Here is a 72,089-nt window from a genome sequence, read left to right as displayed (position 1 = left end):
AAATTTTGATTGATTCGAGTACTTTGCGACTTGCTCTCTCTCTCTCTCTCTCTCTCTCTCTCTCTCTCTCTTTTTTTTGAATAAAATCGAGCAAAGTCACATATTCATTTTATTTGAAAGCATATCTGCTTTTGTTCCGCGTGTGTCTTTTTTTGTTCGTTCGAAACGCTACATAGTTTCTAGGGGCATTAGGTACGCGTTTTCCCGACTTTAAGCCGAGCATCGCTGGAGGAGATCTCATTAATTAGCTAATGGCTTCCCAAGTCTTCTCAGGTACATGTACGCTACGTATGGCGCATACGACGAGTGCCAGTATTCTTCTGCACATTATTAGATAGTCGCGGATTTGTCCGTTTAGCAATATAATACGAACATCTGTTGCAGATACGATTATTAAATGAACGATGAATTAATTAATTCTGCTTCTTATTCTTATTAAATTTGTTTTATAATTACGAAAGAGAGGGGGAGGTGGAAATAATTATAATGTAAAAATATGAATTATACGTGATATGGTTGCTTTGATGTCTAATCGAAATATCGAGTCTGCGCCGAGCTATGGGGTCTGTGTTACAAAATTATTAAATATTCGAATTTTTATTTTTCAAACTGTTGGCAGTTCGTTTTGCATGTGCGAACGAAGAGCGTCGCAGGTGATACGCGAGTGCAAGAATATGATTCCAGATATTCTATGCCTATGCCAAGGAGGGTCCCCCCCTTGATTTCCGCCAGACGTTACCAACTTCGCGCCTCCCGGTCACGCTTGATCGAATTAATCCATTTCCAATCTAATCAAATTGGCTGAATGTCTAATTTCACATACGATATGTTTCTAGTAGCGAGAATCGTATTGATACTTTGGTAATTCGCTTCGAAATTGCATCTAAAGAAGACGGTGAGAGAGAGAGAACATATGGGGGGGATGGGGGATAAGAGTGAGATATACGAATAATACCCAATTATTGCGAATGTTTGTGACAACAATTGCGCAAATGGATAAATACGTAAGTCACTGAGATTTATTATATCATATGCTTTATCTTTTCGCATCCGATAAAATATATAATGCTCTTGTGTCATTCCCGAATATATACATACGAGAAATCAATTTGTTGGATTCTCCATACTGTAGTGCTCTTATAACAAAGTATTCCTATTTTCGTGATATTTATATAATGATATGTGTGACGGCAGAGAGAAAATGCATGAAAAACGCGCGTCAGGGAGAGATTAGTTTAAAATGTACCAAATGTAAAACAAACACCTATATTTGTTAAAACTATTCAAATTCGTTTCAATTCGAATTTGGTATATCAATATTGTATTGTTTTTGGTGTAACAATAATTCACTGTCTGACTTTATCGTATTCCAATGTTACACACACCACACACACACACACGCGCACACACACGACGCATAGCCATATATTGTATGAAAAAATTTGGAATATATACAATTAATGAAAAATATTTTTAAAACGAATATTCAATGAAAAGATTTCAAAATTAAGCTATAACTTGTACTTGCTATACTTTTAACGCATTTTCTTTCGTTTGGCATTGTGATTGATAAAGACAGCAATAGGCGCGAATCCGGGGATAAATTAACATATCGTGATTTTCCTCAAAACGATATACACGACAAATGTGTCATTAAAAAACGCATACGATAGTTTTATAAATTATATAATCGACGATAAAATACAACCGCCTCTCGTGAAAGAAACGAAAAAACAACTGTGCTGTTATATTGTAAATTTTCAATTACAAAATCAAATGATGGATCAAATCGTGAATTTTTGCGGCTAGACAGGTCTCGATCTTCATTTATAATTAACTTGACGATATCATCGAACTATCGATTGATTTTTCGATAATCGTCCATGAGCTCCCGAAATCCTGCCTCGCCAAAAGTTTCACGATAATTCCAAAGATTATTTTGTACAAAACACGAATGTTTTGTTGCTATATCGCTAATTAAGCTTTTATTTCCGTAATCACTGGCTAACGTACGAATGTATGCTGATATAGGATTTATACACTCGATTCACATATACGATTTACGGCTCGTGTACGCCGGTCGTTTAATAAAGCGAATGGAACATTGAATATATACGAGAGATTGAGTTTTATACGCAGCGAATTATGACTATATACTTTTTACGCGTATGAATTTCACGCCGAATCCCCGCAACGTTTTAATGAAGATAACGTACCCGAAGTACTTCTCTGACAAGCATAACTCCTATTCGCCGGATTTCCTCTCGGTGTTATTATATGAGGTTCAATGTTACGCTATGTCCCAATTATAAGGTACTCATTGTGCGTCTGAAATAGCGCCAGTTCCCGGAACACGATGGAATTTTTAATACTGCCACGATATTCCTCATTAGTTGTATAATTCATCGTTAATTAGATTATAGACTAAATTGAATTAGCGTTATATACGTTTTTATCATATTTCGCTGTATAGTAGCGGAAAACATGTATTCCCTGCAAATACGCATATTGCGTTATTATTTTTTTTTTTTAACGAAAATATTGATGAATTATTTGTTAATTATGAATTTAAGCGATAACAAATTTAAACGTCATTCTTTTCTCTATAATTTTATTACTTTAGATAAAAAATCATATTCGTTTATATCAATATCGTTGGTCGCAGTGGAAAGTGTCGATGAAATATCCGGCGTGCGGTGCTACGCGGTTAAAACGGAACAATAACGCTGATCTTATCTTTTCGATGAGGAAAGCTGGTGAAAAGAAGAAGTCAAGTACGATTGATCTTGAGAGAAACAGATTCGCTACTCTTCTTAGGATTTTGTAATGCCAGGTTATTCCGTTTGATTGAGCTTTTTTTCCTTCGCGGAAGAGGTGTTTTTATTTTTATTTTTATTTTTATTATTTTTTTTTTTTTTACGCAAGTGACATACGGGCGTTGAATTGGAAATCCTCTCTTGTTAGTCCAAAGTATTTTCCGCACGGATAAAACAGGTGCTCGCGATGTTTCTCCGTGTTGCGATATACGGAGGAACAAATACAATATAATTGCCTAGTGTACAAAGGAGATACGTTGGAATAATAAAAAAGTACGCGCAGAAAGTACGTAAGCAGAAAGCCGTGAATCGAGAGGATGAAAAGGTGAATAGAATGTAAGAAGCTACAATGTGGAGGAAGCCCGTTTGATGTTCGAGTAGGTAGATGCAAGTATTCATTTATCGGCCTAGATAAGAAGTCTACAGCAAGACTATCGTCGGCTTTTTTAACCCGCGACAAAAATGAACGACGACTTATCGTTTGTCGTTGCCCCTAATTATTATAACTCGCACGTATCTTCACGAACGATACCGTTTATAATAATTTATAGTAATAATTAATGCGATAATTACGTATATCCGCAAGTACTTTGTCCACTTTTTAACGGTAACAAATTTTTTGAAAAATTTAGAGAGACGGGGGCACAGCCAGGAGTTTAATGCGCTTTCGCTCCGTCTTGGCAGTTTTCCTCCCTACTCCGTTATCCCTTCATATTCTTCCCTTTTTCTCGCGAGATTATTCGCTTATCGGTTCATTGTGGATTCCTTCCTATCCTTTATGAGCAGCAGTCGCTTCCCGTGCATGCTAAATATCTTTCCTCGCTACTTCCACCATTTGTTTCGCAGTTCTGCCTCTTTGCGCCACTTCACACACACACACACACACACACACACACACACACGTCGGAACGGAACGAGCCGTATATATGGGATAAGTAAGTATGTAGGGTAGGCGGTTAGATAGATAATCGTCAATGCGAGACATTGCCCTTTACTCAAAACTGCGTAACTTGATTGCCCCAAACGAAAATTCTCTCGGATCTTTATTAAAATTTTTTGTGATAAAATTTATATTCGTCATGGTAATAACCTTAGAGAGCGAGAATACAAATATCATTTTTATACAAAGCTAATACGAAGCTATTACAGAAATGAACGAAAGAATGCTTGAACGATTATCTTTAATATTGCTTTTTTGCATTTTTTTTATATATATATATTATATGATTCATTGTTTAATAAAAATAATCAAACACATTGTATATATGTATTTTTGCATTAATATCCTTTCGGGTGATACTGTGAAACGTTAAGATAATTCTTACAGCGTTTAGAGGAGCAGCACGACTCGTACATGCAACCGCTATAATATATTTTGCCAGATGCCGCCGCGTATCATCGTTGCAATATTAATGCATGCAAATTTCAAACGCCTCGTCTACTTAGCACTCGACACTAAAACCTTGAGTTTTTCTTAGCTTTCCTATACAAGTCCGCACATATAACTTAAGATGCATGGGCAATTAATTATTTGTCATTAATGTATTTCTACAGCTGTCTATCTCGTGTTGGAGAAGCGATAAACTTGTTTTTTAACATTATAAGACAAAAATTTGCGTATTATGAATAAAAATAAAAGAAAGAATTATATATATATATATATATTTTTTTTTAATCTTCAAATTATTCAAAATACGCGGAGAATGTATAATTTTTAAAAATAAATCTCCTGTGTTACGAGAGACTATAAATTTCCATCGATGACGTCAGGTTATTACGTTCGACGTGGTACGCGACAAGAAAAAGATAATATAATTTCTACGTGCTTCACCCTCAGCGTTCGATTATCGATTCATATGTCACTTTAGTCGGTTCTCGTTGTTCGGTGCCGTCACTGTGTCGCTGGCGCGTTATGTTAAAAATTATACGACAAATTTTTGTATTTTCGAGAACGTAGTAGAGATGCGTACGCCCTGCCCGACAATGATTCGTTCCATTTCTCCAAGTGAGGTGAACGTAGGAGAGCGGGGGTACCATATACTTTATTCTATATTTACATAAAGTATTTAACATATAAAATATTTTGACAATGGGAAGGGACTGATGGCATACGGCGTACGCAACGCGTTATTGTTTTGATATATTATCATGTTGTTATCATTTGTACGGCGAAGTTCGAACGGGAAGGCAGTGACACTAGTCGCTCCGTGCATTATCTTTAAAATGTAATTATTCCAAGGAATTATTTGCAATAATTTGCGATTAACATTTTATAAATGTACAGTGTTAATAACAGAGTCGCGGTGAGTATAAAAATAATGTAATTTTTTTGGACATTCTCAAACTGTCAGCTCAGTTATGTGTGCGCGCGCGCGCGCGCAAGCTCTGTGTTTTATAAAAAAAGTTAAAATTGTCAAATATTCTCTATCGCTTTAACGAAATATAAAACCATTGCGTTCCGTGTGTATATATTCCGATAAATTCGTTATAAATCTGATCGAGGATGATTCGAATAAGAAATATAATTTTCTTCAACGTATAGCGACGAGATACTGATTATTAGCCGAAATGAATAAATTAATTTATCCGAATAGATTTTCTTTTTTTTATCGAAAATATGTATGATTAAAAATATATATAATGCAAATGACGATCGTAACTTAAAGATTCCAAGTTGAAAGTGTCACGATAGTCTTGACTTTTTTCAATCGAGACGACACGGACGACGCTCATCCTTTTGAAAAAGGAAAAGAATCGACGATATGAAAGTTGTTATAAAAACATAGCTAATTACAGGGCCACGAACGAATTAGTTGGCAGTCAGAAGTGAATCGGCAGGAACATCGCGAGCGGTAATGGGAAAACATTCTGAAAACTTTCTGTTTTCCCAGTGCGTATTAATTTTCATATCCGCGTCTCGTTACCATAGTTACGGTCATAGCCAGCAGGAGTAATAAGTTTTGGAATAATTTTACGCACAGTCGATCGTATGAATTCGCTCTCTATTCTCCGTCCATACCCTCTCTCTCTCTCTCTCTCTCTCTCTCTCCTTTTTCTTCAACTCTCTATCGCGGTTCCCACCCACGCGTGTTACACTCCGTTTAACCTTTGTGTATTCTCCGTTACTCTCTTCTCCCTTTCTCTTTCTCCTCTCTGTAGCACGCACGCGGGCTCATAATGCGTTTGACAATTATGTTTAAGATAAGTAATATTGTACGTTCGATAAATGCAATTTTTTTCCTCTTGCCCCAAGTAAATAATCGTACAGTCGAGCAAGAATTTCTAGACAATTTTTTTCTCGGCAAGGGAGGAAACACCATGCTACCGTGTCTTTTTCTTTATGAAAAATATGCGTATTCTTGGATGATATTATAGGCATTTTACGTCCAATTTTTTGCAACGAAAACTAATTTCGCTTTTTTACACATTCACTGCGCGAGATCGCGCGACGAAAGGATGATTTACATTAACCGTCTCCACGATCCATAATCAGCTCCGCGCATTCGTTCATCGCGAGCATGGGATTACATATTTCTGACTTTTGATCTCTGCCTTGCACATATTTGCGCTAAATTATGTACGGCGCGAATGTAGAGAATGTGTGTGCCTTACGTGGAATATCCGCGTTCATAACTTTCCTACCGTCTACAAAGCTTCTAAGCCGTCCATTTGTCGACGAATGTTTACCGTTATTATTTGCGTAAGCCTTCGCCCGATTCGTGCCGTTCACGTCAAAGGCAATTTTAGAGAACCGGAACCGAGTGCGATAAATTCGCGTTATCGATTCCTTTCGTTCAGCCGGCTATTCGAAATTTCGGCGAGCGAGAGATAGAACGGTGAGATAAATTAAGTAAAAATCGCACAATATATTTCGCGATTACGTATGGTAAATGGATCTTGACTTGGACTTATCAAAGGTTGACACGCGTCCAAGAACAAAGTTTCTTCTCCAAGGTAAAACCGTAATCATCTTGCACAATTATCCTATACTTAATCATCTCGCGATAATTGTTATTTATCGACGATCGTATCTCTGAATCGGTCGCGAGAGTGCGTAGACGGCAATCAAGACCAAAATAGCAGGTAGCGACCACATCAACGTCGTTATATATTACGTGGTTATTAGCTATTAGCTGTAAATCATGTAAGCCGTTAATAGTCTATACGTCCGGTAGGTTAACACTCTCATTCACGTTGCCTAATGATTCCGCTTGAACGCTGATTCACGCTTTAGAGGAAGGAAAACGCGCGATTAAAATGCATATTATTAAGCGATAAAATTCTAATGCTATTTTATTTCAGTTATTTCCTTCTTTTTTATATGCGTCGATTCGTTACACCACGAGTGTAAATAGACAAATTTATTGTTATTTTAAATAATTGCACGTATATCTCGTCGAACGGATACTTCTTTGCATCTAAATTAGACTTTTGATAACGAATGCGATATTATGTCATCATTTTATACGTCGAGATGATATCGAACGCGGTCTTGATAAATTAGATAAATAAATAAATTATGTCACTCTCTTTGCTGTTGACACTGAATTTGTGAAAATTATAGAGATGGAGATAGATAGAAATATTTTCATCATCACGTCAGTCTCGATCTAGACAAAGGACGATTGGCCGAAAGACGAAATATCTGGCCGTTCCTTCGATCGTTAAGTCGATAATGCAAAATATTGTTACTTCGTTAATTGGCGTCCGAAATACCGGGCAATCGGTCTGATTTTGATGTACGAGCGAGATATTATAATCACGTTGTACTATCGATTGACGTGTGTCGGAGGGTTGCTCGACGGCCTGGTATGGAACGAGGGAGGGTGAGTGTTAGATGCGGCAGGGAGGAAGTGGAAGCCGGCAGGGAGAAGACGCCCCCTAATAGAATGCCAATATGATTATGTGTGCCATGCTGCATCCAAACCACGAGATCCGTGATGCATTTACTTGTACTCTTCAACGCAATCGACTGTCTTGGATCGTCGATGAAAGATACGCGGAATAACTCGATTCGTGCGCGCTTCGTTAATCGAGCGGTGAAAAATTTCATAAATATATATTACTATGCCCGTTGTCGCTGCGTGGAGTATAAATCAGTATTAAAGATTGTTGAAAGAGCTATCGAGAAATTTAGTTTTGGCAAATGCAAATCTAAAAGAAATGACAATGTATCGTATGGAAAAATGATTTAAAAAAAAAACTGTGTTTATCCGCGAAACTGCTCGAATTTATCATAAAATTTTCATTTTCGTTACGGTTTTTCGATTTTGTAAATGGTATGTAGGGGCGCGGGGATTCGCGTGGGTGTGTTTTCTCTCTCGTCGAGTCTCGTGTCCATCGATTCGCCGCAAATTTATTCTATTCGCGCATAAATGTCCAATTTATAATGTTTTCCGCGCGTAGACGCGCTAAATCAAGCAGTCGTGTACGATAGACGCGTATCGTCGTGCGTTTGAAAGCTCGTACGCTGGAGCGGTAAATATTGTATCATGGTTCGGGCAAAAACGATGAGCGTGCGTCGCTTCAATTTTTATTTCTTAACTTTAGATGCGCGAGAAAGCATCTCCGCATTCCGTTAATCGATCATCGGATCTGTCGTGCGATCGGCCTTCGTCTCGTCCCTCATCTCTCGCCGACTCCTCGCGTCAAAATTACGTCACGCGTGTGCGCGGATGGATTCACCGATAGACTGGGCACGATGGGCGCGATGGGCACTTCGGAAAATACTTTAACCCGTGAGTGGTCGCGTCACGAAAAATCACGCTGCGCCAACCTGTAAAATGCATTTGTCGAGTTTTATGCAAACTTGGAAGATACAGGTCGAAGAACAACAATACACGGATTATATTAGTTATAAGAGATAATTATTAATACTTACTCAATAAAATAACGACTATGTATCGAAATAATCTATCGCAAGACAGGTGTGTTACTGAAGAATAAGATGGCGAGCAAATAAGATCCAATTTTGCAATTGATTGAAAATGTACAATATGTACGTTACAATAGAGAAAAAAAAAAGTGTTAGTAAAAATAGATACAAGTCTTTCTTCGAAAAAATCCATATTCCCTTTCGCGCGATCAACTATATGCGATATTTTATCGGATATGATATAAAAGTCCTTTGTTAATTTATTCGTCAGAAAGTTGCGCATTCATTATTCGTTTGTACATTATTTCGCTTGTATCGAATGATTTTCAGACTCGAAATTACAAGCGATTTAAAGCGACCAATAGCGGAGCATCTCTATTTTGATTTAATATTACATTATATACAATATTTTATACGTTTGTATAAGATCTCTTAAGTTTGTATAAGGTTTTATCTTTGCTTTTATATCATTTTTACCGTGTCTTTTAATTACTGTGTAATTTTTAGCGGAGTTTTCCAATTATATATTTTTATCCATTTTTTTTTAGAAAAAAATTATTTGCGCAAGAGAACAGTCTAAAATAATATTATCAAAATTGTGATATAATATGGAGAGCAGTCTCTCGTAAATATCTATGGATAGAAATTTTTATTTCAAGGTTGAAGGTAGACCCGAAAAGTAAAACGATGCGTCGGTATCTTTCGGCGTGTCGTTATATACATAAACAATTGATGGATATAAGATATAAGTAAATCTGACGTGTTACATCGTCGGCGAATCCATACGGATTAATGGCGTCGGGCGGAAGCGTCTATAATACTTATCGAAAGGTACATCCGGTATACGATGACGGTATTCTTTCTCTCTCAGCGTGTCGTATAGGGATAGTGCCCGTCCAAGTTAACCTTTGTTTCGCGCATGACTAGCCTTTCGGGTTTATCAGTCTATAGCAGGTGGTACGGCGCTTTATTTATAACAGCGACCGTCCCTTCTCTTCCTTTCGCGAAACTGTCGTGGCCGATCGCGTTAAGCCGCGCGAACAGTTCGTATATCGCGCGTACGGGCTGTCTATTCACGCATGTCCGTATATATATATATATATATATAATATATACACAGACGATATCGCGACGACGACGACGATGATAATGTAGTAAAGGTGTCCCGCGTAAGTAGACCGTGCGTATCTGTATGCGTGTGCGTTCTCATAGATACGCGCGTATGCTTCCCGAGCGCGCTCCGGAATATCACTACGCAAGTGCGTGCATGCATGCGTACGTGACGTGTTTACGTGTACATAAGTGCATAAGTTTCATACGAGAATTATCGATATGTGGCGCTCCGCAAGCTTTGTCAGTGTGTATTTTGCGTAAAATTATTTTTTTAAATTATTAGAGTTGTGTATATAATATATTGAAATATAATATGTAATGATAAAGCGGGAGAGCGAATTTTATCAACAGACTCATCGAAAGATACATCGGACGAGACAAAAATGAAGGCGCGATGTCGAATCTAATAAATATGGAATCTCTATGAAATTTTAATACCGCGTACAAGGACGCTGTCTCGCATTCTTCTTACGGATGAATGAACGCGAATACAACAGATTTCTGCGATACCTCGCATTGAATAAAATGCCATTTTTTTTTATCGAATTTTCGTATTATCATCTTTCCTTTGACATATCGAATGCTATGTCCTATTCACTATTCGTGTTTCGCGCGCGCGATCATTTCTAATTAAATACGATATATGTATTATAACGAGTGAGCAGATATTAAAAGTAAATTCTGCTTACTTATCATTCGATTAAAAACTAAAGTCTCCAAAAAAGATACAATTTTAATCTTTTCTAATTTTCTATCTGTGTATAGTAGAAAAGTATGACTTTAAAAAAAACTTTAATATATATTCGTCACATTGATAATGAACAACGGAATTGGAAAAGCGAAGGTTAATTAATCTCATGCGTTTGAATTAATTTAAAAAAAAAAAAAAAAAGAATAGGAAACTTGACAAGTTAAAGTTGTTTTTATTGTCGTGTATCATAATTTTGTAATGTTCTCTTGATTTTCTACGACGTGTACTCGCTCTCGAATGACGAATTAAATATCCCAAATCAACTCTCCTATCAATTTCTACGCATCTTTGTAGACGGCGCGACGCGTGATGGATTAATTTTCATCAACTCGCGGTCTATTTTAGACGACATTGTCTCTCTCTCGGAAAGGGGCAGCGACGATCAAAGGGGCACGGGCAAGGACGCGAGGATGGAAATTCTTAGAGCGGGGTCGTTGAGAATAGGAAAGCGCCGCCCGTCGAGAATGACGGAATTAAATTTATTCAAGCAGTACCAATAAGTCGGAAAAGTTGCGCCCTAAAAGCCGGAATCCGCGCGCTCCGCACCACCCCATCCCTCCAATTCTCACCACCGTTGTCTTTTGCTCTCTTTTGTCTCCGCTTTGCCTCGTGTTTTATTGTCAACCGAAGAAGACAGTCGGAGCGATACCAAGGTTCAGTTCGAAATACCCCGCGATCGATTCTGTGTGTGTCGACAGGGAGGAGGAATATTGTCGGGGAGAGAAAAAAATCCGCTTCTACATTCTACGAATCTATAGCGAGAGCTCGAATACCCCGGATGTATGCTATTTTAATAAATTCTATCGAATGGAGAAAAACTCCCCTTGCTTTTTTATACGCTCTAAAATTTAACCCGACATTCAATTTGTGGATGTAAGTTGTATTAATTGCGAGAAAATGACCGAGCGAGCGTGTTTCCATCGTCAACCCTTCGCGTCGATGACTTAGAATTAGTACGATGGTCGTCTTTGCTGGACACAGGGACAAGGATTGTTTGTTTGCGCCTGGTGAATAGAGAGTGCGGTTTAACGATTACGTTTCGGTATATCCGAGTCCCGTTCAAGCAGAAAATCCTGCTCCGGGTCGGTCTCGGAAGTCAGTTGTCTCGTCGCTGCAACGGGCTCGCTGTTGTGTACTGATTATAATTATCATCATGCTCGTCCCCCTAGGAAACTCGATGGCGCAACTTGACGTGGCACTGCTAATTGCGAGGACTTGGTCTCGATTGTACGTTGTCGGACACTGCTCGGCACTTAAAATAAGGGTCCTCGCGTCGGTCCTGTGTATACGCCGATGTCATGTTAATCCTATTCTCGTTTACGGGAGCTAAGTGTGGATTTAATGATGTAACTTTCGTTATTTCGCGGTCGCTAGACGGGAATAGAACGGCCGCGAATAACACGTTGTATTATAGTAACATTTACCATGATATCTCCGGATTACGGTTTCCGCATTATGTTTCACGTTCTTCCACGTGCGATCAATCTTTACCCTTACTTGTACTATCAATGATATTAAATCTCGGTATTGATCTATTTATTTAAAATGTAGGAAAAGATTTTTTTCTACGCATGTGTGAAGTAATGTATAGTAACGCACGTGTAAAAATTAGCTATTATTCTAAAGTAAGAATTATATATAATTTAATAGAGATTGCGATTTAGAAAAATCAATCTTAATCACAAATTTTCAGCTTCTCTTCTTTGCATAATATCGAGTAAAAAAAAAAAAAAAAACATTTTTACACGATGGTCTCGATAGATGATAGCGCAGCTCGAGACTACGCAGAGTGCTATTCGAAAATCAGTGCTCTATCTTTATTTTTATCGCCATCGCGATGATGGCAATACGCATTCAGTCGGTCACGAGGGAGATGAAAATTCCAGTAATCGGTGTGAAACAAAGTGCTGATAAAAGTAATTTTAAGAAAGTCCATGGGCCGGCGGGTAAGCTACGAGGATAAGATAATATATTGGAAGCGAATTGCAATAGACAGAATCAGCCCCTCGTAATTTGCTTCGAGGCATCTAGCCTGACCCATCCGACAACCTTCTGACAACCAATTACATCGAGGACGAGGCGCCAACGACGAAAAAAGAAAAGGATGCAAGGATTCTTGCTTAGCGCTGGAGCAAAGCGTGGCGCGCTGAGCCTGATTAATAAAAGTAGAATATATATAGTGTAGCGTAGCGTTGCTGTATTAATCTCTATAAATAGTATTCGCGAGATAGTGTTTTTAGTAGAGTTACGAATAATCGAATAAATTTCACCAACATATTGCAAATATCTAAATGTAAAACGCATAATTTTTATACAAAAACCATTAAATTATTTTTACGTGAAAATATTTAACGCGATATATTTCTCTATTGTTCGCTCGCTCTTTTCAAATGCGTATATAATGTAGTATACCATATAGCGCGAGAATGCGAGCGAATCGATTTTGACATATCGTTTGACGGGATGGTCGATTCGAGGATCAAATCAAACGATCGTGTATGTATGTATGTATGTATGTATGTACGTATGTATATGGTATGTGTGTAGTGGGGTTTCCGAAATTATATCTGACAATTCCTATGCAATTGGGGAGCGACGTCATGAGCGTCTCACCGCCGCAATCCAGTCAGCTGGGTCGACATACATATATAGGGCGGACACGGGGGTTGAGCACGGGGGTTTTCATTAGGGTGGGATTTCGCATGGTCTATATCCTGGTCGGTGGTCGTGGAACCCTCGAACGCGCGGGATGGTTGCACGCTATACGCGCGTTGTGTTCCATGGGAGCCAAGATTGTCATACAGGGTGTTACTAGGAGTATCTATTGTCTTTCCGCACACAATGTGCGATATACCGGAGTAAAGATATTACCTGCCTCCGCAATTAAGTCGCGCCGACCTGAAAGGTGCCGACTAATCGATAATAAAACAGATACGGTCTCTTACGATACACCATACATATATGTACGTATAAAGCGGAAAAATTATTTTTCGAAAGTTGTAAATTGTGCGATAGCTTTACAATGAAATAATAAAAGTGATATATTACAAAAGATATTCGGTCAAAGTTATTGCGTTATGTATTTAATATTCACGCGTTTTAAGTTTTGCTTTTTGCCTTTCCCTCTGTTGACGTGACGCTAAATAATCGAATGACGGACGATCATTGGCATATATTATTGACATGTAAATTGTATTGCCTTTGTATCTTCTATTGGCAAGATATAGCGTTTGTGCGTTAATAAAAGAAAATTTAATATCAAAGTTGAAAAGAAATTAAATAAAATGTAATAAAAATTAAATCCCATGTCAGCATGGTGTCGAGAGATGTTTTTTCTACAATATGCCATGTACAAATTCACGTGTAATCGAATGACGCATCCGAAGCGATGAACCTCACGGTTTCAGCGGACGCCGCGCGAATCGATCACGTGCCATTCGATGATCGATCGGTCGCGCCGTGGACGTCAAGCATCCGTAGTGCAATGTATTTTGTCGTCCGAACAAATATCTCGCCGGTCGATCGAGTGCGAACTTTGTGATCGATTGGACAATCTATTCAGCAAGCGTAGGTTTCCTGCCAATATGTTGCCACTTGGCAGAAAACCACGCAAGTAAGTGAAACGTAAAACAATCCGTTTCGCGTTCAACCGACGAGAAGATGTATATCTCGTCGCGTTCTTTCCTTCGATGATAATTACAGCGATCTGACGTATATAAATTAATCGCGACGCTGCGCGATTACTTTAGTTAGAGAGACGTAAAATTTTCCACAGAATTGTATATAATAATCTGTTTATTAAATGTCTGATAGCGTGTTAAGAAAAAAAGAGATTATCCAGAAGAAGGTTGTATGTTATATCGATTAAAAAATGTCATGTTAAAATTTAATATTTTGCTTTTTATCCGAAATCATTGAAACAAAAGTTTTGAAAAAATTTGTCGAACAATTCCTGTCTCAGAGACGGAGACACGAATCGAAAAAAATTAAGTTGGATGCGCGAGAATAAAAAAAAAAAAAACGCGTCATCACCGTGCAATATACAGACGCTACGGAGGAATTTAACGACATAACTCATAATGATAAAGGACGAAACAGATTCTTATTCCTAGAACCGAAAGCTGAAGCTACGAAAGCGATGCATAATGTATATACGAGGATGGAATAATAGACGAAGCTACACGAGGCTGTACAGCTTCCGTTTACCGTAGGCGACTCATCTCCTTGCTTCTGTCACGAATCTTATCTCTCTTCCATCCTTTTGCTATTGCTTCCTTCCATTTCCGGATTATCCTTTGTTCTCCATCTGAGCTTTCTCGACACCTGGCGCGAGGTGTAATTTTTCACCTTAACGCGTATAAATCGAGATATTTGGAGCCGTGACACAAGTTCGCCTAATAATTAAAAGACTATAGAAATAATCGATAAGACTAATGTTTTATTATGACGGAAAACAAATCGTATACATTTCTAGTAAAATATCCCCTTCGTATAAAACATGATAATGTATTGTATTAACACCTACCTTGTCCGATTATGTGTATTTTTCTCCGACCGCATGTTTTATTTTCAATAAGATGAAAGATGACTTATTCCGTAAAGGAGCCAGAAACCAGTGCATTTTTTTTTCTTACGGCAATGTTCCTCCTTCGACTTCCGGTCTTTGTTTTCTCCAGAAAGGCAGAGAGAGTGATTCTTAACGAAGAAATTAAAGGCGGAAGGAGGCACACGCGAAAGTACTCTCGATTTTGCGTTAAACTTTTACGATGCACTCACGGATAAAGCTGTAGAGGTTCTTTCCGCTATACGGATCCGACTTGAATCGATTTCGCTCGAGCTACATCATTTCGTTATTAAGGAAAGGGCGATTTCTTTCTCGGTGATAGATATGCGATGCATATTTAATAAATGTATGCGCTTCAATTTGTTTGGAAGATTAAATCCCGATTAAAGCTGTCGAACGGAATCCACAAATATTCGGATTTTTTTATCAAGTTGTATAATTTACGCACTAATGATTAAACATAAAAGTTTTTTCTAAATTATATTGCCGTTTTCTTAATATATACGAGATAATGTGTGTGTGCGCGTGCGCAGGGCCATTATTTTCCGTCAAAATTGATTTGAAAACTTTTTTAAGCACATTAACAAAAATATACATGCATTATTTTGAGCTGATTATATGTATCCGTTTTGATTAAAATAAAAGTTACACAAACCGTACACCGGTATTTTATACGCAAATGTGTAGCATATATAACGGTAAATTAGGCCAGTTAGACTTTTTTTGATAGTTAAGAGACGAGATTTTAAATCGTAAACTACGAGGACTTTTATGCGTCCTTAACAGAATACGTTACGATCTATAAACGTTCATTCTTTTTAACTTAACTATCTGTTTTAAAGCCGATGTAAAAGAAGGTCGCGTCGCAATGTCGTTTATGCTTTTTGCACAAAAGGCAACGAGGAGGTACATCTTGCACGAGATTTAATGAAACATTAATAAAACAGCCTGAATTGTCGATCAATTACTTAATGAAAGGATCGATTAATCGTTTCATTTATCGTGCTTATCTCTCTGTCAGAGATGTAAATGATGGAAAAAAAAAAAAAAATTTCCCTCTTTATGTGTATATATATATAATGCATCTTTGTACAGGATTTTACCTTCAAATTTCTCTACAAGCGTTTTCTCGCATAGCAGCGCTGTCAAAATTGTTGACGATATCGTACAATTGAGAAATACAGATCTGTTTCTCGTGTCGCGCGGATAAACGTTTCTTCGCATCGTGAATTCGTGTGGTGCGCATCCATTTGCCAGTCAAAATCTCCCTTAATAGTCGGGTTTATTTCGTAACAAATCCGTAAACGCGCGCGACTCTCTCTCTCTCTCTTTCTTCCTTCCGGGTGATGATGCGGAGCGGGGGGATGTCGCCCCTTGGTGAGTAAATATTTGATGCCCCAAGGATCGGCCGCATCGAGCAAACGCAGTTTTATCGTTCGTACGCGCCGCGAAATAAAGTGTGTCGAAGACGAGGACGAAAAAGGGAAAACGGGAAATGCTCTCTCAGCGTATAACCGTATATCCTCTCGAAAGAGAATCGAAGACGAATACCGTGCGCGTGGATACCGGGGAATTGATACGGGAGGACGCGCAGAGAGAAAAGTGGATCTGGGCATGCAATATTTGCAATCCACTCAACCGCGTAGCTATCCCGGGATAAGCTTTATGATTTAAGTCAATATATATATAGACTTTAATATCAATAAATACTCGTCTATAGTCTATATGACGATACGATGCGACGTTTTCCATCAACGGTGAAGCGTTTTGTCCAATTTTGTCTAGATTCATTCATACACTGTAGCTTTAAAGATGCTCTGGAAGATACAGAGTATTCGTAAACATGCGAAAAATTTCGGGGAGTGATTTCTTGAGTAATTTATACATTAATTTATATATATTTCGATAAAAAGTAGTTCATATACACCACTGTCCTAAACGACCTAGTTTTCGAGTTACAGAGTGTTTTTTCTTTTTTTTTCAAGATTAGAAAATGAAATTTCAAAAAATATATTTTGACAAAATTAAACAAAATTGTAGAAATGGTTGGAAATGATCACCTTCAACCATATATGTATTATAATAATATCTAATATTTTCAAAGCGAGTCATATAAACCAAGGATTTAAGCTTAACCGGAGAAAAAGATCCAAGGGATTTAATTCCAAGGACCGAGGGGGCCGAAAGATTCAAAATGCGTCGATTCGATATTTAAAAAATTTTAACAGCCTGTATCTCGAACGAAAACTATGTCCCAGTTAAGAGATTGACGTATACGAACTTTTCTTCCAGATATTACCCAAGGAATCATCTCCCGAATTTTTTTTTGCATACCTTTAGAAACACTCTGTATAATGCGCTACATCGAAGAACTGAACATTATTATTGCTCTGGCTTATAAGAAAGCGTTCGTAACGCACGTGGTATAAGGATAAATATGCTTCGAGATATTCTCGGAATGCGAATTCCGCCATCGTTATACGTATAAGTACTTTTCACTAACGCTGGAGAATAGCGCAGAATTCATATATAGAGAATCATTTCCGTAATCCCCTTCGAAACTGGTACGATCTCGCATCAAGGATCCTTCGTGAAGGAATCCTCCGGATGGATGATATGTCGACGCTACATCCACTCCGCAGTTTTACCCTTGATAATTTCGGTGGATAGCACCGAAAAAATGCCATAATTTCCCTAAGAATGCTTGAAAAGTTTTCGTCATTAGTCGTCCTTGTTGAAGTTTTGAAGCGACAGTTTTCGGAACTGCCCGAGTACAGAATACAGGGAACGTTCGAACGTTCTACGACGCGATATCTATCGAACGAATAATCTTGCTGCAATATAATCGCGACGAAAAAGTGAATAAATTTTAATTAGTTCTCGATAATCGATTTGAGATATTCTAACGAATCGTGAGAGTTAATGTATGAATAAAAATTCGCTGACTCGTGAATTCAAAAGAAACTTCGCGAAACTTGACGATTCATTGAATTATTATTAATCTACTTATGAGATCTTTTTCTCTATACAGATCAATATAATATGTATTTATATCCCGTATGTATTTATAATTGCTCGATATTGACGAATTATATTGCCGGTATTATCAGGAAATTACATCAGTGGCCAATAATTTAGAGTAGTCAAGAGAGTAGTCGATTCAATTTTTTCAACTTTGAATAGAATTCTGCCACATATTGTTTTGGGAACACCCCGCGTACATCTGCGGTTCGCGAAATCGAAATCGATGATCACTGTTAACCGAAAATAAAGAAAAGAACATGCAACGTCGAGTCTCATTGTGAAGGAAAGAAGCTCTTTCTGCGGATTCCGTTTGGATCCTGTAGGTATTGTTAGCATAAGTATGCCGCGAGCTTCGTCGAGTTAATCAACCTTACGGGAGAGGAAGAAAGAGGCCACCAAGAATCGGATAAGAGGATGGAAGATTCCACGGTCAGTTCTACATTCTTCGCATATTGCCGGGGGTTCTCAACCAATTATTCGGGAATCCGATTATCGATGATTTCTCACAGAAAAATGATTTATTTAAAGGCGATATACTAAGAATGTCACGCTTTAAATTTTAATATTAAAATAAGAAAATATAATTTTTTTTTAAACACGACAACATTATTATCACGAAAAAATATTTCATTACTTGTTAATTACAGAAAACTACTTTTTAATCGAGAGATAAACATAAATTTTTCTCAATCCTATAAAGAAATTTACAAGAAATTGTATATATGTATAATTATCTAATGTACATAAATTTAGAATTTTTATGGTTAATTATCGATAATGCGATAAAAGTTTCGATATATATTCTATATAAATTAATATTTTATAATTAACGGAAATTTTTTAATTGCTGAAATTTACTATTTTTCGTTATATTTTCGCTATCTTGAAACCTTTTCTTTTGTAAATATATGGAAATGAGGAAGCCATATCTGCCGCAACATTGCGAGACTTTGCCGTTGCGTCGTGTTAAGAAAATATCCCGGACGTGCCGATGCCGGATATCCGTCGCATTGTTGCACAGTAGCTGAATGGTTTTCTCATTCGGGAAGCCAAGAATTTTCACGGTAAGAGGAAAGAGACAAGGAAAAGAATTGCTGAGATTGACGGGCAAATATAATCGAGAGAAGGATGACTGGTTTTGATAATAAAAATAAAATATTTATTGTCTCATACACTTATTATACTTATAATCAGACTTGATCGATAATCATATCGATTGAATATCGAGACGAGCAAATCTATCTAGACGTGTACATAGTATAGGATTCAATATTTATTTTAACTTTTCATACAGGCTCTGTCGAATTCTCGCTCAATGTAAACGGCCATGTATGTATATTTCCGCATCGTTCAAACTATGAAATATTCGGCGAAATATTTGATGCGGTCGTGCAATTTTGCTTAAAAAAAAAAAAAAAAAAAAAAAAAAAAAAAAAAAAAAACGATCAATCGCAATTCTTCGGCAGTCGCACCGAGTTCCGGCAGAATCGTACAATTTGTACACGCCAGGAAGCGCGTCCGTTTATGTATTTGTCGGAGAGAACAGGAACTCTCTCTCTCTTTCTCTCTCTCGCGAAACGGAACGCGGTTTTATTAACCACATACGGAGGAGGATGGATCACGATAGGAGTATTTTTTGCAGCACGACGAATCGTATGTTTGCCGCGTTAAAGGGAGCATCGTATCGCAAATATGTAGTTTATCGCGTGCATCGTTGCAAATAACGCGTGCGGATTGTAAGAGGTCGACAATTATGTATGCATCGTAGACCGGAAAATTGGAATCTACAATGATTTCTATCTCGAAAGATCATGCGCGGCGCGGAAATTATTGTTTTTTTCTAAAAAGATTTTTTTTTTTTTTTTTTTTTAATGCTTTACACAAAGCCGTCACACAAAGAAGGGACGATAAAAGTTTGACGTGACGAAGATGGCATAGCTATATATTATTGTACATCAATTACGTGCGTTATCAATTTCTTTTACGTTATAAAATTGATACTTTCCGATGACAAATGAATTTCCCTGCCGACGATGATGACGGTGACGCTCTTCGCCGTCCAATTTGCCGTCGTATACGTAGGTCAGAGCTCGAAAAGCCCAATAGCCGTCGTCGTCCATACGCCGTCTCGAAAAAGGACGCGCGTCTCCGTAACCGCGCCGTTATCGGATATTTGTGGCCGGAAATAGAGGTAGATATCGTATAAAATGACAATAAGGGCGTGCCAGCTTCTCGGGGTTCTACCGGGATTGTACCGCGCGTCGCACATCAATAACATTCGTTACGCGTATTACCCTCCCATACACACGTATACCGATGACTCTGTCCCAACTTCTCCCTCCCTCATACGATGTACGAAGAGACTAGGGGGTGAAAGGGGGACGGGAGGTGGGCACACGGGGGATGCCTGTGCGCTTTGTATCGAAGTCGCGGTAAAGAATGGCCGACCGTGCGGCTACGTAAGAGGCCACTTTACGTAACGTATGTTGCCTTTGTTAAGGGGCCCGTTGTCCGCGTCGTACGCAACCGCCGCGAAGCGCGGGACGCGTTTTACGAGACACGAGACAATGAGCTCGCTCGTCTACCGATATCATCCCGCTCCCCCTCGTCGCGTTCGTGCAATCAATTATTTTTCATCGAGTCAGCTAGGCAACACTGCGTGGAAAGCCATTTTCGATTTTATTAAAATGATATTTTAATCAGCCCTTTTAACTTTTCAGTTTATTAAGTAGGGTCGTGTTGATAGAAAAAAAATTTTTTTACTATGCGATTACTGTACTATTGTATTTTTTGCCAGCTGCGAATGTAAAGAGGGAACGAAGGTACGATAATATCCTCCGTACTGTAATTTTCACGCTCTAATAATATTTGTGGAGAAGACGCATGGTCGGCCGGTGTCCGCAATATCATTAGAAAATGTCTTTTCGCGTCCCTTCCTTGGCTATTCCGGTTTTCTCAGCAGGCAGCTTAAAAGGCGGGTAAAATAATTCATTTTCGCAGTCTAACGCGTTTACGCGACGCGTGGTTACGTTCACCGTCGTGTTACTTTCAAGTTTGCTTATCATAAATGCGTCGCTTATTTTTATCCTCGCAGTAAAATTGATTATCGCGTCAATGTATTTATTCTTAAAAATCTGATTTGGATAATTGTTGCATTATTTTCTTCGTTAATAAAATACATTCTATTAATGTTTCTGAAATTTTGTCAATAAATTAACTAATAATATAATTCTATGAGAAAGTATTCTTCCTATTCATATATAAACTTCGTGACCGCTAATTTGCGAAATATACTCAGTCAGATTGAAATATTCAATATTTTGATAAAACGATTTGTAGAAAATGATGTAGCGACCTGTGTTTCTTTCAGTCATCCATAGCCAATGTTCGTCTAAATTAAAGTTTCTTTCTTCGCCGGAACATCCAAATATTTTAGAACCTTTACTTGCCAAACTTGACACTGTTGGGAGTTTCGTCGAACCAAGATGCGTCAAAGAACGGCGGATCGTTCAGTGAGTCGTAGATTGATGCAAATATCTTTTATTCGATATGTATTTCATGCATAAAATTTGTTTTTCTACAAAGTTTCTTTAATTAATTCTAATGGTTAGATTTTTAGAGGATCGATAAAGGGTGGAGAGAAATTACAAACAATTCTATTTCTATTTCGTTCATTTGTAATTGTTGAATATTTTTTTACATTCATCATTTTTCTGCGTTAACCGTGATATATTTCATCTTGTCTACAGAAAAAATAAAATTTAATTCTCCGAAAGTTAAAATTCTCCGAATGCATATTTTTCTTACTTTTAATTATAAAGACGTAGTGTCATTATCTTATCCGGAACGATAAAATCGATAGGCCTATATTTTGATGGAAAGTCTTCCTTACGAAGCGCTAAACAATAAGTGGCAAAAGCTTTTCGACAGATAGCCATCGGAAATATGATATTGGCGAATAACAGCGGATCTCACCTATCTCAGTCGAAACGCAAATGCAAAAAGCAAAGCGTGTTCCACGTCCCCCGTAATATCTCCCTATTGTCTTTTTCTCGTCATACTCTCGTCGGTGCTATAGCCGGTTTAACAATTAAATTACAGTCGGTGCCCCTGGAATTGTCCCGTGGAGCCTGGCAAAAAGGAGGAAGTGATCCCCCAATGTCTACCGGAGTCACGAACGACGAGGAGCCTCTCGAGAGTGTTAAGAAAGTCCCCGCTGCTACTCCGTTTCTCCCTTCCCATGAAAGTAGGGTAGATAGGCAGGGCAAAGCACAAGCCAGGATATTGAAATTTCCCTTCTAGGAAGTATTTTTCTTGTTCAATTTCTCCTCCATCCACGAATCTCCCCTGTTCCTCATCCTAGGTCACATTTTACTCGTTCCCCAAGTTCCGTTCTTTATCTTTTGGTTAAAAATCATACACGACCCTTCCGAGAAGATCCGACAATAATCCCCGTATGATTGATTTTGACAAAGATTTTGTTTATGCTTTATGATATCTTTTTGGACATTACTTTGAAAATTTTCTGTTATTACAAAGAAACGGAAAAGAATTTGGCAATTTTCTCATATGTATCCTCTCGCATTATTGTTCTATATTTAGCGACGTATAAAATAATCGGCGTAATTGAATAACGTAAAATGAGGATGTAGATTATCAATTTTAACCGACTGTAGTGTTGCTAGAATCTTTATTACGAGCACGGAAGAGCACGTATAACGGAATGTTGGTGGCCAGGGATAGGCCAACATTGTTAATTACGCGCAACATCCGCATAGCTTCATATTACTTCAACCCCCCTGGCGAGGTAACGTAGGATATAATGTCATGGAGTAAACCAGTTCTTATTGCGAGGAAAATTACGTAACCGCACATATCTTTTCTTTTACCAGAAATTACCGTCCGCTTAATGCGCACGGATATCGTATGCCGCAGCAATCAAGCAAGTTTGGTTTTCCTAGGTCGGTGAAGGGATTTTGAAATAAGAGGCTCTCAATATATATATATATATATATATATATATATATATATATATATATATATATTCTCAGAAATATTATCCAATTAAATTTCAATCATTTGTTTAATAAAAAAAATTCTTTTCTATACGCGAGTAATACGCTTTATAAAGTTTTACAAGTTTTAATGTAGAATTTCTAGAAAAGGGCGGCAAGGGAAAGAAAGAAACGGAATAATATCGGCGCAATTATATCTACAATATTGCGGAAAATTACTAAAATCGAGCATTATTATTGAAAAAAAAAAACCGCCCAAGTCTTCATTGACTTAATAAACGTGTTTATTAAACGTAAACTTGGTCGAAATACGGATCAATATGTTATGATGAAAGCATTACCGAGAATATTTTTGTATTTGAATCGAGTGATAAGAGACTTTCGCGACAAAGATGTGCCAAAGAATCGAGTATAAATGTCACAGAAATTTTAGCACAAAAGATAACGATACGCAAAGTATAAAGGTTAATTCAGAATTTGGAGAGTGGAAGCGAATCGTAACAAAACCATCTCGATAGAGTTACATGATACTAATACCCTTAAATATAGCCGGTAAGAACTGTCACGTTAGAGCGTGTGTTATTTCTCACCCATCAATAAAGAGAAGTTCAGTTTCTCCCGTAAATAAACTAGAAAACTCTAATGAAAACGTGGCAAAAGAGTTTATCTTGGGAGAGAGGGAGATATAGAGACGATTGTCTTGTCCCTCAGGGAAGATAATTTCAGTACAGCTCCACTTCTATTTGCCAGAAAATTTATTTATTTATCTGTCTATAAATAGTCTAATCTGTATATCGTTTCATCACAGAATCACAGAATAATTTTTAGCTTATTAGGAATCTTATGATTGCAATATATATAATAAATTAATATATTATTTATGAAAATATAAATATTATGGCAATTTAGAGAAAGAGAGAGAGAGAGAGAGAAATCTCTTTTATTTGATGTAATTAAAGAATGTCCAACTGCGTTGTAGTTTATTGCAGTGAACAGACGAGGTAACGCTAAGCGCTACATTAAAACTTATATGATATAAATATTTGTATAAGATTGTTTTTTTTTTTTTTTTGTAAAAGATATGCTGCTATATTACATCGTTTCAATAATAGAGAATCGCGAAAACTTATGACCATAATGAATGGCTTACGAGTGTGCGTAATGATTTGGAATATATGTTTCGAAGAATGGTACTCAGTTGCAAGAATCGAACATTCATCACGGCAACGATTGCTACTAATGCAATGTCACGTTCTTGACACGTGCACGCTACATCTACATATATCATAATAGGGAGAAATTCGTTGGATTTTCCGAATACCTCGTCCGCTGGATACGACCGCGTTTCAATTGATATTTGCCAAGAATTCGCAACCTCCGGTTTTGCGGAATGGAACTTGCGGCAGTCGATGCCCGAATTATGATTTACAAACTATATCGATTTGCAGACGAGGAAAACGTACTTAACGGATGGAAAAACTAATTATTATTCATATCGTTCAATGATCAATAATAATTTATAATTACCGATATAATCGAAAGATGGCGATAATTAGAGTCGAACCTAAAAGAGATCGATATTTGCGTCGACACGGACGCATCGCTTTTTGCGCGAAAACAATTTGAACTCGGAATGTACGAAGAGAAAAACGAGAAGCTATATGAAATCGTGGAGACTTTATGATCGCCCATTACGATCACCCAGGTGGACGGTTCGAAAATTGTAGGCGCATTAGCTATTCAGGCGCATCAGACTGTCGGCGTGAGAGAATATTGAACTGCGCTACCCTATTTAAATATTCATGAACGTCTTTGTAATCGATGTGATACGGGTCTGGCGTAATCTCACGTGTCAGAAAGTAAATAGGCCTGCATTTTCGACAGAGTGATTGGCGTCGTCTCGTCGAATCTCGTAATTAAAGCGCGACGAAGACAGAAATCGATCATTTTTTTTTTTTTTTTTTTTTCCGTAAGATACATCTCGGATAGAAAAAAAAGATGGATTAATCCAGAAATATCGGCGATCTGGAGAGACCTGGGAGATGTTTTGGAATTGATAAGAGATGAGTTGGGGATTCGATACGTAGCGAATACGGCGTATAGAGCTCGACAGCTCTTCATTAAGCGACTTAGAGCAAATTTACCGTAATGAAGGTTACGAAGAAGATCGCACGCGCGCTCACTCGCCTTCGGATCGGTTGATCTTTATTTTCTTTCCGAACGAATGGGAATTAAATTCGGTACGTTCTCCGTTATACGCATAATGCTACGTGCTACGTCGTCGTCGTCGTCGTCGTCGTCGTCTCTCGTTTCGCCGTTGGATGTTTAACAGCTCGTACTGAAATAATTTCGGGCGAAATTTGATTTGCTAATTTGACATCGGCTTTCACCGCCGTTGTCCCCCTCCCGTCCCACCAAACCTCCCGTTACCCGCATATCGCGGCTACCCCACCTTTTACCATCGCAATGCAACGACAATGGCATTATAATTATAATTGCGCTGCGGCGCCGGAGTAAACAGCCGGCTTTGTACGCGCGTACGAACTTCTTGCTCTTATTAAATGAGACGGCGGCAACTCGTATGTACCGACATTATTGCGTACCGCGGTAATAGGAGTAATGTACCGTCTTGCCCGGGGCCAAGATTGACCGAGATCAATGTTGGTATAAAATTATATTTCCGTTAAGGTACGCGCTCTCGCGTACAACGATCCGTTATTTTCATTTTTTTTTTTTTTTTACTTTTGTACTAGGATAATTGTTTTAAAATTTGCCGCACACGCGGTATATTTCGTATTACACTACCGATCTATCCCGCCGTTCGCTAGATAAATATGAGACGTGTAAAGGAAGATCGGCCATTTAAAGCGCTATGCGCCCCGCGGGACGTGTAGTAGTATAGATGAGGTAATAAATATGTAAAAGACGCTTTACGAAGTGTACACACAAGCGTCCGTCCCCCGAAGTGTATCTGGTAAACGTCGTATTACTTCGAAAAGTGCATACGGAATGACCTGACGGTATAGGCTTTTAAAATGAATTATCTGATATGATCGATAGCAGACAGTCCAAGAGACATAAAACACATAAGAGCTTTCATACCCGCATTTCTTAATCGAATACGATCGACTCGAAAGTTGTCGCGATAAAATGCGTCCCTATATATATATAATATACGCTATTTGCTTTTTTTTTTTTTTTAATGGGAAATTATAGATTTAATTAAAAATCTATAATTAAAAATCTCGAACTCTCGTGTAAGAGTTCTCGTTCACGTGGAGAAACAAAGTTAAAAGACACAGATATAGTAATATATATATATATATATATATATATATATATATATATATTGGATGATTGCATAAGTTCGTGCCCGATTTTCATAGATGGCATTAAGTTACTGCATGGCGGAGTTCTATTGTTTTCGTGTGGTAATTGTTGCTTACACCGAATAGATGACGTTGTCTTATGTCAATTTAGCGTCAGACATTGTTCAGATAAGTCCATTTGTGCATAAGAGAAATCATTAAAAATGGTGAACGAAAGGTGCATTTGCGGCATGTAATGCTATATGAATTTCGGAAAGACGTGAGTGTTGGGAGTGCACAAAAAAATATTCAAAGCGTTTATTTGGACCGCGCTCCTGCTCTCCGAACAGTCAAAAAGTGGTTTGGCAGATTTCGAAATGGTGATTTCAACATGGAGGATCAACCCCGCTCTGGACGGCCTTCTAGCATTGATGATGACATTGTGCGTGCCTTAGTGGAAAGAAAGCCAAGGATTACAACTGAGGATATTGCTGAGAGGCTGAACATCGATAATTCAACCGCTTTTCGTCATTTAAAAAAGCTTGGATACATTTCCAAGCTTGATACGTGGGTGCCGCATCTCCTGACTGAAAGGAATAAGCTGCAGGAAAACTGCAGGAGTTGCAATGGGAAATTCTGCCATATTCTCCAGATATTGCGCCTTCAGATTTTTATCTGTTCCGGTCTTTGCAGAATAGTTCAAATGGCAAGAATCTCAATTCCGAAAAAGCTGTCGAAAACCACCTTACAACCACCTTTTTTCAAGAAAAACCAAGTTCTTTCTTCAAAAATGGAATCGACAAGCTTATAGATCGTTGAAAAACCATTGTAGAAAAGAATGGAGACTATATAATTGATTAATAAAAGTGTTATCTCTAAAATATAATCTATTGAAGTTTATATTTAAATCGGACACGAACTTATGCAATCACCCAATAGTATTATTGGATATCACGCGCAAACGCAACGTGGACCATTTGCGCGCTTATGATTATATCTGTTTAGCTTTACTTAGTTAGTGCCCAACTAAGCAGACTGTACAGCATTATCTATCGTCAATTTGCTCTCTCGCGACAACATTTACGTCAACTCCGTATCCTCCTACCTACGATGCTACAGGATGCCAAAGCTAATCGGGCCTTACTCCTAGATCCCTTTGATGATTTGGACTAGAGGGTGTCTAATAAGATCTATCCCTATAACATCTATGCGCCCACGCACACGTGCGTCCTACTCAACTGTACAGCTGTTGGAGGCCGTATCTCTCTCAGTATCCGTTTCCGACGCATATCGCGACGCATTTAGCCTACCCTGATATCTCCAGTCGAACATAATTAATCGTTTCATGTGAGTTTAAGACTCGCGTTTAATATGCCACATTTCCGGAATCGGTTTATTTCTCAAGCACGTATGACGATATCTACTTTGAGAAGATTTCTAATCGTCTTACACCCTTTTCACGTACATGTTATATTTAAAGATATACGCAACAAAAATAATCTCCTTCGTTCTTCAGGTTTTTCGCATTTTATTACAAAATTCCGTGTTTTTATATATATATATATATATATATATATATATATATATATATATATATATACAATATATACATATAACAGATATGTCAACTATGTATATGCTTTATGTTTGCGTCTCTTTGAAGGCAGCTTCTGGAACGCTCTAGCTATGTATCACTCCTCATTAACAGCACAGTATTCTCTAATATGTACGTTTGATCCTATTGAGGAGAATATATCCGTGAGATTTGTCAGCTGTGCGAAACCATCGACAATCAACATATGCCGCTACTATGATTTCGCCCCGGCGGTCCAGATTATTTCTATCATTATGCCCCATGATATACTGATATCCTTGCGTAAACTCAAAACGCATCAAATTATATAGATTCAGAGATATAAATATTATACCGAAGTCACAATATTCTAATAACAAAGCTTCGTAACATGCCTTGTTTGTTTGAAATTAAAACAATTAATGATAAGTGATTAATAAAATATTGTATAAGTAAGTTGCAATTGTTTGAATTTTGAAAATTTTTAAAATGCAGATCGAACATTTTTTTTCTTTTTTTTTTTCGAAAGACATAAAGTACATTGATCAATGATAAAAGCAAGATGATCAACGTTTTATGAAGCATGAGCGAAAATCAAAGATTAATCATCAAAAATCTTTGTTGTTAGTAAATAGTTAGTATACATATATATATATATATATATGTTTTAGATGGTAAAAATTCTCACTACGTTTTCAAATATGGAGTGTTTATCTCTCTCAATAATGGAATTATTTAATGGGATACATTTATGTTATCAAAGAAATGATTGATGATGCAGGAATTGGCAATGTCGCAAAACAGCTGATTTGATCTGGAAAAATCACGTTGCATCTGATTGCGTCCGATAGCCGATATATGTATCTAATAAAATGATAGTATATATTGTTGTATAATAATAAAAATTGATCAAGTCTCGAATATGTTTTCGTCGGAAAGTCATAGGAATCGTCGACTGTAGCAGAAAAATATCTTTTTCTTCTCCATTTCATTCATTATTACATTGGAGAAAACAATTTAAAGATAATCGTATCATTGTTAGTTGTAATTGCCTCTCTTGAGGAAAGATCAAGTTGAAAGTTTGACGATGATACTTAACGAAATTGCTTTATATTTGATCGAAAATATCGAAATTTTAGAGAGATTATTTGTATAATTTTTTCTTCCTCAAACTTTGACCTGATTTTTCTTTAATTTACAGTTGAAATCATTTGGTGATTGTCTATGATAATATACATAAAGTTAAATTTTCATTTAATCTTCAAATACCTCGTGTGCGTAAAGTACACACATTTTTTTCTATCCAGATTATAAAAAGGGTATGGAAGGGGAAATTTAAATGCGGTTGTTGTGTCGAAGCGCGACGCAACGTTTTCGATTTGTACGAGATGACATAATTTCCGTCTTTCCGTGTAATCAGCACGACGCCTTTAGATGTATGTACATCGGATACTCGACGCAGGTCTCTCGAGAACAACTCGAAAGCATTAAGTAAAAGCACTCCTGAGGCACCAATGTAGAGTAGCCCGCAAGGCGGGAAAGCGGCCTGCTCATTACTCGGCCTGTTAAGTTTTCAACGAAGCCCGCGCTAAAGAGTGATTTACACGCCTAGGGTAAATCCCCCTTCAGCGTTGCTTCCACAGCGAATCCTGTACCTTGTCAGCTCGCGATTTCGAGCAGGCCAGTGTAAGAATCGTCAACTCTCGGCACAAAATCGCACGCATCGAGAACGAACAACTTTTAATTAAAAACCATTTAATTAAATACCATTTAATTTTCGATCAAAATGATCGAAATTGTACAATAAAATTAATGTACTCTGCTAATATATCAGCAACCGAATATATCGTATAGTATTTGCATAGTTTTAAGTATATAGACAAATAATACAAGCGTGTATACATATTACAATCGGATATACGAAAAATCAATCGGCCTCCCTTGCATTCTTCGTATTCCCATCCTGTGAAATGTAAATATGGGTACATTGCATCCATTATTTGTTTTGTAAGATATAACAGTGAAGAATGCTGGGGAAAATATATCGCGCGCCATATACAGCTTCGTTCCGTCGAAAATAGTCGCGCGAGAAGAATTTTCGGTAAAAGATTCAATACAATTTAATTGGTATATTGTTGAAACGTTATCATGGATAACATTTTTTTCTCTCCAAAAAGTAAAACGGGGGAAAGGACAGAGAAAAAGAGAGAGAAAGAGTTGAATTCTCTATTTTTGTTCAATAAATTTAATTTGATGACGCAGCACAAAGAACGACAAATTTTCGTTAATAATCTTTGGCGACGTACCGACAAGCAATTATGTACGAGCGGTTCTCATACAAAAGATTGCGCTCTTTCTATACTGCTAGAGACAAATTATCACTTTATTTCATTCTCTACGATATCACATCGGAGTAATATATTTATATACATAAAGAAAGCTTAAATATATATGAAATTATTGTAATTTTTTTTTTTTTTTTTTACAAAATGAGACTGGATTTACACAGTGACTGTGTGGATTTTCTCTGAACCGCATCTAGTTTTGTGGATCACTCTTTCGCGCCAGCTAAAGAGAAAAGTCGTGTCCTTACGTACTGTCAAAAGCGCGAGAAAATCTTGCGCGAACTATTTTCTGAATTTATTGCAACATTTTAGAAATCTACGTCATGGAAAGCTTAATCAGTCTCGTTGACGTAAAATCGTTCACATTAAATTCCAAGATTCATTTGCGCGCGATACGTTTCGACATATTCATAATCCAAGAAATTTTATGTTTGCGCGCAACATAAGTTTCATTATCCGTACATTGAAAAATTTATTAATATTCGTAGTATACATATATGATGGATGTATCGAGCGAAAGAATGCGGTTTTTCAATTAGAAAAAAAAAAAATTGAATCCCCTTTTGAAATAATCATTTAATTTTTACCATAGTACTAACATATATGGGTGTATCTATATTATACGCTGAGCGATTCATCGTTTTCATCGTTTATTTGCAACAGGGAGCGTTGCTTGAACGTTGACTCGTGCGGGATCTAAAATCGGACGAATAATCGCTGTCTTGCGTGACGTGACCGGCCAGGCCAAATACGTGTATTCTCAAGCAATAACATCGCAAATGTGTGTTAATTCCCCAAGAATACGCGTCGCCAACCTGACCTACGAAGCAGAGCGTGTGTCCGTCGTCTTCTTTCTTGAGGGCTCGAGCCGATGATACCACACAGACGAGAGAATCGCGATGATACTTGATTGGCGCATCATTCACGTTTCAAAGCGTACACGCACATATACGCATGTTTATCGCAAAAAATTTCTAACATCAATCCGTCGTGGCTGTGTAATCCTCTTTGCGACCTATCTGAATATTTTTGAATACTTTAGATACCAACGCGTTCCGCGCAAAAGAATATATAGTAATCTAGGAATTATATGAGGAATTATGGATGTCACAGAAATAGGGATTTAAGCGAGCGGGTACGTGAGGTAAGGGCATTGATGCGCAATGAATGCGCGATTAAATAACTCGATAAAATAAATCACGAGAAGAAAGAGAGAGAGAGAGAGAGAGATACACATATATCGAGGCGGCAGATTTTAAGCTCGTGAAGCAAAAGTATTACGAGGAGGTCCGGAAGTCGGCGATAATATTCACCTCGTCTGCTTTAGCCGCGCGTGTTTTAGTATCCATTTCCTCACGGATACTTAAATTCTTGCCACGTGTAGGTGGTACCGCGATGCGATCGTACGCAACGATCTTCGAGTGTACGCGAGTTCATTCCGTGCGACTTTGGTGCCGGTACACCCATATTCCATTAGTTTTACGCGCGAGACCCATCGCGGTTTATACGTACCGGAGGACGGAGGGAAGAAAAAAAAAAAAAAAAGGAAGCGTTAGTATCCCGAAACTGTCTTACATGTACGACGCGATAAATTCGAACAGCATGACACTATTATTTCATTCCCGCGGCTTTTATTATACTTGCCATCCGCGAGATGCGACCCAGATTTGATCGCGATCGAATCGAGAATATTAAAGCGGATCTTAAGAGGAATCTTGGCACATGCGGATCCGCGCGAATATCGGCCAACAGGCGTTCAATTCGGATAAATGTAAACTTGAACCGCCAGAAAGTCTGCGCACATCTCTGATTCGAAGAGCGAAACTAGCGAGTGTACGGTAGTAGAAACGAGAGATGAAAAGAGAGACGGTGCTTGGCGATGAATTCGACAACGTGGAACGATTAACCACTGCGCGAACGTCTGCCATCCGCGTATATAAAGGCAAATACGATTACTCCGTATTTGGTTCGTAAACTATATTAACCTTTGCCTATCTGAAGGAGGGAAGTGGTTCATTTCCAGAGGAGCTCGGAAATTAGTAGGTGTTACGCGTAACGGCATTAGAGCGCGATTCGTCAACTCGATTCAATCTCTCTCTCTCTCTCTCTCTCTCCCCCTTCATCCCTCTTTCTTGGCAATTCAGACATCTTGCAAAACGTGCTTTATTATAGCCGACGCGACGTCACGAGTGAGCGATATAACGCAATTTTAAAATAAATATTGCCACGATAATTAATAGCTATTTATTCGACGTGGCATTCTTCCTATTTACGATATTCGAAGAATGTTAGCGCAGGGTGCTCGAAAGAAATGCACGCAAATGAAAGCCGATAAAGAAAGCGCACGCAAGGTAAACGCGAAAAGTGAATGCTAAAGAATGTTGAGAGCAAGAGCTACCATTTGGTGCGAGCGCTAGACATGGGCGTTAAACGCTGGTCCACGGATGACGATCGTTGTCGCGGGAACAGGAACCAGGAATATCCTAGCGCGGAGCACTCTAGCGGTTTACGGGAAAGTGATCTTAAAGGTGCTCACCCGATTGAATGGAAATAAAACGTGGACACACAACTGCCAATACACTTAGGTTGGATTCGCTGTTCTTGTTGGATGCGAGGAGGAGGAGGAGGAGGAGGAGGAAGCTCGACGGCGATGCCGGAGCTTCGGAGGACGGAAACAATTCCCTGATAATAAGATCCAAGTGCCGAAGAGAGCGTGTAACGTGCAAGGCGAAAGGCGGTAGAGAACGGCGTAATGCTAGGGTGTAATAATTGAGGGGAGAGAAAGGAGAGAGAGGAAGAAAGAGGGAAAGTAGACGTTTCCGTAAATGGGATGTTGCGCGATAACTAAAAGATTAAACTCGGATCATATCTCTCACACATCATATTTCTCATGCATAATTCTAGATTGAGCAAATTTAATGGATCGAGTCATAAATAATTACCAACACACATAAATATTAATTTTTCGTGTGTATAATCTAAATAATTAGTTCCCCTAATAACTTTTGATCTCTCATCGAGTGTCCAGATTTTCAGATTAACGATCAAAAATAGAATATATATCGTCGTATAAAAGAAAAAAAAATTACCAGCGTCGAAAATTATTTATGATTCGATAGAGTTCAGGCTGATGTAAAGTTTAAGATCTTTCTCTGTATAAGATGTATCGCGCGCGTTCAACATGCGCGCAAAAAAAGACGGCTTGAATACTAAGCGAATAAAAGGAAATACATGACGTCGTGTCTCGCATACATAATAAACGAGCGAAGCGTAACACGTTTTAGCTCGCTGCTGCTTTTTTTTATCGCAATGTCTCGTACGACACATTAATTAATATGCGCGTGTGCATGCGTATATTTAAAATCTAGATACATATTTACGTTAATAACGCGATACAATACTGTCGTTATATATGAAAAATGAATTTCAAACTTGAGATTGGGAGAGTTTCTGGAGAAATAGAAATTAAAATAAAATCTATACGTGCAGCTCTTCGAAAGGCGAAGAGATCGAGGTACCGGTAAAATAGATAGAACGAAGAGCCAGAAGAAGGGAGTGCGCGATAGGGGTCGCGGAAAAGGATAAGGAAGGGAGGGAGGGGGGGGGGGAAAGAGAGAGGGTTGAAGTAAAGGCAGACGGACGGACTGACGGACGGCGGATCCCCGACAAATGGATTAAGCGCAAATTGCTAAACTCTGTTTAATTTGGCCAAATGAATTTTGTTCCGCCGGTCCCCTCTCTTTCTCTCTCTCTCTCTCTCCTTTCCTCCTCTAACCCCCTGCATCCTCTCCCATTCCATGTTCCTCTCTCTTTCTTACCCTTGCGCGCTAGATAGACCAAACTTTCGGTCGAAATCTTGTTTCCCGTTAGGTTGCAAGTCGTATTTCGAAACAGACAGACAGATAGACAGACAGACAGACAGACAGACATCTCTCGCCTTTTCGCAATTTTTTCGCAAATTGTTAAATGTCTCAAATGACGGATCTGATTTGCATCCTACATGCTATGGTGACGTTCTACGTGTCATTTTTTTTTTTTTTTTTTTTTTTTTTTATCAAATACTTTTATCATCTAATTACAAAATTTACACTTTATTTAAGATCAGTGATTAGAAAGTCAGAAGAGTCGTAGAAAATTAAAATCTTTATATATTGATGGGGGATTATATGCGTTTTGCGAAGAAAAGAAACTACTCTTTCCAGATGCGTTTTAATTTTTTTTTACGGAAATGAAATATTGTATTTCAGGTGTGGTTCAGTTAAGATGAGGTAAGAAAATTTCACTCGCGAGTTTTTTCCACGAATAGAAACGTTTAACTCAAGCACACGTTTCATTTTTTCGTGGTGCAAAAAATATCCGACAAATACGGAGAGCGACGCGAGATTACGTTTCCTTTAATTCTCTATTAATGTTTGTCCTTTGATCTTTTAAAAATTTACAATGTGAAATATTTATCCGTGAATATTTCGATTGCTTATTGCATCTGAGGGTGGTAATAATGCTCATGAATAATGCACAATTTTGTATATAAATCTGTCTATATATATATCTTGTACGCCATCTGCGTACAAGATGATATAGATATTACTCGATCGGTTGTTTGTCGATATATCAGCGAACCTACTTAAGTTTGTTTCTGCGTAGTACTTGGAACTTTGATCTGACTCATGAATCGTCACGCGGTGCGTATCGTTTAACCGCTATGAGAATTTCTCGTTGACGACAAGGCCGTTGCGTAAATAGAAAACCATTGTTGCCTTACGTACAAGAGCCACTATTAGACGATACAAATCTTCCAATGGAATTAAATGATATTTGTGTGTCATTCATTCATTCATTAGCTATTTTATCTTTTTAAATATTTATATCGCAAATATTAAGTATTTAAATATTTATATCATAAACAACTTTTTTTTTTAACGATATATTTTTATCTATTGAAAACAAACTTCATACGAATTAAACGTATCTTGTTTAAAATGATACGCGTATCACACGTTACAAAATATAAAGATATTAAGTCTGATGTAAAAATATCGTATGACGTCACGAAGCATGACATAACGAGCCATTTAGCGAGCGACAGCAACGCTTTGTTACGAGTAGTCGTGCATGAGGATTCCAAGTGGGCAGATCGCTTTGACTAGACAGAACAATCGCGCTTAATAATATTGCATTGGATTATAATTTGAGGGTATCTCGCACACAATCGCGAACATTGATATTGACACAAATTTTCATTTTACATATTTCATTTTACATATTCTGATACTTGACTTTATTCCAGAACGAAAGGAGCAATCGAGTATCTCGATCAAGTTAGTTTATTATGGAGTACTGGACGATAGTCTTATCGATATTAGCCGGCGTATTAGTCGCTGTTTATTATTATTTCTCGTCCCGCGAACGATCGAACGTTTTTCAGCAGCACGGGATTCCGTATAAAAGGCCGCAGTTCGTAGAAAGACTTTGGGAAATATTCGTACGTCCAAAAAGTTTCGCCGCGGTAAATAAAGAAATATACAATTTTCATCCCGATGCTAAATATATCGGTTTCTTTAATTTCTCGCAATTGGTCGTCGTGTTACGTGATCTCGAATTGATCAAGTCCATCGGCATCAAAAATTTCGACTCGTTTCAAGATCACATATTCTTCGGCAGCGACGCCCAAGATCCGCTTTTCGGAAAAAATCTGCTCGCGCTTCGCGGAGATCAATGGCGTGACGTGAGGACGCTTCTGAGTCCTTCTTTTACGTCTAGCAAAATGAGAGCTATGTTTCAATTGATGTCCGAGTGTGCCGTGAATTTTTCAGAGTATCTGGTAAAAGTGCCGTCTGAGAAACGCGTTATGGAAATGAAGGACATTTTCTCGAGATACACAGCCGATGTGATCGCCACGTGTGCCTTTGGCATTAGCGTGGATTCGATGAGAGACCCGGGCAACGATTTCTACACGTTCGGCACGAAAGCGACAAATTTTAACACGATCGCTCTTATAAAAATCCTGCTTTATCAACACATGCCGAGATTCATGCGTCTGTTAAATCTTAAGATGATAAATGAACGTACCAACGCATTCTTTATAAATCTCATAGCTGACACCATAAAGACCAGAGATGAAAAAAATATCATTCGACCGGACATGCTCCAACTGATGATGGATAGTAGAGGGAAAAGAGAGCCTGGGAGAGAACTAACCATTCTGGACATGACATCGCAGGCGTTCATCTTTTTCTTCGCTGGTTTCGACAGTAGCTCGACCTTGATGAGTTTCTTAGCGCACGAGATTGCCGTCAATCCACATATCCAGGAGAAACTACAAAATGAAATCGATAAGGTCTTGGAAGATACGAACGGTCAACCATCCTACGAGACAATCAACGGAATGGCGTATCTCAATGCTGCGATTAACGAGACTCTTAGAATGTATCCGGTGCAACTGATGACGGACAGGCTGTGCACGAAAGACTTTGAGTTGCCCGCTACATTGCCAGATGCGAAACCATTTCTCGTGAAGGCGGGAATGTTAATCTGGATCCCTTTTTACGGCCTCCAGCACGATCCCAAGTACTTTCCGGAACCGGAGAAATTCAAACCTGAGAGATTTCTGGATGAGAACAGAGGGAGCGAGTGTAATCTCAATGCTTATTATCCATTCGGATTAGGACCAAGAATGTGCATAGGTAACAGATTTGCGTTGTTGGAGACGAAAGTTATGCTACTTCATCTGTTGGCTCGTTGTGATTTAAAGCCGTGCGAGAAAACTCCGATACCGTTGAAATTAAAAAAGGGTGGATTCTCGATGCGGGCCCAAGGCGATTTTTGGTTGAGCGTTATGCCAAGAAAGAAACGGTACTCTACACAACCGGTCACAAATACAGATTAAGTATCTTAGTTGTAAGTTAATCTTTATACCGAATACGAATATTCAAAGCTATTCAAAACCTACGAAAAAAAATGAGAGACCACGGGTATAATTTTATATTATACAATATCAATAGACAATATATTACATACGTATAAACTTATAAAATAAATAAAGTAAAAATAATAAAGAGGTTTAATAGTGGTGAAAGATGAGAGACGAGGTCGTGGTGTGGCGATTTTGCAAATCACTCTATCGACGCCAGTAATCTTGATTATAAAAAAAATTTTTTATTCCCTCCATTATTGATCAATAATTAATGATACACGTGTTCAAGATCGTTGGAAATAGTTATTCTAATAGGCAATCTTGTTATCTTTCTACCGACCAACTGTTGATCGGCGTAAATCACATTAATCTCGTTAAACATTAGCGATGTGCAAAAAGCTAAAATATATTTAAAAATATGAAAGATAATACCGCCAATCCAATATATTTTATCTCGATCTAATCAAATCGTATCAACAACGACGGAAATGTCTGAGTTAGATATTTCTATTTATCGAGATACTGCCGGTAACTGCTCTTACGTAAGCAATGATGATCACGTGAACGTTGCGAACGTGTATATAAGAAACGTCATTTCGATGTAGCAGCAGTTGATCGTCGAATCTCGACGCGTAAAGTTGTGTTTCCGCTTATTATCTTCGCTATTAATTGCACAAGAAAAAAAAAAAGATATTTGATAAAGTGCAAAAGTTGAATTATATTCAGGACTACATAATATGTGTACACTAATTTAATAAAGCAATTTCTTTTTTTAACATGGTATACGTAATCGCTCTGACGGTGATAGCGGGCGCTCTAGGCCTCTATTATTATATCTTCAAAAATGTCAACTTCTTCAAGAAACATGGCATACCGTATAAAACGCCTTTTCCCATACTCGGTAATATGGCAAAAACCATGTTCCGTCGCGAAAATGTACTTGATCTTGTAAAAAATATGTACAATTTACATCTTGAAGCCAAGTACGTTGGCATGTTTGATATGACAACTCCAATTGTAGTGATTCGCGATCCCGATCTTATTAAATCTATCGCGCTAAAAAACTTCGACATGTTTCCGGATCATCGCACTTTCATCGAGGAACATCAAGATCCATTATTCGGCAAAAATCTGTTTTCCCTTAAAGGAGAGAGATGGCGACAAGTACGGCCCTTACTGAGTCCAGCTTTTACGTCCAGCAAGATGAAAAGTATGTTTAAATTGATGTCGAGTTGCGCCATCGAATTTAGCAATTACTTGGCGCAAATGCCAACGGAAAAGAAGATGATGGAAATGAAAGACGCCTTTACGAGATACACAAATGACGTAATAGCCACTTGCGCTTTTGGTATTAGCGTTGATTCTATGAGAAACCCGAACAATGAATTTTACGTTTACGGCAGGGAGGCGACCACTTTCAACAGTATCGCTTTTGTAAAGATGTACATCTTTAGAAGCTTGCCTTGGATTGCAAAAATATTTAACTTAAGAATTATTCGTGACAAAATAGCGAATTTCTTTCGAGATCTCGTAGAAGACACCATAAAAACCAGGGACGAAAATGGTATCGTCCGTCCAGACATGCTGCAATTAATGATGGAGACTAGAGGTAAGAAGGGCAAACCAGAATTGTCTATCGAGGACATGGTATCTCAAGCGTTCGTTTTCTTCTTTGGCGGTTTCGATAGCACTTCGACGTTAATGTGCTTTGCCGCTCACGAGATCGCGGTGAATGAACAAATACAAAAAAAACTTCAACATGAGATTGATAAGGTCTTGGAAGAGTCAAATGGATCAGCACCATACGAAATAGTTAATAACATGGAATACATGGACGCTGTGATTAGCGAAGCTCTCAGAATGTACCCGGTTGCTCCGGCATTAGATAGAATATGCGTAAAATCATTTGAGTTACCCCCGACATTGCCAGGGATGAAGCCTTTTACTATAAAAAAAGGAGAAGGCATATGGATACCGGTTTATGGACTTCATCAAGATCCGCAGTACTTTGAAGAGCCGGAAAAATTCGATCCCGAACGGTTTCTTGGTGAACGAAAAAAAGAGAGTCTCAACTGCGGGGCCTATCTACCCTTCGGGTTGGGACCCAGAATGTGCATAGGTAATAGATTCGCTTTAATGGAGACGAAAGTTTTGCTATTTCATCTATTGGCACGTTGCGATCTCAAACCTTGCGAGAAGACATCGATACCGCTCAAGATCTCCAAGGATGGCTTCAATATGCGGCCCGAAGGCGGCTTCTGGTTGAATATATTACCAAGGAAAAATATTCATCGCACTATTGCTATTAATGCAGTCAATGGGACATCACATCAGCTGTAAGAAAATTTCATCAATATTTTTAATTACATCTTGAAAATTTGAAAATTGATGCATTTTTTTCAATATAAAAAATATTTCTTGCTATTTTGTTTACTAGTGATATTATCTTTTCAAGAATTATTTTTAATTGTTACTTTATTAAAGTTTTCATACAAAATATATGTGTGATTGACAATCTTACGATATATAAAAATCTAGTATTCAAGTATATTTTTTATATACTTATGAATAATTTAGTATTGATACTATGAAATAAAATAGTCTTGGAGATATCTTAGATTTCAAAAATATTCGCTAATATTTTTAAAATAATCTTAGAGATTTTAAATGTTGATTCTATAAAATAAAATAATCTTAATAGAAATATACCATATATAAGAATTATAAAATCTTATATAGATGTAGCTTTATATATCTTTAATTAAATTTCAGATAAAATTGAAAATGCCATAATCAAAATGAACATAAAGGATATTTTTTCCTTATTTTTGCGATAAGAAGATTTATGTTGCTGCGAGTTCAAAAAATGGCATCATATTGCAACGGAAATATTTTTGGTATGCTAAAAACAGATTTGTTTAATTTATAATATTGCGTATTGCTGAGAGACCGATAGAGGAGCGAGCATAAAATGATTAAAGTTTAAATATCAAATGTTATCTTTTATCTCATATCGTAATTATAGTTTTATATTATACGGACAAGTATTATTAAAAGTAGCTAAAATTAATGGCTACTTAACATACACATTGTGACCAAATCTATCATTATTATATATATAAAAAATAAACATTTCATATACAAAAAATTAACACATTAATAAACGAGTTAAAAAAATTATGTTTTGTGTAACATACATATTATAAATATAATTATAGAATATATATTTCAATAATTTGTTAATATACATATATATTTCGATATATTTTTACGTTTTACATTTATTTTATTCCATTGAACCAACATCAGAAAAAAACCTTGACGTTGCATCAAATTACGCAATGAATTCCTCCATATGATAGATATACATATATACAAGAAACAAGATAAAGAGAGAGGAAGTTGATTATCATGACTCAACAATGACATATTTATCTTTCGCGATCATTCGCGATCATTATGTTTTTAATTAGCATACGTATATAATAAATAGCATTTTCTATTGCTATTTTTCTGTCATATTAAAATTACTTTCTATTACACTTCTTTTCTACAACTTTTTAGAGACATGTTTCATGAAAGTGATACGCTGCGTTTATTTTCAAGAGAGATATAAAAATTGCAGATTTTTTTTTTTTTTTATTAATTTAAAAAGAATAGATAAGTATCTATCTATCTATCTATCCACTCTTATCTAATACTGATAGATATATCTCTATCACTTATAAACTTATAATAATATTCTTGTAATATTCTCCCATCAAATGTACTTCTTATATACGTATTAAGGAAAAATTGTTATTTTTATTGATAAAAAATGATAAAAAAAAAAAAAGAAAAGATTAAAAATTAATCGAAGATCAGAGATTAAAGGAAAGAAACATGAAAAGACCTAAAGATAGAATGTTGCTTTTTATCTTATCTCGTAATCATCGATGAGCTTGCAATTTTATAATGCAAATAATCTTTTTTGTAATACACACAATATATAATAATGCACATTTCATCATTGCTGTCTTAATAAACACTTATATTTTACCGCTTCATTCCATTGAATTTCATAGTAAACTGGTTGTTTTCGTAATTTATTATGCTAGAATAAAGATGCACGATACAGGCAAGCCTTAATCAAAGTAGAAGGTTAATGATTAATTCATTACCATAATGAAGAATAAAAAATGTGTATCGTTACATATAATAAATGCAGAAACATTAGATGATCAGAGTTGACACGAGTAACGAAACTACAAAATATATGTAAAATGTATTGTAGTATATTATTTATATATTATATATTATTATAGCGCTATATCTATCATCATGTAGACAATATCATATTGCAAAAATTTAATTAACTTATATATAAATTGCGAGATATATGTATTGTATATTTGTCTTACATTGTAAACTATGAGATATATACATATACTTTTGAATATATATAACACATCTACTGCTCAATTACATCCCATCAGCATTCGAAAATAGCTTGGCTTATTACGTCAAACTGCGTAATAGACTCCTCCGTGTGATAGTTATAAAAATGAGGGAGCGAAGGAGAGATAAAGAGAGAGAAAGAGAGACGCGAAATTGATCATCGTACCGCATGTGCAAATATATGACGTAATTCATGGACACTTTAGTATTATAATCTTTCTGTTATGCGTGCATAATAAATTTGTAAGATAAATTTTCCATATAAAATAAGCCATTCTGTACGTATATTCTTTGAAAATTTAGAGGAAATCATTATTTGTCAGAAATTATTAATAATATATATATATATGTATAATATTTTTATAATTAATTTTCAAATCCAAAGTAAAGTTTATTTAAATTTAAATGAAAGATAATATTTTATTATTCGTTTACATATCTGATAAATAATCTAATAAATACAGTTACAAGTTTACTTCGAAAGCTATAGAATTATAGAAGATTTTGCCTTTGTAAGTATTATGTATAGACTCATCTCGTAACAGAGAGTTTGGCGGTATAATAGACTCGGGATTCTGCGCGTCAAGCGAGACATCTCTCTCGCATTGACCAAAGAGGATCTGCATTGGTTGCACGTTCTCGCGCGCAGTTACACGACGGATAATGTATTCAACTACGTGATTGGGCGTTTCCAGAGACGCGATACGAGCTTATGAATGCCACTTTAATGAGCGGTCGGGAGCGTGCGCTTCTCCCCGACGCGATAGTCGCTGCTCTTCCAAAGGAATCGCGCGCGCGCGCGCGGCGGATCTCTCGACGGACACAGACCCCGACTTCTATTAAATAAGGCGCTCGCGTGACACTTGCCGTGATGCTTGCTGGCGAGCCAACTGGACACTTTGTTGCATTTGATCCACTTGGTCATTAGATACGGTTATCCTTCGATGCTACGAGAGACCCTTGTAATTTAGATAATTAGCGGCCGACTGATAATCATCGGACAAGTTCTCTACGCGCTTAATGCATTATAATGATCGGTGATCGGGACGACCAGTTTTTATATATTTACTCGTCATCTCGTAATTTGTAATCAGGTATTACAAAACTATTAACTATTTAAGAAATTGAGGCTCTCGAGGAAATTTCGTGCCCTGTGCACATAATCAGTTTCATAGAAAACTTATTTCTCTATGAAACTGACGCACCACCATCCGCGTATGGGGCGGCTCTTACTAGCCCGCGATTATTTAAATTTCTGATATTAACTATTTTTTTTTCTACGAAAATATACAAGTCACAAATATTAGGAAAAAGTAAGTAATTGAGAAAAAATTATTAATATTAATAATATATTTAGCAAATAATCCCGTATCCTTTTAACGAAAAAACATTTTGCAAATTCAATAAAAATATATTCAATATTATTATTATTATATATATATAATAAATAGTTTATATATAGTGCAAGACTATATCACTGGTAAAAATGACCATTTTCAACTCTCCGAGGTGTATCTCCAAGCAAGTATCCTGACTCGATAAAAGTACCCCTTCTCTAATCTAATTCACTTACCGCCGCTGGAAAGGGACCGCATGTTGGAGAAGGGCTAGGAATTGATGAAGTAGGGATCATAAGGGTGGCTCGAAACGATGCATTGTCTCGCTACGAAGAAATTGAGTAGGGTGTGTGGCGAAAACACTTTTATAATTATTTTTGGAGCTTTTTACACTATTCTCTTTTCGTATAATAATTAATACAAAATATGCGCGCAAGTAAATATCAAAACCAAAAAATTGCGATTAAAATTTATTTCTAGATTTGACTCGTGAAAATCGTCATTCGAATTTTATTGTCGAATTTTATTTTTTTTATTTTATACGATATGTGCGCGTGTATTTCGTGATTAAAATAATAAAGAATAATTTATAACGTAATAATTTTTTTTAAATTATATATCTATGCACATTAAAAAGTATTCTCTTTTCCATCGAAATTCTGATTCAAGGATTTTTATGTAGATGTAAATTACATGAATTTAAAGATTCGTGCAATTACAAATGTAATTAGAGCGAGTAAGATCTTACATTGCCGAATTTGTTAAACAAAGAAACAATTTTTTCAACTATTGCAATACGAATTTGATCAAAACAAACAACAGTTAATAGAAATTAACGACCTTTTACGGCTGCTTATAAAACAACTCGTATTAAGTTAGAAAAATGTTAATAGTTTCTGGGTTCAGGGAATATGACGTAAATAAAATTTTTTTGACATAAAAACTATCTTATTAATATTATTAAAAATTTTTTCAAAGATTTAGCAACAATGTTAGATATTAGATTTAAGTACAGGATGCATATCGCTTCTACGCTGAACATTCAACCAGAATCCATTTTCCGGCATTAATGTCAGATCTTTCTTGTTAAATTTCAATGGCAATGTGGTTTTCGCGCACGGTTTCAGTTCACATCGCGCTAACAGGTGAAACAGCAGAACTTTCATCTCTAGCAAGGCAAATCTGTTGGCTATACACATTCTCGGCCCTAATCCAAATGGCATATAGTATGAAGAGTTGTGATACATCTTGTTGTCTACAAATCTTTCAGGACGAAACTTTTCCGGATCGTCATAGTACTTTGCGTCACGATGGATCGCGAAAAGCGGAATCCAAAAAGTCATACCTTTCCTCATGGTGAAAGGCTTCTCGCCTGGTAATGCGGGTGGTAATTCATAAGCCTTGTCGCATACTCTTTCTAGAATAGAGACTGGTGGATATAATCTGAGAACTTCGTTTATCACCAGATCTAAATATTCGAGGCGGTTAATAGTTTCATAAGTCACTTCCCCATTCGCCTCCTCGAGAACCTTGTCGATCTCCTGCCGCAAATTAATTTGAACATCTGTGTTAACCGCAAGTTCGTGAGCTGCGAAGGACATTGCGATCGAGCTAGTATCGAAGCCACCGAAGAAAAAGATGAATGCTTGCGCGATCATGTCGTCGAGATGAAGCTCTCTTCGACCTTCTTTGCCTCTGACATCCATCATCAATTGAATCATATCCGGACGCGTAATGTTCTCGGCATCACGAGTGGCGATTGTAGTCTTTATAATTTCTTTGAAGAAATCCGACACATGACTGTCTATAAGTTTTATATTGATAATTCGTCCGAGCGTCGGGAAGGTTTTAAGAAAAAAAAATTTGATAGGGCGAGCTTTAAAAAAGTTAATCGCCTCCTTGCCATAAACATAGAATTTGTTTGTCGGATCCTTCATAGAATTGATCTTGATTCCAAATGCACATGTAGCGATAACATCATTTGTGTATTTAGCGAAGGCATCCTTTATATCCATGTCGCTGTTATCCACTAGTATAGATGTCGATAGAAAATTAGCAAAGTCCACGGCGCATTCCGACATCAAGGTGAACATCATTTTCATCTTGCTTGATGTAAATGAGGGGCTTAATAGACTTCGCACATCCCGCCACTTTTGCCCGCTAAGAGAAAACAGATTGTTCGCAAGCAAGGGTTCGTTCAAATCGCTGAAACCGTGACGATCGGGAAACGCGTCGAAATTCTTCGCGAGAATAGACTTAATTATTTCTGTATCGCAAAGCAAAAAAGTCGGAGTCGTCGTGACATAGAATCCAAAATATTTTGCATCTCGATTGGAATTGTATATCTTTTGAAGGAAATCGACGAATGATATTCGGCGAAATATAACCGATGTCAAGCTGCCTAGTACTGGAACAACCGGTATATGAATGATACCGTGTCTTTTGAAGAAATTGTAATTTCTAAACAGATAATGGATGCCAAGTGCACAAATCACGATTGATAACAGTATCGACCAGTATTCCATGGCACACGAATGTTATTTCAAATTGTCGTCGGAATCTGTTTGCGAGATGCCTCGCTTGAAAATTGATTTAGCGCACTAGCGATGTTGCTATTACGAGCCGTTGAGGGCAACTGTTTATACGACATCGTATCTCGTAATATATCAACGGATCTTTCTGATTAAAAGCGGTTTGTAAACGCTGACATTACGTAAGATTAACGCGCAAGTACTAACGAAGCATTGATATTTCACAAATCAATAAGTTTTGAATATTTCTTTATTTACTGATGATATTTATGTAATACATAAATGATGATTAATATAAAAAATCGTATCCATAGGTTAATTATTATTTATAATTACGATTAATTATAATTAACTTGTTGATATGATATTATTGATGTAAAAGTATATTTATTGTTGATTTTATAGAACAGCGTTATATATAAAGACATTTTGTTATTTTAGCTGATTTATGTTTTTATCGTGAAGTTTGCTATTGCGCAAGTGCAGATCGTTCACGGATCTGATAAAATTGTAAAATAAATTTTATTTTGATATTTAAAAAACTATTATATATAACCCCGCTATCGTTAATAAAATGACGTTTGAATCAAATTTTTTCAACAAAGAATTATGTGCAGACTTTATAATCTCTAATATCATATATCTATGAAATATAAATTTTTTATTGTTTTCTTTTTAATCGCCTGTGTCTATTAACAAATATGAAAAAATGTATGTGCCCGAATTATTAAAGTTATTATAATATAAAAACTAATGTGCAAATTCAAACATGATTAATAATGTATTTAAAATTATAAAATTTATAACAATTGTTTCAATCTCTCTCTCTCTCTCTCTGTCCTCAAATAAATAGAAAATTAGTTTATGTGTGTGTGTGTGTGTCAACAATATTTCTGTCATTATACGCATTTATATATATATGTTTATTAATGACTACATATATTTAACTTTAATAATGTATATATATAATTCTCTCTTATCAGTTTTTCTTGATTTATATTATTATCATGATATCGTCATAATTTCGCGATACATTATTTTGCCCTCTGTCGATTTTGTTTATTTTAATCTTTGATGCTCTTATCGCAATGCAATCATTTTGACCTTCCATCATATTGTAGAATTGAATGTACTTCACTCCGACGATCATTCAAATACAAAAGCAATGGGTTAATAGTGTATTCTTCGCGAGTTAAAAACAGTTATTTTCAGTTATGCATCAGTTATATTTCAATTTCACAATCTGTATGCGTATTTCCTATATTTTTATATTTCTTGGTAATATTTTTTTATTTTCTCTATGCATCTTAATATTTCATATTATTGTTTATGAATATTTATCTTATATTTATGTAATTTATTATTTATGGATAATTAATTTATTTGCACATAGAGAAAGAGAGAAAGATAGAGAAAGGAGAAAGTTACAGATTACGCGTTATTATGCTTATATGTATATAACAACTCGTACTTTATAGTTTTTTCGATTTAATTGGATAAAATAATATCTTATATTTTCTGTCGTTATATATTTATATTGTATATACAATTTGAACTTATAAGTGTAAAAATATATTTAATACGATTTATGATATATATTTTTCCCGCATTATTTCTTTCAATAAAGTAGAATGGCATTGAATTTATATTTACAAATATATATATATATATATATATATATATTGTATCAATATTTGTAAAAATTTAAATATGGCCATTAGTCGCATCGCCATCAACAATACTTGTAGATATACTAGCATGAGCATCACTTCTCGCTCGAATTTTTAGCCAGAATCCTCCTTCTGCCAACATGGTGAAGCTTGCCTTGCTCAATCGTAAAGGATTGGAAGTTTTCGCGCACGGTTTCAATTCGCAACGAGCCAATAAATGGAATATCACGACCTTGGTTTCCAATAATGCAAATCTGTTACCTATGCACATTCTCGGGCCAAGTCCAAATGGCAAATACGCGTTGGTATTTAATTTTTTCTTATTCTCGGCAAAAAAACGTTCGGGATAAAACTCATCCGGTTTCTCGAAATACTTTGGATCCCGATGAATACCGTAAATAGGAAACCATACGTATGTTCCTTTCTTCACGACGAAGGGCTTGTCACCGGGAAGCGCTGGCGGTAACTCGAAATCTTGCACGCATAATCTATCTATAGCCACCGCTACGGACCACATTCTAAGACTCTCCTCGATTACAGCGTCCAAATATTGCATTCCGTTCAATGCCTCATAGTTTAATTCCCCGTTCGTTTTCTTTAGAACCTCGTCTATCTCGTTACGTAATTTTGTCTGAACGGTTGGATTAACGGCAATTTCATGAAAAGCGAAGCACATCAAGGTAGAAACGGTATCAAAGCCACCAAAAAAGAAGATGAACGCCTGCGAGGTCATATCCTCGATAGTCAGCTCCTTTCCGGGTCCTCTTTTTCCTCTACTTTCCATCATCAATTGTAGCATATCCGGTCGTACGATATTCTGCTTGTCTCTGATGTATATCGTGCTTCTTACGAGATCCTTGAAAAATTGACCTACACGATTACCAACGAATTTAATACCCAACATTTTGGTGATAATGGGCATACTTCTGATAAAATAGAATTTTATAGTACGCAGAGTGTTAAAACTCGTAGCGTCTTTTCCATAAACGTAGAACTCGTTAGTGGGATTTCTCATAGAATCGACGCTAATCCCGAAGGCGCAGGTTGCGATTACGTCATTCGTGTATCTGGTGAAGCAGTCCTTCATCTCGATAACACTTTTATCGGCAGGCAACTTGAAAAGGAACTCGGTAAAGTTGGCAGCACAATCGGACATTAGCTCAAACATAGCTTTCATTTTACTAGACGTAAAAGCGGGACTTAGTAAAGATCTCACATCTCGCCATTTTTCACCGCGAAGCGAAAATAAATTCTTCCCAAATAGAGGATCATTAACTTCGTCGATAAAAGCGCGATGATCGGAAAACGACTCGAAGTTCTTCACGCCGATGGATTTGATGAGATCCGGGTCGCGAATCATCACTACCGGATTCATGCTGTCGAAGAAACCGACATATTTAGCGTCTGGATTCAAATTGTAGATTCTCTGAATGGTTTCGGCCATTGATAACTGACGAAGGAATACTGGCCCCATGTTGCCCACGACAGGCCACGGTGATGCGTGTATAATCCCATGCTTCTTGAAGAAATTTAAGTTCTTAAAAAAGTAGTAATAAATAGCGATGGTGCTAGCTAAAATCGACAACAGTATCCAAATATCCATGACGAGAAAAGTCACTGATTGTCGATTGCCTTGATACGATGTTGTCAGATCGCGCGTGCACAAAAAACTGCTGCAGTTACTAGCCGTTCCTCTCTTTATATACCCGATGCAAACCGGTTGCTTTACCCGCATATTAGATAACGTCGATGCATCTTGATTCTAATGAAAACTGAACGCGAACAAAAAAAAAAAAACTGATAAAATTTATCGATAATATAAGTACAAATCGCACACGCTATGCAGCAGAACGTTTCTTTTCTATAATGATAAAGATGATAGAACAATAGAAAGAAGAAAACGGTATAAGTTTCGTGCACGAAAAACTTCGATTGACGTAGTTTTACGAAGTGCTTATCATTCGTGCAATCCATCGAGTAACGAGTCTTGGATAATATCGGATAATGACACTTTAATAGTTTACCCAATCTGATAAATGAATTTTTAGAAAAGTTATTTATAACAATTTACAATACTATTGTTAGAAATTTTCCTCTTTTATGCACATATAAAAATACAACAACAATTGTGAAAAATTGTTTAATATTTTAAGTCACTTGTATAAATGTTTCAAATGTATCGAAATTTAACATGTTCTTCTATACTCTTTGATTAAATGTCCAATTTTTTATTTAACAATATCTCGTCTTTTCGCTTTTTATATTCTCTCTCTCTCTCTCTCTCTCTGTTTCCTCAAAATAGTTAGAGAATTGAATTGGTAAATGTTGTCAATAATATTACCGTTACAACATTATATGTATATGTGTTACTAATAAAAGCATATGCTTTTACTGTTAACAATTCTGTTGATTTTTGCTATTAGGTAATATCGCCATAATTTCGCGATATGCTATTCTGTAAATACCTTGTGTCCATTTTGCCTACTGTAATCTCTCTGTTATGTAACCATTTTGACCTTGGATTCCATCATACTGTAGGGCTAAGGATACATCACTCTGACAACTATCCAATTAACTCAATGGTTTAATAGCGCACTCTTCACGAGTTGAAAACAATAGTTACTTTTACACATTAGCTATTTTAGTTTTAGAATATATATATATATATTTGTTCTTATATATTCCCATATTTCCATATTTTTAAATAATATTTTATTTTTTACGTCTTAATATCTCAAAATTTTGTGAGAAAGTAAATATGAGGAAAAAAAGACCAGTAGACAATGCAACTTAATTATCGATCACGCACTGCGTAAGAATATGTTTTACTCGTATAATTATAATAGTAATAAAAGATAGAAAGAAGAAAGTAGTGTTCGTTGAAAAATTTTCACGACGTAGTCTTACGAAGTGCTTATCACTCGTGCCCATCCATTGAGTAATAGCCTTGGATAATATCGGATAATGATACTTAAAAAGTTTATGCAATCTGATAAATTAATTTTCAGAAAAGTTATTTATAGTTAGAAATTTTTACTTTGCGCGTATATATAAAAATACAATAGCGAAAAAATTATGAAAAATTGCAGGATACATAAAGTCACGAGCACATAAATTCTTTAAAGATATCGAAATTTCAAGTATTTTTATATACTCGTTGATTATACGTATAACTATCCACTTCTTCATTAAACAGCATTGAATTAAAGCGTCTAGAGCGATTACATTTGAAATGATTTTGTCTTATCAATTCGGCTGTCGGGTTGATGCTAATATTGAAAAAAGTATCCCATCTTTCACTTTTTATATTCTCTCTCTCTCTCTCTCTCTTGAATATATTTGCTTCGTCGGTTTGTCCTCCCTTTTCCATCCGAGTCCGATCTATACTCGATTGCCGGGTAATACCGCAGGTTATTTGGCTTTCTCTCTTAAACACTGTGGAACGTCGCCTTGGATCCAGGATATTGCGAACGATGGGATCAGCGTACGGAAACAAAGCCGGGCACTTAGCGGCAAATTAGCGATGGTTGGGGGTGCCACTGTCGCTCTTCATTACACCGATACCCACCTACCTCCTCAACCCCTCCCATGACATCCCCTAACTCGGTCTAACCCTCTTAACCTCGTCCAGACAATGCACGCGCGCTGCCCGCACTTCACGTATATATCGGTGAACGAAACGTCGACTACTACAAAAATTTCCTGAAATGTCATGGCTTGATTTTTTCCTCTCAGTCTCTCTTATTTGAATGTAAGCGTATTTTTATTATTTTAATTTTCTGATCCCTTATATGTCTTAATATGACTCCGATGATGAAAATCCACGCGAAGTAAAAAAAAAAAAAAAAAAAAAAAATCTCGACGACAAATATTCAAAACGGTTCGTTTGTTTTCTCCATCTATAGTATAGTTGCGTATAGTTTTGAGAGTTTTGATAAATTCTTCTTATAGCTTATGTGTCGTCACACACACACACATATATATCATCTACATATTATTTTTTGATTCAAAAGTTTCAGACAGTATATATATATATATATATATATACGAGTTGCGATTGGAAATTGAAGAAAACCGATGAAACAATACAGTAGCGTATCTATCTAGAAATTTATTTCAGCTATGAGTAAATTTTAAAATAATTTTTTTTGTTATTTCACTTTTTAGAATAAAATAATATCAAAAGTTTTTGTATGCGCGTGCATCGCACAATGCATAATTAATAATTTAAATAATTAAAAATAGATTCTTTCTTTTATTTTCGGTTCGTAAATTAATAAATAACTTTAAATCTTGATAAATTATCAAAAGAGAAGTGTTTCAATCTTTTTTCTCAATTTGTACCATCAAATGCAAATGATACAAAGCCGTTTTAAGCATTCATCGTTGAGGATTACAATAATAATGAATAATTAATTTTTTTAATACAATTTTCATCCTTATTAATTGGTGAGAGAAATTAATTTATTTCGATGATATAGGATGAAAGAAAAATTTACATCATATATCGCCTCTAATGTCATAATTCGATACGACTACTGTCAGAAATCAGGAGGAACTCGAGGACTTTTAAAGATTACAAGGAATATTTAAACGTAAAGGAAAATTAAAAGCTTCCTTTTTCGAGTCGGGGTGACGACGTTTAAGGATATCGAGCTGTAGAAACGAAATCTCAGCAGCGCAAAGTAGTATAGCGAATACGATGGATACGTTCCTGAAAGGAAATGCGAGAACGTGCCGAACGAAAGTACGACGGGCCGGAACGATACGGGGGGGGGGGGGGGGGGGAGTTGAAAAGAGCGGGAGGGAGGACGCCGGGCTCGTGTAACAGAGTCCATTGTTGAAGCTTATTGAGAATCTGCCAATAGCCCGAGATTCAATTTGACTGGTGAACCGTGAACACCATTTAATATACAGGCGCGCGCGAGCTTCTGCAACGCAACAGGCACACGAAACACCTCGGAGCACAATCATTCTCGCTCTTCGCTCCGCAAAACCGAGGGAGGCAGAGAGAGAGAGAGAGAGAGGGAGGGGGGGGCAGAGAGAGAGGCGAGACTTTCGAGATATTCCATATTAGCGGAATTATCGCCAAATCCCTCTCTGGCTCATAATATGTATACGATATCTCGATAGCCGCGCGTGTCGGCGGATTTCTAATTCTTCTTCTTGTCCCCTCTCCCCCACTCTTGCAATTTTTTTTTTGAGTTCCGTATTAAATTTTTTAAATTATCTCCTTTTTTTTTCTGTCGCAAATATCTTATCACCGCTTTTGCTTTCGTCGTTTCGCTGAGCATAATATTGATCGCTGATCAGACGTTAATAGAAGCGAGATATATAAATTTAGCGAAAATACTTGCGGCATATGTCAGGCTGCTTTTCGCACAAGATAATTTTGCCGTTATGTACAATTATACATAACGGAGTAAAAGTATTTACAGCGCCTTTGATTGGCGAACGTGTATGCGTATAAATCGTTTACCTCATTCTAAGAAGAAAAAAAAAATACATCCCTTTTTTATAAAAAGTTTATATAATTATATACAATAGGCGCGTAGCTCTTCGCGATTTTGTGAAAATGAAAGAAATATATAATTATACGTAATGGCAAAATTATTTCGCGTGTGAAGCCTGGCGTATAGATACTTTCGCTGAGTTTATATCTCGTTCTATTCAACGATTCTATTTCAAGGTTCGCGCAATCTCTTCGTGATTCATGTTTCTCGTCGTGTCATCGATCGACCAATCTCGCTGGTATTAGCGATTCTCGTCCAGCTTCTAGGCACGGCGGAGACTTGCATAAGTCGTGGCAACCGGTATTTGATGCATCACGATTATTACGATTCAAAGTGAAAGAGGGACTAAACCGGGAGGGAAGAAAGCGAAAACCGGAGGCCGATGCTCTTAAGTGGTTCTTACGCCGTATTTCCCGGAGGAATATTTCGTTTTGGCTCAGACTGGGAGTAATGACTTACAGTCTTACCGCCTCGGGCGAAACGAAACGATACCAGCTTGCCTTTTCAACAGTCGTTGGACTTTTAATTTCCTAATGGGCTAATTATCGGTGCGTCCGAGGGAGTAGCTCGCCGCTGCCACTCACACCGATGCAATCAGCTTGAAACAAAGCGCTTGAAAGTCATGGTTCTCCAAGAACACGTACGCAATTCGTATCGCGTGTATCACGGATACGAAATGTTTCAGTTACGACGATCGATCATTATTATAAATGTCTCAGACAAGCATCGATTAACTCGGACGATTTACGCGCTTTTTAACGGCACGTGCTGCTTTGTCCTACTAATATTTATTTAACGCTTTTTTTTATCAACACGTATGCAATGATATATTAATAAAATTCTTTTAAATAAGAATCGATTGAATAGCCTTCGATAGAATGTTCTCAGTGTTGTTACAATCCGTGTTTGAATCTTCGTTGCGTAACGATCATTGATCGACGCTTCGATATGAAGAATCATTAGCGGATAATTTATTATCTACCTTATCTGACATTATGTTAACGGGGCATCTTGGTAAACAGATTGTAAATATTTTATAAACATCACGATAATTTAACATGTCATAATGACACAGAGCGTAGAAGCATGATAGGCGAACACGCAATTTCGTGATACATTCGCGCATACTCGAGGATGTATACACGATGACAAAGATGGCGAGAGAGATCGTTGCGGAACGCGTAAAGTTTTCTCAATTGAAGGCAATGAATTGGACGGGTAATCTTTTAAAGGCGGGGTTTTCGACTCTCTCTTCTCTAACGGAGAGTTAATGGGGTCGCGTCGCCGGCCGGGCCGGCAGACAAGGTCGCTTCGGGCAGAGCTGGGAGTTGGAAAGACTGAGACTGGCTCAGCAGGAATCTGCATAACAAAACGCGCAATTAATAAAGTTCTGCGGGCACCGACAAAAGAGCGTTTCGTCCTTTCAAGCTCGCTCCTGCAACCTTCCTCTTCCGTCTGTTCGCTCTCTCTCTCTCTCACCCTCCCCTCTCTTCAACCCCCCGACTCCGACTGCCACCCACACGAACGTGGCCCGCCGTGCCCCGCCAGCGATGCGAAGCAAAGTCAAAGGGGCGGCGAACGGGGCTATATATAGAGAGGTGGCGCCTATCGCGCTCGCGGGCCCGGGGCTAAATAAGTCAGGCTTTGTAAGGAATCCTCGGTGAAACTTTGCAATCTTCGCCGTGCGCACGCCGCCCCCGGAACTGCGATCGACGGAAAACATCGGCGTACCTTTCTAGTCGCGTCGTCCCAAAGTCGCTATAACTTTGGCCCCGGCGGCGGCAATTGTTATAACATTTAGACAATGGCTATAGGAAAATTGCTTGGACGCCCATACTGTACTATACGTATCTATTTGACATAAATCAGCTGATATAAATTTGACATCTCGGGAAAACATTGTGAGTGTGTGTGTGTGTGCGTGTTACCGGCGATATATAATACAACATAAATCGACAAGATTTTGACGAAAGATTGTAAAATGTGCAGGCGCAAACTTTGTATAGATCTCATCCGCACGCCAGCGAGATTGCTTCCGAGCGACACGCTGCAACGCGATGCGGTTTTAACACACACGCAGCTTTCAGATCCCGTTTCGCCGCCGTGCCTCCGATATATCCGAAAGTTTTCCCGCGCAAAATGCGGACCGCATTATTTATCAAACGGAGTAGGTAGGTAGGTAGGTAGGTAGTCGGCCGTGGTTTTAACGGCGGCTCCGACTCCCTCTGTCGCGTCCTCCAGGGTAAACAGTTTTCCGACCTCGGCATGAAGAGTCTAGCTGCTTAATATTTCAGACGAGCCGCAGCTAACTTCATGCATACTTATGTCGCGGCTCCTCGCGTGAGATAACCCGCGTGCGGTATTCTCCGCAATGTATTCGGATAGACAAGCTAGTCCATTATTTATTGTTCTTTGTCGCACCCTACCGTCGCGCGCGCGCGCTAACGCACTCGCAATTCTCACATGGCTCGTACCATGCTTCTCCTTAATGACTTTGCAGATGCAGATATGTTCCCTTTTAATAAGTTGCATCTTCACTATTCTATTTTATGGACATTAAGATAAAGTAGAGTAATTCATTTTTTAAAGTTTCACAGATCTAATGATATTTCCTAATTTGATAGTGCCTTTCCATTTTCGAGGAGCAGACATTTTTCACGCGGACCGAATCGAGACTCCGAAATAATATCGCTCTTCCGCTCCTCCTCGGTATATAAAAACGTCATCGGTCTCCGGTCGATGCAATCGCCGTCAGGTTAAACCGCGTAATAAAAACATGCGAGCCTCACCCTTATCCTCTCCGCCACGAGGGATTCGCCCGACAATATGGCGAGATGTTTGATGACCCGATCGATCACGGCTCCCTGTCCAGCTTCTTCCGAAGCGACCAGCGCGAACGTCGCGTTGCACATACATACCATACACATGCTCCTATGCTACAAGTAATGGGACGCGAAACGAGAGACCGAGACTCTATCGTAGGATATCAATGCACGACGGATGAGCGCTTCTCCTTCTTCCTTCCGCAAGCGATTCATCGATCCCGTGCGATTACTCTCTACGCTACCGATATTTATTAGTATAAAATTCTCTCTTATATTCTTGTTTTTATATACAGAAAGGTTCCCCAGGTTTTTCCGCTATATACTTTTATAAATAAATTAGTAAATATAAATATGGATAAATATATATATATATTGGGTGATTGCATAAGTTCGTGCCCGATTTAAATATAAACTTCAATAGATTATATTTTAGAGATAACACTTTTATTAATCAATTATATAGTCTCCATTCTTTTCTACAATGGTTTTCCAACCATCTATAAGCTTGTCGATTCCATTTTTGAAGGAAGAACTTGGTTTTTCTTGAAAAAAGTTTGTAAGGTGGTTTTCGACAGCTTCCTCGGAATTGAGATTCTTGCCATTTAAACTATTCTGCAAAGACCGGAACAGATAAAAATCTGAAGGCGCAATATCTGGAGAATATGGCGGGTGCTGCAGAATTTCCCATTGCAACTCCTGCAATTTTCCTGCAGCTTATTCCTTTCAGTCAGGAGATGCGGTGCCCACGTATCAAGCTTGGAAATGTATCCAAGCTTTTTTAAATGACGAAAAGCGGTTGAATTATCGATGTTCAGCCTCTCAGCAATATCCTCAGTTGTAATCCTTGGCTTTCTTTCCACTAAGGCACGCACAATGTCATCATCAATGCCAGAAGGCCGTCCAGAGCGGGGTTGATCCTCCATGTTGAAATCACCATTTCGAAATCTGCCAAACCACTTTTTGATTGTTCGGAGAGCAGGAGCGCGGTCCAAATAAACGCTTTGAATATTTTTTTGTGCAATCCCAACACTCACGCCTTTCCGAAATTCATATAGCATTACATGCCGCGAATGCACCTTCGTTCTCCATTTTTAATGATTTCTCTTATGCACAAATGGACTTATCTGAACAATGTCTGACGCTAAATTGACATAAGACAACGTCATCTATTCGGTGTAAGCAACAATTACCACACGAAAACAATAGAACTCCGCTATGCAGCAACTTAATGCCATCTATGAAAATCGGGCACGAACTTATGCAATCATCCAATATATATATATATATATACTTGTACTAGAATTTAATTTTATATGATATTAATATATATTGTATAAATATGTATTGTTTCTCGCAGATAGAAATTTGTTAGAGTTATCGGAAATACATTTGATAGACTTATCGAAGTTGTTTTCCATAATGTGTGGCATGTTGATAACGTTACTCGCGTCATATTCGTGTTTCATCACTTAATCTCCGTTACATGTATAAAAATGAATCTTGCGTACGCTTTGAACTATGTTGTATCGTCGATTTTTTAGATTTCATTTTTATCAATTATATTGTTACTTTTATATCATTTGCAAATACATCACAGACAAAAGATGGTATCGTAAAAATGATTATCTATTCGGATCGTATTATGGAATGATTGCACTAGCATTGGAGTATCGCGAGAACGCTCATTATTCGAAGAGATTACAATAGATTCGGCGTAATGACCAATCGCTGATATAATGACGTGTAAACGGAGTGCATCGAATATCATTGTACGAGCAGCAAGTAAGCAACAAAGGCCAATGCAATAGTGAAATCATCACTCATTTCAGTTAGATGCGGCATTTCGGCGACATGATGCCAAGCTAAATGTATGTACGTTATTAAAGAACAACAGAGTGTTGGCGGCTCGCGGAAGTAAGCAATTCTCAGTTGCGAAATTGAGCAATTTTTCTGTATTTTGTTTACGCAACTATGTTGACTGTGCGTCATTCTCCGGCGCTGCTGTTTGACGTCATTTGCATTGTTAATAACAAGCAAAGAGCACGCATATATTTGCGAGGTATATCGTAAGGTTATTCAAAGAAGGATTGTAAAGGAAAAGATATCAACTATGCACGCGAATTCTGATTGCGTCGCAATATGACAAGCTTTCAACAGTTTTCCGAGAAATAATAGGATATTTATTCCTCTTCGCAAATTAAGCTCATAATAAACGAATAGATGAAAAATTATATATATATATATAATTTTTTTTTCTTTGCTAGCAAATCAGATGAAACAATATTAAATTAAAATAATGATTAAAATAGCGATCAAGTGATACCTTTGTCAAGTTGTCGAGAGACGCGCGAAAAATTACACAGTCGTCTCGCTGAATAATTCTTAAATATGTATGCCATCGCAATGTAAATTTATATAAATTTATAGCATTTTAAGATTGATAAAATATTTAATCCACATTTATAATAAAATCAAAGTAATCATTCTAATAGAAACCTTTTTTCCTTTTTCTGACGTCATATCGCGCTCCATGTGCTTCCTCTCTTTTTGTACTTTATTACGTCATCTTATTATCTGAGCACGTGATGGGACAATATTCCAGATGCACACCTAATCATTTTTATTCTTCCGGAGACCGGTGTAAATATTCAAAAAGGTAATATTATTGCACGCATGTTTTTTACGGCTCAGTGTTGTCTCGTGAGAAATGACAGACATTCGAAAGCTTGCGGCACTCTCATAGTGTACGCGATTTCGACGCTTTCGCGCCGAAAGTCGAGATAGTGCGAGACGACTGACTATATCTTTCTACCTCCATCCTTGAAAAATGATCGCATTGTCGAAAATACCGTGTGACTTAGTCTCTCACCTGCGTCCCTCTTCCTTATTTTTCTTTATGCTTGTCTATGCTCTCCCTATTTTTCCTTATAAATTATTCGCGAAGGGGACAGAAAGCTTTGGACGAAAATGGGAATCGTACGGATGACTCTCCAAATTATTAATGTTCCTATTCTTGGCCATTTTTTAGCTTTTCGAAAAAAATTTATTTAATACGATATACATTGGTAAATTGGTTAAAAATGAGATTTTTACGTCGAATTTTACAAATGGCCAGATCCTTTTATATCCCAAGGAAAGTTAATTATATTGGAAATTAAAATAATATCTGTCAAAACCATGATATATTAGCGTCTCTTAATTTCATACCTCGCATAATTAATATATACAATCTTCAATTTACATAAACAGGGGATCCAACAGAGCTTTATAAAAGGACTTTGAAGCAGAATATTGATATAAATAAATGATGAGCGAAAATTGAATAAAGATAAACTTGAAAATTGTTCTACCAAGATTTTATCTCAATTCTGTACATTGACATTGGCGTATTTCTCTCTCTAATATACCTGGTACAGTCTTGAAAAATGGTCTCACTGTCAAATATAACTTACACCCGACTCTGTCACCTGCTCTTTCCTCATAATTCTTTTTTACGCGTCAGTTGTATAACGCACATGTATAACGTGTGCGGCAACTTATTTTAAAAATGCTTCGGAGCACTTTACCAAACAAAATGTACTAAAACAAGTAACTTACAGTACAATCGATACGCGTATCGCGGTGATTGTAATGTTTTTTATCGGTTATGAAAAAAAAGGCAATCGTCTCACTCGTATGATATATATAACACGAGCACAAGTATAATACGAAAGAGGGCATTCTTTATTATAAGTACGACACGTGTGCTTAAATGCCTGCTGCTAATTCTGTTTGAGGATTCTCGCGCGACGAATCATAATCGTAAAGCAGAAGTGCGAATGCCGCATCGGCGCGTTCTATTCAGTCTTTCATCGTGGTACATTTGAAAGACGTCTTTTGCCAGCGAGGCAACAGGTTGCACAAGAGATTGCAAACTTTGCCAAGGTCAAACGTAGCCGTGCGTCGCATCTTCGTTTTATCGTCCTCTCGAAAGATAATGTATCTCCAGATATTTCTTTACCTTTTTCGAAAATCGCAAATCAATATTTGTACAATAATCTTCTATATAAAGATAATTGAAGCGATGATGTAGCAAATATTTCAGCCAGATGACTCGCTAACGCGATATTGCTTTATTTCTTCGACGAGTGATAAAAATTGAAAGAAAAAAGAACGATCAATTATATTCTCCCGGTTTATCGCAGCAAGGATATCAAGAATAAGAGCGCGTAGTGAAAAAAGAGCATTAGTAATTAAGCGAAATAGATTAAAGATCGCAAATACATCGGCGCCAATTAAGTGATTATCGTATCATGCGGATTAATGTGACGAAACGAAATAATAATTGTTCTATACAATGGCCGTGTATATCAGTTGGGAGCGGTTCGTCGTTGCGTATCGAGCGTTACGCAATGCTCGATGAAATAATGTACAAACGAATGTGTATAAATAAATCTTTACGAGATAATGGGAAACACTGCTTTGTACTTTACTGCCCAGGTGAAATAAACTCACCGCTGCTGAAAACCGAACCAGCCTGCGCGCAAGCGGGTAATCAGAGCCAGAAACTTTGCTCAATTTAACTTTGTTAATAAGCTGCTTCGACGCGCATTTCTATCGAGAATAAAATTTCCAAGATGGCTTCGGGATCGGTTAAACTTATGTATATATATATATATATATATATATATATATATATATATATATATATCATCCGTAAAATAAAGTTATTAACATAATCAAGCCGCATGACCTCGTTTAGTAGACATCGCAATTACGACTCTAATATAAGTAATCATCGTATTATTAACGCCCCGTGTGAGGATTGTTAACGCACCAAGAGAGATATGATTACTTTTTGACGCAAATTATTAAACGACACGATGACAAGAACGTAACCACTAAATAGCAATAAAGTTGTGAAAAAATGCACATTTATTTAATACAATATATTTAATGGGAAACGTTTCGTATATTTTTTTATTTTATTTTAAGAAACATAATTTACATCACGTGAATTAAAGTCACGTATCGGTTTTAGCAAGATGGCGATGAATGTCTCGTCTAGAGGAAGAATTATTGACCGAGAACAGGTGAACAGGAACATCAATGATTCTCATCAAGCTAATACAGCGAACGCAAAGTGAGCTATGGTCTTTGGATCTGAGTACTTTCTCGTAATAAAGTGAATTTGATAAATGACTTTGGTGTTTGCATTCCATTAATGAGGGCGGAATCATGAATTTACAGCCGGCTCGCCGAATAAAGCTTCGTTATACGCGAATCCATCGAAAAGGACACAGCTCAAATACATGAATAGACATGAAATATTTTTACTATGTACAGACAAAGAAAGGGCAAAAAGATAGAGACAGAAATATGCATATTAAAATCTCTTTTAGCAATTAAAAAAAAAAATATATATATATATATTTCCATCAAAATTAGACAAATAAATAATTTCATATTTTTAATTTTATGATTTACTATTGATATCGTACAATAAATAAATAAATAAATAATAATTTGCGTAATTTACGTAAATCGTGCGATGAAGAGCGACAGAGAAATTGTCGTAGCACGGTTTGCTACAATATGTTTGTACAGCTTTTAGAAGAGTAACGTCTTTATAGTAGCAGTTAAACTTTTAATCAAATTTTGCTAAAAGCAGGTTGCCCTTATATTATCGACGATTAACCACCGTGCGCTCGTTACGGCCAACCCAAATGAAATGTAGCGGTCGAATTACCAATTGTCATGCCGAGTTCTATACTTTGAACTCTAAACTAAATAAGTAACGCGCAATAAAACACGTAGAAAAATAAATCAATTTTTCCGGTAATACTTCATAATGTTGTCGTGTTAATAATATATAATAAAACAATCCCAGAGAGTAATAAAATTAGATAACAAGACTAAGCAATGATATAAATGTTTGGAGTGATCGTGTTCACGCTTTATACACGATTTATATAAACATTATAAAAAAGAAGAGACAAAAACATCAATAATCATACACACACACACACACACACACACAAGATAACTTGTTGCAATCGCAATGATTTTATCATAATCAAGATGACTCGTGATTTTTCATAATACACAGCATGATATGATGATACGCGCGTAATCTGTGCGGGTTGAAGTGTTTTTGAAATCTTTTGCGATATAAATATATCAAAATAAGAAAATTGAAAATTTCTCGCATGTTTGAATCGCTTCGACGCGATTATCACGATGTCAATTATCTTTTTGCAATAAAGAGTTTGAGTTTCGATAAATAATACAAAAAATTGTTTTATTTCTGAAGAAATGAGAATTGCTTTATTTTTCTTTACCGATAAAATAATGTGAGAAGGAGACTATTTTCTTCATTGCACAAGAGTTCTTTGGAAAGAGAAAGAACATTCTTAAGATTTTGTCACGCGACGAAGCGTCTTGCACAAAAGAGGCTGCACTAATTTGCATAAATTGCGCGACGATGACACGGACGGTCGTCCCTTCGCACTTCGCTAACTGCCTTCGCTTGCCCGGTATAGGCCGAGCAACAACGAGGATGCCGAGATCTTTATGGCAGTGATAAACCTGACTTCTCTCCCCGGCTTCGAGTTACAAATGACTACTGGTAGCTGAAAAGTATTGCCTCGCGGGATTCTATACACGGGATACCTACCCGGGAAGCTTTATCGTATTTTCCTGCGCTCTTGTCGAAAGGTTGCATTTCGAAAAACGGCGCGCCGTTATAATTCACGCGTGTGCCATATGATCAATATTTTTGTAATTGATTCACTGAAAAAAAAACTCTCGGATTTAAGATTCTCGAAAGAACGTATAAATTTTTTACGCGAGAAATGAAATAAAATATGATTTTATTAAATATAGAAGAGCTTTTTTTTACAAATTTCAAATGAAAATCAGTTTGCAATCGCTTATAACTCAAGAGCTCTTCGATATTCCGGCAAAATAAATTCTTAGTGAATCCTTGATACACACCCTGTATATCGTGCACTCCCCCTTCGTCCCCCTTCCTCGTAGTTCCCTTCTACATTCCCTGACCTCGCTAGTAGCGCGAGTCCCCGCAGCTGGTTAGACGCATGAAATAGGACCGCTCGTAAATCCTCGTAACGCCTAACCATCCCTTGCCAACTTTTTCCAACCCCCTCGCATCTCTCGGGTCTTTCTTCGTAGCCGCAACGAGTTTACGAGGATTATCAGGATAATAATTGTTATTAAATAGCCCGACGTTATGGTCCAAATAATAGATTCGGGCGTAACTTAATTAATAATAGAACGGAAGTGGTAGCAAACGCGTGCGAGAGAACTTTGGCGTATTCCCTGACCGCGAATTGTTTTTTCATATCGCATCCTGTTCTTATATCGTCGCGAAAAAAATTGATCTTTCTAAAATTTAATTTCTATGACGAATAAAGATCAAATTTAATGTATCCAAGCGCGCTACAGATATGGTTAATAACCATTTCGGCGTGCATAAAATTCTACGGAACGCGAATCCCGGGCTTTGTCGCTCCCCCCCCCCCCCCCTATTGGCTGACATATCGGGGACCGACCGCGCATAATTAATAACATATATCGCGAGAGGCACGCGGCAGAAGAGCAGCGACGGCGGAAATACACAAATACGCGTTTAATGAACATGAAATGGAATTCGACTATCAAGTAGCGGACGTGGTGGACGTTGAATTCGCTTCGGCGCGGAAAACTATGGACGGGGGCTGGTCTCGCGTGTTGTGGGACAAGCAAGGCGACGCATATTAATCACGGTTATTGATACTCGAAGCGACGCGAGTCGAAAAACCATCGCTACATCGTTTACCTTTGACCATTTGCGATTGTGTCTGGTTACACGGCATATTACATATTGTTCGCAATTTGAGATCTCGTTTGTTCGTTGATATCTGAAAAAAAAATTCGTATTTATCCAGCGTCAACGAAAATGTTATTTGACGAACGTCACAATTCTGGTTTCTACACGTATTTATATTGTAATTCCCTCAAAATAGTGGGGGGGGGGGGAAGAAAGGAGCGCCGAGGGCGTAACACGGAGGGGAAGAGGGTAATGAGCAGGCGTGTAAACTGAAACGTCGCGAAAATTAATTGCCAAGACCTTTCCGCCCTTAACCGAGGAGAGTCGCGTCATCCTGGGGCGAGAGGGTGAAGCGCGCCCTTTCGATCGAACGCAAAATTCGACGCTCTTCTCCGCGTGGCCGGGCGATGTATTGTATAAAACGCTGCGACTACCGGATGTCACAGTCTGCCTAATATCCGGTCGATAAGTAAGCTTTTCCATTGACGGGAGTGTACGCGGCTTTCAAACGGACGATAATATATAAATGCGCGGGAAGAAATCTCGAGATGCGAATAACGAATGTATCGATTATTTTTCATTGCCACGACGTAAAAAAAAAAGAGAAAAAAATACCACCTTCTTTACGAAAAGAACCCTTATTCTAATATATTCGTCATCAAATCAATTATTTCGAGATATAATTTAGATTTCGATGCGAGATCGTTAAAGAGGCAAGACGCTGCGACGGAGTCGGGTCGCTCTTTCACCTTTTCCCCGAGAAAGATGAAAGGATCGTGGAATTTGAAGACGTCGGCGTTACGCGTTAGAAAGACGATATTGCATAAAAGTGTCTATTGATTTGAGATACAGCGCGCAGCGGAAGAAAAGAGAGGGTGACGAGAGAGACGATGTTGCGGGGTAGCAGGATGAATAGAAGAGGAGCTACGTCGGGCGAAAGCCGATAGAGAGAGACAGAGAAAAGCGATGTAATAAAGCGAGTCGTGAACGAAGCACGCATCTGGGCGAAGGAGGCAACGGCCACTGTTGCAGAGCGTTACGGCCTTCTTCGATTTCAAGGGGTCGACAAGATCGGTGAAGAGGGGGGGGGGGGAGGGAAAGAGAGGCCTGCTTACGCAATGCTCGTCGTCGCTTCGTTATTCAGGGGTGCAACGGAGTCGAGTAATCTTCCGCGTTTCGCGCGCTCGCTCGATTACAGAAGAAAAGCAGCTCCTCTGGAATAAATTAAACGCGCAATTAAATCTCTGGATGAGACACCCGCGAGATAGAAGATGATATCGTGTTACGAGCGCGTTAATACGGCCGGGACTCGTTTCCGCTTTTTCTTTTATCCGCGAATGAGCATTTGATCTTCGTCTCGTTTCTATCTCTATCGCGCGAATAATCGCGCGCACCGAACTCTCTCGGCTATTGTACTCAATACGCAATACGCAACGTTACGCGAGACGGATTTATTAGATTCTTCATCTTTGTGAAGATTGTGAGTAGAGCGAATTTATATATCTTCACTAAGGTTTAATAAAGCGGCTAACATTGATTTTCGAATAATTCACACTTGGGACTATTAAATTAATATCTACTCTTTTATTTTTCATAGGATGGAAAATATGCGATGTAGAAAAAATGAGATATTTTCGAAGCGCAAGAAAGGATATTTTGGCTGTCCCTTGAACGCATATTGTAACAAAATGCATCGTAAAGAGAAGATGAAGTCAAGCAATCAGGACTGTCGTGGCCACTGGCTGGCCAGACGGCTCCTCGGTAATTGGCCGGTAATTGTGTTTACTAATTGAAATTACGACCGGTTGTACGTAACTCGAGCACACCCCTGACGATATCGGAAAATTTATCGCGACATGTTTGCCGTTGAAGAAAGCACAGCGAACGCGCTCAAGTGGTTATTTTTCACAAACTTGCGCTCGAATTTTGATCATTTTCAAATAATAACATACTCGATAAATATACGATACATATATGTGCCGTATTAGTCGTATTAGTTTAAAAAAGAAACTTTGTTTGTGAATGAAAATTAAAATAAAGTATATATATGGTAAATAAAAAAAAATATATATATATATATATATTAGCGATATCACATATATAATTAGCATAACATCACACAAAATGATAAAAATTCTCTGCGTTACAATTTATACAATATAATATTTATATAATATAATTACAAATTGGAATTTTTTAAATTTTTTATATACGTATGTGCTATAGAGAAAATTTAATTATGCTTTATAAAAATATATCGCGAAGAGATACAATTTTAATTTTAATTGGACATATAATAATAAATCTCATCGAAGCTTATATAATAATAAAAATATAAGATACAATAAATCTTGATGAGATACGTATATACGGGAAGGAAATTTATTTCTAAAAATTGTGCCGAGTATTGCAGTTTCGTCTAATAAAAAATTACCATCTATTATTACTATCTTGAAAAGTATGTCAAAAGAGATTATACAATATAATATTTATATAATATAATTACAAATTGGAATTTTTAAAATTTTTCATATACGTATGTGCTATAGAGAAAATTTAATTATGCTTTATAAAAATATATCGCGAAGAGATATAATTTTAATTTTAATTGGACATATAATAATAAATCTCATCGAAGCTTATATAATAATAAAAATATAAGATACAATAAATCTTGATGAGATACATATATACGGGAAGGAAATTTATTTCTAAAAATTGTGCCGAGTATTGCAGTTTCGTCTAATAAAAAATTACCATCTATTATTACTATCTTGAAAAGTATGTCAAAAGAGATTATACAATATAATATCTATATAATATAATTACAAATTGGAATTTTTAAAATTTTTCATATACGTATGTGCTATAGAGAAAATTTAATTATGCTTTATAAAAATATATCGCGAAGAGATATAATTTTAATTTTAATTGGACATATAATAATAAATCTCATCGAAGCTTATATAATAATAAAAATATAAGATACAATAAATCTTGATGAGATACATATATACGGGAAGGAAATTTATTTCTAAAAATTGTGCCGAGTATTGCAGTTTCGTCTAATAAAAAATTACCATCTATTATTACTATCTTGAAAAGTATGTCAAAAGAGATTATACAATATAATATCTATATAATATAATTACAAATTGGAATTTTTAAAATTTTTTATATACGTATGTGCTATAGAGAAAATTTAATTATGCTTTATAAAAATATATCGCGAAGAGATACAATTTTAATTTTAATTGGACATATAATAATAAATCTCATCGAAGCTTATATAATAATAAAAATATAAGATACAATAAATCTTGATGAGATACGTATATACGGGAAGGAAATTTATTTCTAAAAATTGTGCCGAGTATTGCAGTTTCGTCTAATAAAAAATTACCATCTATTATTACTATCTTGAAAAGTATGTCAAAAGAGATTATACAATATAATATCTATATAATATAATTACAAATTGGAATTTTTAAAATTTTTTATATACGTATGTGCTATAGAGAAAATTTAATTATGCTTTATAAAAATATATCGCGAAGAGATACAATTTTAATTTTAATTGGACATATAATAATAAATCTCATCGAAGCTTATATAATAATAAAAATATAAGATACAATAAATCTTGATGAGATACGTATATACGGGAAGGAAATTTATTTCTAAAAATTGTGCCGAGTATTGCAGTTTCGTCTAATAAAAAATTACCATCTATTATTACTATCTTGAAAAGTATGTGAAAAGAGAAATTGATATTTTATTACTTTGTTTCACTTTGAAAAATGTGTATTTCTTTCCGGGACGCTTCTGCAAAGGCATTTAATTTGTTCAAGAAGGGCCTTACATTATACGCTTGTCGCTTTTACACATCCGTAAAGTGATCCGCGAGCGCGCGATCCAAGTGCAGCGATTTCTATTCCGATCACGTACGCAGCTTCGACCAATAAAACTTTGCCGACTTCGGCAGAGACCACGCGGACGATTCTACGTTCCTGAGGGAGAATAAGGACCCCTTGAATAGGAATCGAAGCGATCGCGGAGGATCATGCCAAAATTCATTTTATCGCGCTCTACTATCGCTTAACGGTCCATTTCGTTTCTGTGAAATTCGTCCGCATCAAATTTGGATTCCAATTTACAAGGGATCGTCAAACGTTAAATAATGTTAAATACCCTCAACTTTGTGTCTTCTTTAAAGGAACTAAAAAACCAGGGAATATGGAACTCGCGTCGTTACAATTTACATAAACGAATGTCCTTGATCGGTCAATTTCTTGACAAGATGATCAAATTCTCATCAATAAAGAATGTTAAAAATAAATAGAAAGTCATTAAAAATATAAAGTTTTAATTTTTTGAAAGACCAGAATCATTGATGGCGAGTTGCAATCGAATTATTAATGAGAGATATAAATATATCGCGCTTGACTTGGTAGATATAGATCCCTTCATCGTACTTTAATGCATCGTAACGCAATAGGATGAGAAAAAAAAAGGGCGGGAAATATTGCGAGAGGATTGCGCCGCAACATCGCCGCAATGTATTGGGTGGGATAGATTTTTAATTTTGCGAATTCTTAATTATTTCCATTGCTACTTTTAAAGTCAGACGGTCTCTTCGGTGGAACCCCCTTCCCCGACTACCACATCGCGACACAATCTCATGCCTGTAATTGAAAAAGGTTGCGGAGGTCGTAGCTTGTCCTTTCTCATTGCGAGACAGTGGTAGGAGACGCAATTCCCGCTAGCCGTTCTCGGTAAATAAAATTCCGCCCACCATATAGCTATCGTCCTGCTATTTGATTCCCTCTTGCATTTCGTAGAAAATAATTATTTTCGAAAATCTCTTTTTCTCCCCTTTCCTCCTTGGCTTAAATTCGTTCACGAGTAGAAAAATTTTGAAAAATGTATCTACCGTGTGTCGTTAAAAGACAATTTTTCGATTAAATAATTGCGTTTGCAACGCGATAATATCGCTTGGTCTGTAGAATTTTTCGCGATACACGATTATCTCTAACAACGCGGTCTTATCTATGTTGTAGGTGTGAAAAGAGATTTTTCATTCGTTCGTACTCACCCTTGATAATAGAAATCGCGCGAAAAGATCACTAATCGTCATCTGAAACAAACAGAGTATTAAATTAAGATAACGTACATATTGAGTTTAGAGATAATACGATGTAAACACATATCGCGTGTTTGTTTATAAAGAAGAGACGGGATACATTCTCCTCTCTCGATAAAGAGAGAGAAAAGACACGCCGGAAGTTTATCACACGGCTATGGTTGCGCAAAGTTTCAGCGGAACACGACGCTTTCGACATTAATGACTTAAGTTAATATCGTACGTCGAGCATGATGCATTTTGGCCACGAGCCTCGTAATATGTATCTCGTCGTTACGTCGCCGACACGGGCGCGCGAAAACGATATTTCACACACAGTTTGATGAGAGCTCCCCGCATTAAGCCGGGGATAAGTAATTATCGACGATGAGCAGTGACCAGGATGGCCGGGCTCGGCCACTCCCTCCTGGGGTGTCCCAGTGCGTGTCACCGCATTAACCACCCCTATACGGACATCGTTCTCATCAAAGTTCAAACGCTGCATATCTCCGATATGTCATTGTAACCTCTGCACGGCTTAATTAACGAGACCCGTACGTATCGTCGATAACGGACAAGTATTAGTTTACTTCGATATCCGTGTCATCCCAAAAATCGCACGTTTTACGGATAGTTTCCTATCTCTCACGACTCGAGAGAAAAGACTTTAAAGTAATAATAACGATACGCGACGTGAGTATCCGGTTATACTCGCGCGCAATATTTTATCGCGTCGATAGTAATATACTAATAGCGTGCGTTCAGATTTTTCAACGAGATATCCGAGTATCAAGTGGTGTATAATTCACGATAGCGATGCAAAATATTATAAAACAGAATAATTGAATTATCATCCGGGAATGGATAGAATAGAAAATATTTTTTACTACTCGAGCAAGTAGCTGAATTAATATTTTGAGACGGAAGGAATGTGAGATTGTCTTTTCCAATGTGTTGATACGAAAACATATTTTCGCATATACCTGTCAATACTTGTCAAAATTAATATAACGTAATTAGACACAGAGTCTCTTAAATATTTTCACTAATGCGTAATCTTGCGAAATATATATTCTGTCATCAATTTGATTAAAAGAATCCCATACACACAACACGAACGGACATAATGAAGAAGAAGTTAATGCACGAAACCGGATTTGTATGCACGAAACGCTAATTCGTGTTAATAACCGTATGCGATTAATAAAATTGGATACACGAAAATCCCGGATAAAACGGACGTTGCATAAATTGCATGGAAATGTTATTTTTATCGATAATGTTATCGTAACATCAATAAAACATTATAAACATTAATTTTCCTTGCCTTTTAAGTGGTTGAGTTTGGTATTACGTAAATTTTTGATTATGCAATGTCGATGCATATAAATTTTCAGTGAAAATTTTTCAAATTATTACCTTCATGAGAAAAATCGTCGCCTGGCGCGACTTTTCGCGATATTTTATTTTATTTTCTTACATATTAATGATTCCCATTAATGATTTACATTATTTGATTTTCAAATAAAATTTGCTTCGTAAAGCGACATTTGCAATTTTTGTAAATATAACAACAACAAAAAAAAAAGAAACACGAAAATACTAAATCGATGACACATTCGTTCGTTTTAGCATCGTTTAAGAAGGAAACTTGAAAACAACCTACTATATAAAACAAACTTTTGAGAAACCAGCGGGAAACGCAATTTGATAAGAGAAAGATCGGAACACGGAAGTCATATTGGGACCGTTTCACCGATTTGACCGGTAACCTCGTTAAACTTGGAAGGGAAGAGCGCTTCCCTTCTCCCCCGTGACTCGCGATCAATCGATTCTCGACGGCGCGACGTCCAAACCTTCCTCTCGAATTACCACCGTGAAAACGGTTTGGTGTTCCGCCAAAAGTCAACCGTCTCTTCCTCCCTCGTTCATCGAAAAAAAGCACCGATTAAGAAACAATCGGCACTCGGGAATCGAGTACTGGCGTATCTTTGGAGAGTTTCGTGACGGTTCGTAAGACGAGTTCTCTCCATAATTTGCGTTAATTAAATTTAGCCTAGTCTCCTCCCTCCTTCCCATCGACCCTTTTTAAATATATTCTCTCTCAAGGATTCTGATTTCATATACACAATCGGAAATTAAAAAAAAAGAAAAAAAAATCTATAAACGTTAAACATTTTTTTAAAATACAGCTTTTCGAATATAGAAAATCTTCTTGTAAAAAAAATTGATTGTCTTTTTATCAGCTGATAACATCGACGCGGCATTACACCCGAATATCCACATGCTTCGAGCCGCGAGGAGATCCACGATATTAGTTCCTGTCAGTAGACGTAACAAACGCACAGGTAGGAGTTATTTTATTCCTCTGTTTCGCGTACGCGAGCGAGAAGAAGGAAACCAAAGGCTCGCGGCAAAGCGAAGCGAGACGAGACGCGGGAGATCGGCACAGAGGGACATTATGAAAGTATTTTCCTAACCGACTGGCAAAGCCCCGAAGACATTTATCCCGCGAAAAATGAAGTAAAATAAATATAATGTAAAAGGCAAACCGCGATGTCGGTACCAAAGAGCGCGGTGCGCCACGTAGGCAGGCCGTTTCCCTTTCTCCTCTTTCGCCAAGTCTCTCCGACTTGTTTTCGTGCCCTCCTCGCAGCGAGATCCTCGCGAAGAGACGGAACGAGGAGGAGGGAGGGGGATGGGACGAAGGACGATCCCCCATCCGCGAGCTTGTACAACCAGAGGAGGTAACGGAAAATGAAGAAACGGCTGACGCGCGGAGTCGCGGAGATGGTAGGAGAAGTAACCGGGAGGGTGAATCTCCAACGGCTCGTTTTGTCTCTTCGAGGATGCTCGTTCCTTCCTCCTTCCAGCCACCCTCGTCGTCTCCGCCCGCGGGGATTTTTCCTTCTTCGGCACTCGTGCTCCTTTTATATGCCTCTTTCAATATGCTCTTCTAACCCTCCACCGTCCGCTCGCGCCGGTCACGGAGCTCCACTTTTCAACTTGACATTTTCAATTCTTTTTTTTCTCCCTTTCCTCTCACGTAATCGTCTTACGAGAAAGCAGTCATTCGAGAAACGCGCGACGATATGCCGCCAACTCTCGGCAATTTCTCCGCAATCCGGCTACTTTTCGCCAGTCACCGGTCGGCGATGTCTTCGACCGACGATTCCACGCTTTACGCTCGCGGATCTGCTTCGCGTTGTCAGAGATGGCAATTTAATTCTCTACGGCGAAGAAAGATTTTCACGGAAAATGCCGCGAAAGGATCTAAATCTAAAATAACAAATTCGATAAGCGTAACCTGCCTCGTGTAAAACGCGTCGTAATACGAACGTCCAAACGTTATTTAGATAATTCTAATAATATAGGTACACGATTTAATGCCGCGATCAAACGCTTATCATTCAACAGTGACATCGCAGAAATCAAACTCTAGAAAAAATTAATTTTTCAATTAATCCACGATGATACTTTAACTGATTCAGCGGACGAAAAACATTGCGAATTACATATTAGCGAGATGCCAATGTACAATATATCCTCC

The 72,089-nt window shown here is 37.3% G+C and overlaps 4 protein-coding genes across 4 annotated transcripts; 2 read left to right on the top strand and 2 right to left on the bottom strand.

Moving 5' to 3' along the window:
- Positions 1–35,497: 35,497 nt before the first annotated feature.
- On the top strand, positions 35,498–37,767 carry LOC138933454 (cytochrome P450 9e2-like). The gene is made up of 2 exons (XM_070296167.1): positions 35,498–35,578; positions 35,672–37,767. The coding sequence occupies exon 2, from the start codon at positions 35,714–35,716 to the stop codon at positions 37,268–37,270; it is 1,557 nt and encodes a 518-aa protein (XP_070152268.1). The 5' UTR covers positions 35,498–35,578; positions 35,672–35,713; the 3' UTR covers positions 37,271–37,767.
- A 152-nt stretch (positions 37,768–37,919) lies between these two features.
- LOC138933453 (cytochrome P450 9e2-like) lies at positions 37,920–41,150 on the top strand. The gene is made up of 2 exons (XM_070296166.1): positions 37,920–39,633; positions 40,070–41,150. The coding sequence occupies exons 1-2, from the start codon at positions 38,075–38,077 to the stop codon at positions 40,071–40,073; spliced, it is 1,563 nt and encodes a 520-aa protein (XP_070152267.1). The 5' UTR covers positions 37,920–38,074; the 3' UTR covers positions 40,074–41,150.
- A 388-nt stretch (positions 41,151–41,538) lies between these two features.
- Positions 41,539–45,773, bottom strand: LOC138933455 (cytochrome P450 9e2-like). Its single transcript, XM_070296169.1, has one exon. The coding sequence runs from the start codon at positions 45,594–45,596 to the stop codon at positions 44,064–44,066; it is 1,533 nt and encodes a 510-aa protein (XP_070152270.1). The 5' UTR covers positions 45,597–45,773; the 3' UTR covers positions 41,539–44,063.
- A 1,414-nt stretch (positions 45,774–47,187) lies between these two features.
- On the bottom strand, positions 47,188–48,952 carry LOC138933452 (cytochrome P450 9e2-like). The gene has a single exon (XM_070296165.1). The coding sequence runs from the start codon at positions 48,873–48,875 to the stop codon at positions 47,307–47,309; it is 1,569 nt and encodes a 522-aa protein (XP_070152266.1). The 5' UTR covers positions 48,876–48,952; the 3' UTR covers positions 47,188–47,306.
- Positions 48,953–72,089: the final 23,137 nt, after the last annotated feature.

This window comes from Polyergus mexicanus, unplaced genomic scaffold (genome assembly GCF_030449975.1).
Source record: "Polyergus mexicanus isolate NDT 795.1 unplaced genomic scaffold, iyPolMexi1.0 SCAF_5, whole genome shotgun sequence".
NCBI classification, from domain to species: Eukaryota; Metazoa; Arthropoda; class Insecta; order Hymenoptera; family Formicidae; genus Polyergus; species Polyergus mexicanus.
The sequence above is the reverse complement of the archived record's forward strand: the minus strand, read 5'-3'. Positions and strand labels throughout refer to the sequence as shown.

What these genes read in the sequence shown, in the direction of transcription:
- LOC138933453 (XM_070296166.1), top strand. Translation starts at nt 38,075, where the DNA reads ATGGTATACGTAATCGCTCTGACGGTGATAGCGGGCGCTCTAGGCCTC.
- LOC138933455 (XM_070296169.1), bottom strand. Translation starts at nt 45,596, where the DNA reads ATGGAATACTGGTCGATACTGTTATCAATCGTGATTTGTGCACTTGGC.
- LOC138933454 (XM_070296167.1), top strand. Translation starts at nt 35,714, where the DNA reads ATGGAGTACTGGACGATAGTCTTATCGATATTAGCCGGCGTATTAGTC.
- LOC138933452 (XM_070296165.1), bottom strand. Translation starts at nt 48,875, where the DNA reads ATGGATATTTGGATACTGTTGTCGATTTTAGCTAGCACCATCGCTATT.